General features: G+C 35.4%; 3 protein-coding genes and 1 pseudogene across 10 annotated transcripts; 1 reads left to right on the top strand and 3 right to left on the bottom strand.

Annotated features, from left to right (window-relative positions):
- Positions 1 to 11,884: 11,884 nt before the first annotated feature.
- Positions 11,885 to 14,587, bottom strand: LOC108328289 (uncharacterized). 6 transcript variants are annotated; one of them, XM_017562129.2, is made up of 6 exons: positions 14,467 to 14,587; positions 14,071 to 14,190; positions 13,637 to 13,877; positions 13,479 to 13,551; positions 12,915 to 13,080; positions 11,885 to 12,231 (listed from the first exon to the last, which is right to left on the bottom strand). In XM_017562129.2, the coding sequence occupies exons 3-6, from the start codon at positions 13,800 to 13,802 to the stop codon at positions 12,121 to 12,123; spliced, it is 516 nt and encodes a 171-aa protein (XP_017417618.1). In that variant the 5' UTR covers positions 13,803 to 13,877; positions 14,071 to 14,190; positions 14,467 to 14,587; the 3' UTR covers positions 11,885 to 12,120. The 6 variants fall into 6 exon arrangements, with proteins under 6 accessions (XP_017417618.1, XP_017417621.1, XP_017417617.1 ...); XM_017562132.2 differs by having other exon boundaries at positions 13,637 to 13,818; XM_017562128.2 differs by lacking the exon at positions 14,071 to 14,190 and having other exon boundaries at positions 14,467 to 14,585.
- Positions 14,588 to 16,353: 1,766 nt separating this feature from the next.
- LOC108328219 (E3 ubiquitin-protein ligase AIRP2) lies at positions 16,354 to 19,766 on the bottom strand. Its single transcript, XM_017562048.2, has 6 exons — positions 19,462 to 19,766; positions 19,226 to 19,327; positions 18,074 to 18,218; positions 17,725 to 17,791; positions 17,352 to 17,586; positions 16,354 to 16,714 (listed from the first exon to the last, which is right to left on the bottom strand). Exons 1-6 carry the CDS (start codon positions 19,494 to 19,496, stop codon positions 16,495 to 16,497), a joined length of 804 nt encoding a protein of 267 aa, XP_017417537.1. The 5' UTR covers positions 19,497 to 19,766; the 3' UTR covers positions 16,354 to 16,494.
- A 10,799-nt stretch (positions 19,767 to 30,565) lies between these two features.
- Positions 30,566 to 45,375, bottom strand: LOC108329519 (protein root UVB sensitive 5). Of its 3 annotated transcripts, none has more exons than XM_017563762.2 (15): positions 44,966 to 45,368; positions 44,522 to 44,581; positions 44,002 to 44,159; positions 43,778 to 43,878; positions 40,627 to 40,685; positions 40,434 to 40,480; positions 40,276 to 40,354; positions 40,110 to 40,182; positions 36,175 to 36,264; positions 32,812 to 32,871; positions 32,607 to 32,720; positions 32,134 to 32,194; positions 31,931 to 32,049; positions 31,715 to 31,807; positions 30,566 to 31,103 (listed from the first exon to the last, which is right to left on the bottom strand). In XM_017563762.2, the coding sequence occupies exons 1-15, from the start codon at positions 45,118 to 45,120 to the stop codon at positions 30,870 to 30,872; spliced, it is 1,503 nt and encodes a 500-aa protein (XP_017419251.1). In that variant the 5' UTR covers positions 45,121 to 45,368; the 3' UTR covers positions 30,566 to 30,869. The 3 variants fall into 3 exon arrangements, 1 of the variants encoding a protein (XP_017419251.1); XR_008246968.1 differs by having other exon boundaries at positions 30,966 to 31,103; positions 31,715 to 31,812; positions 44,966 to 45,375; XR_008246969.1 differs by having other exon boundaries at positions 31,058 to 31,103; positions 31,880 to 32,049; positions 44,966 to 45,372.
- An 18,056-nt stretch (positions 45,376 to 63,431) lies between these two features.
- LOC108346593 (uncharacterized) lies at positions 63,432 to 70,385 on the top strand (annotated as a pseudogene).
- The last annotated feature ends 1,704 nt before the right edge of the window (positions 70,386 to 72,089 follow it).

Below are 72,089 nucleotides of genomic sequence, written 5' to 3'. Positions count from 1 at the left end.
TAGAGGTAAGGGAAGTTAGAAAAATTGTTTTTACATGTATGTATATTGTGTAAATTGATGGTATGTGAATATTAAACTGTTTGAATGTGAATGTTAATTGGTGTTTGTGATAATTTAGGTATTATGGTGAAATTGATGATTTTTATGAAGATAAGTAGTTGAGATTAATGTTGAATCTGTGTGAAAGTGTTATTGTTGTTGTATGTGGTAGTGATGAAGTGAATTGTGTGATTAATTTGTTGAAGGAAAGAGTCATTCTTAGTTATAAGTCACTGTAGTCTAAAGTTGAGGTTTAAGGTAGGGAAATGGTGAGAAAGGGGTTGGTGAACTGTTTTGGTAATTTTGGAATGAGTTATGAACTGGTTTGAATCAATTGTAACACTTTGTTATGTTAGAAAATTTAGTTAGGAGGGTGTGTGATGAGTCAATATTTTCTCAATTTCACTTAGCTTATTGTACCGAATTTAATCAGGAAATTGTACTAAAATGTCCAGTATTATTCCGTTTTGTTAAATGTGCGTAATTTGATTGGAAATTCTTATTTTAATTAATTTGAATTATCTGAGCTAATTATTTACATTAATAATTGCAGGAAAAATTTGGAAATACAAATTGGGACATTTGGAAAATTATTCACGAAGAAGCTGCACTATATTGATTTATTCTCTTATGATCCGTGGAAACTTGGAATATTTTTGGATTAACTAAAAAATAGAAGGAAGTGAACGGTCTTGGAAACATGTCACTTTTTACATATTTTAGAAGTGAAAATTTGCTTGGAACAGGCCACACCATTGCAAAAATTGGCTTGGAATCTTCTCTTTTTAAGAAGCATAGGATACATGGGACAAAAGTTCACCACTTGGTTCAAAGTTCAGGAGAAGCTCCAAAATGCAAAATGTGAATTATATTGATTTAATATTATTAAAAGGAGGTAGTGTTACGGCCATATGCTTGCAATCCAACAAATAACATGCTTTTGAATTAAAGTGGTGGGAGCCACCACAATTTTAGCTTGGAACGTGATTTCTAATTGGATTGGCCATTGTTTTGAAAAAAAAAAAACAACAAAAGTTACACACGGCCCCCATGAACAATTCATCTTGGCAATTATCAATTGGGAGCCACCACATTGAAACTCACGGTTTTCCCTTGTCAGCACATTCTCATTCTATTTTTCTTTAAGCAAGGATGGGACATGGCACATTGAAGAAGTGCAGAGAAGCAGCCGTGAATACATAAGAAAGCTGCCTCAGAAAAATAGCTTTTCAATTTGAGAATTGGTGCAGCATGTGCACGGTTTTGTTGGTTGGATGGACAACAGCAACTCCAGCTCCAGCACCCGTCCACGGTCCAGTGATGCCAACACGTTGATGACTTGATGATGAATGAGAAGGACAAAGCTGGGTGTGTCAGGGCTGGAAGGAGAAGCACATCTTGGACGAGGAGGTGCACACGGAGATGCCCCATGGGAGCGTCCAACACACAGCCGCACCGTCCAACAACATTCATGGTATTTTGGCAGCAGCTCACAGCAGCAAAGAGAAGCACACAACAAGCGGATGGACATTGATGGAGAGCTCCCAAGCCAGCACGTTCCGAGGAAGAAGTAGCGCGTAAATAAGAAGCTCGGAAGCTGCAAGGAGAAGAGAAGGAGGCCGTGAGGTGAGAGAATCCAGCAGCTTGGACTTGGCTCTTACACATTCTTTGAGCTTGGAGAGGTGCAACACCCACACAAGAGCACAACATGAATCAACCTCCAGAAAGCAAAGAAGCAACACCAACCCTTCCATGGGCAGCAACAAAATTCACGTTCTAGCATCAACCACCTTGGAGAACATCACGGTACAGTAGAGAGCAAATCCAATAATAACTTGGAGCAGCACCTTGAGAAGAAGAAGGAATTCACGGTGGTGTAGCAGTCCAGTAGCTCCTCACGGTGGTGCAGTGGTCAGAAGCAAACACACCAGGCAGCAGAGAAAGATGATCAACGTTCCAGAAGCTAGAGTGTAGGCACCTAGGTTGGTTGAAAAGAATTTGGCAACATCCTTAGGGGAAGAAAAGTCCACGGACACTACAAAAATTGAGGACCCACAGCCTCATTTCTTTGGCACGGTTAGGAGCAATTTGTCCAAGAAATTCGGGACCAACTGGAGACAAAACAAAACGAAAAATCTGGATTGAAAGGCACACAAGACACGGGCTGAACAATGGAGGGATACAGTCCAGATTTTTAGCAATAAAAGGAGAGGAGGACCAAAGAAGAAAAGTAGTAGTTTTAGGGAGAGCAAATACGGCTGTGTTTTATTTTCTGCAGCTCATTTTTTTTCCTCTTCCCCGTTGGGGAGGTTTAGGATTTGTTTAATTTTACACTTTCATGTATTGAATTTTAATTGATGTTAATTGCAATTTTCATTCGGTTAGTTTTCAATTTACTGTTTCAAAACTTTATTAAGCTATTTCTCAATTTTTATTTGCACTTGCACTCGTTGATTTACATTTTTTTGTTGTTAAAAAAGTTAAATTTTCTTTTTTTACCATTCTCTAAATTTACCGCTTTCCAATTTTACTGTTTTCTGTACTTTCTTTAAAGTTCGCTCATTTCTTTCAGAGACCGTTCGTCTCATTGTTATTACCGCTCGTTTTTTTTTTATTTTTCTTTGTAGACGATTTCCATTTTTACCGTTCAGTTTTTACAATCTTTAAAATTTATTTCAGTGTTTTTAATTTTCTCTACAACCAAAAACACTACAAATCCCCCATTTTCGTGTGTGATCTGAGACTGAACCGTAATATTGGTCCTTGAGAGACGACCTAGGAGTCAGTTCCTAGACTATACTGCATTCTTTTATGCTCAACTTTTGTGAGAGGTGCGACCCTCTCAACAAAATTACCTCCTCTTCCTTGAAGATTGCTAGAGTAGTGGAGGATGAAAGTGGTCTACCTGGTTCAGAATTATTCCTTATTCTTGCCTGCTCCTCGAAATGTTCAGCAGTCTCATCAGGTGCAAGAGTGGCCATCTGCCCGATCTGATCAGTCAGATTCTTCATGGCAGCTTGAGTTTCCTGCTTGATTTGATCGAACTGAATGCTCTTCATGGTTATCTGCTCCAGTAACTCCTTCATTGTAGGTTCAGAAGTAGAAGGCTGAGGAGCTATTTGGGCAGGAGCATCATATTGCTGACTCTCATATTGCTGGACTGGTGGAGGCATAAAAGTGCTCTGGAATGGTGGTTCTAGATGATTATCTTGTGGGGTATCGTACCATTCGTTGTTAAGATTATTCCACTCAGGATCGTTGATGTATCCATACTGCTCAGGGGAGAATTTGCTCAGAAACTGATGCTCAAGATATCCCCAATTGGTAACGGATCCTAGAGGAAGAGAGTCTTGCCAATCCTTAGCTGCTCCGTGTAATGAGTGCGGAAATGCCCTCAAGAAAATGTGATCAAGAGGGACATGTGGAAGCTTCATTGAAGAACACATGTTGTGGAACTCCTCCAAATGTCTATGTGGGCATTCTCCGGCAAAACCATGAAACTTAGGGAGCAGATATATCAGTCCAGTGCTAAGAACGCAATGAATATCATCCTTTGTAGGTGGGACCGGCTCACGAGGAGCGCGCTCAGGAAATTGAGGATGATCCATATAATTTTCATCATAAAATTCAGCAGAATTATAATCAGAGTACCAAGCAGAAGGAGAATCATGATTATAGGCACTCGCAGAATAAGCATTATTCATGAAATTAAAATAGGTAGACATAGAAAAACAAAAATAAAAATAAAATACTAAAAATTACGAGATAAACAAAACACAACACATTTATACATGATACAGGCACACACAAAACAGAACATTGAATTTTTTTTTTTTTTAATTAAATTTTTTTTAATTAACACACATAATACAAAACACAACCCAATAAAAATATAAAAGACTAAACATATATTAACACAGTAAAAATCTAAAACAAAAACCTGAACTGAAGTGACAACGCCGCCAAAATTTGCTGAAGGTGTCGTTGTCGCCTACAAGAATACAAAACACAAAACACACACATATTAACAGAACAAAAATTTACACAACAAAAATCTAAAACCAAACCGTTATTGGTCCCCGGCAACGGCGCCAAAATTTGCTGAAGGTGTCGTTGTCGCCTACAAAAATATAACAGACAGAACACACAAAACACACATATTAGTAGAACAAAAATTTACATAACGAAAATCTAAAACCGAACCTCCATTGATTGGTCCCCGGCAGCGGCGCCAAAATTTGGTACGACTGTCGCGGTCATACAAATTTGATGTGCATAAATTAATGCAGTATAGTACTAGGAAGTGACTCCTAGGTCGTCTCTCAAGGACCAATACTGGAGTTCAGTCTTAGATTTTAACACGAAAGGGAGGGGGGGGTTTGTGAATGTTTTGTGCGGTAAAATTAAAGTGAACTGGAAATTAAACAACACAAAATTAAAAATAACGTTTGAAATAAATTTTAACGATGGTAAAATCTGAATGGTAAAAGACGGTAAAAACAGAAAACGGAAAATTATAGTGTTTAAATTTAAAATGCGTGAACAGTACCATGCAGAAAAACATAAAAACATTGTAATTAAAATTTACCAAAATCATCAGTAAAAATAAGCGGTAAAAACAACGTTTGAAAATAAGATAAAGAGTAAAACACATTGACAAAATTTACGATGTAGAAAACAATAAACGATAAAATAAAAGAAATGGTAAAATTAAAAGCACTGAAAATGAAATTCATCAAGGATTAAACAATTGAAAATAATATTCCAAAATCAAACTAACGATACATTACACGTTTCAGAAAATAAATCACTGTTTAGAAAATGGAAACTGAGAGCTTGCTACTGAAGAATGGAAAGAGCTGGAAAATGGAAAGAGGCCAGAGCCTCCTCTGGCCGTGAGTGGTTCCTAAACTACTCCTAAAATCTAATGTTCTAAAATCTTGCTTGCTGCTCTCATTTTATAGCCACTCTCTGGACCAATTACAGTGACTTCTCATTTTGGATTTTGTTGGCAGTCCGTGACCTTCCACTTTCAGGTTTGTCTCTAATCTGCTGCAGCCAAAGTCAAGAAGGTGGAGCCCTTACTTGTCTTCTTCAGATTGTTCCCGTAGACACACTTCTTCATCTCTTCACGAAAATGGTTTGCTTCTACTTCCATCACTTCTAAAATGAAGATCACCGTGAGCACCTCCTTTCTTTCCATTTCCATTCAGCCATGGCCTCCTCCAACCCTGATGCTTTACTCCCTTAACGTGGTGGCTGTTTGGACGTGCCAAAAGAGGAGGACCTTTCCTGTGCCATCTCCTGCTTATTTCTCTTCAAGATGCTGCTGGAACGCTCTTCTCCCTACTGCTGGAAGCTGCTTCACGTGGCTGGATTGCTGCCCTTCATTTCTGGATCTGCAACCAAGCTACTATACTGGACCAGCCGTGACTTCTTTCTCTCAACATGGTGGATACTTGCTGTGTGGCTGTTGGATGTGCCTCTTAAAACAAAGAAAATGAATGCTCATTTATGTGTTGGACCAGCCGTGGGATTCTTTTCTAATTGAAGTTCAAGAACCAAAAACTTGTGTGGAGTGGAAGAGATGGAGAGGTAAAGAAAATCTGCTCTCAAAAACCGTTGCAGCTCCACTCCTTATGCTCCAAATATATGTGAATACCGTGAGGTTCTTCATCAAGGAGGTGGCTTCCCTTTAAAACTAAAGACCCATGTGCAGCTCCCCTCTTCTTGCTTCTTCCAATTTACGGTTGCTAACAACAAGAAGGTGAAGAAGTCTTCTCTTTGCTGGATGGAGCTGCTGGACTTTTCCTTTCAGCCACCACCGTGCACCTCCATTCCTTTGAACATGAGATGAAGAATGAATGGGATGCAGCTACTGTTATCAATTGAAGACTTATGTGTGTAATGAAACAAAAAAAACGTGGACATTGAAATCTGCACTTATGTGGTGCTTTTCATTAAAAATCAAAAGCAAAGAATTTTGGAGATATGTAAGCTTTTTGAATGGACCCATATGTGGAATATCAAGCCTTTGAACTTATTCTTCTCTCCATTTGCTTAATATGAGCAAAACCGTGAACTTACTTGCAAAGTGGTCCCCGCTGTTTTGCTTCTCACTTCAACATTATTCTCTTCAATATCACCTTTCATTTTGGAGATGCTCACATGTACGTTAGCTCCCAAAGTGTGGCCCCCTCTTTCCCATCCATTTTCACATATAACTTCATTTTCCTAAGCCAAAGAATTCTCCAATGATCCTTGGTGGCACGGCTCCCATTCCATCCAAAGATGTTTGCTGCAATGAATGTGCCATGGTGTTGTCTTTGTTCCACTTTCTTTAATTAAATGGATGTGCAAAAGTGTAGGACCGTGTGCCACTTACTCTTCAACAAATTCAGATTTTTCAACCAAGTGGTGGCTCCAGTAGCAATTGCTATTTTGGACGTGAATTAAAGAGGCCATGTGATAGCAATGTTACTTAAACAAATTCAGCACTTTGCATGCCAGTCATCAATTCCACTTCCTTCTCCTATTTTTTTACGTGAGCTGCACCCAAGAGAATGAAGAAAACCGTATGTGCTTTCATTGCAACATTCTTTAAAAATAAAAGAAGAGGGGCCATGTGTCCAGCATTGATACTTCAAAAATTCTGCACCAAATCAAAGTGAAAACCGTGAGGTGGCCCCATGATTTCTCTTTCTCCCTTAGCAATCTTGAATAATTTTTCACGTAAGAACATGAGGCCATGTATCCTTGGCTTTTTGATGCACAATCTCCTCCAAACCAAAAATGAGTTACATGTCAATTGGACATATGTAGCCGTGACATTAGCTTAAAAATGTGGTAGCCTTGCAAATTCTTCTTTGTTTAAAATAAAATTAATGTCACAATTTATCTTGAAGTCCCAAAATATTTCCAAAATTTTCCCTGCACTTAATAATATAAATAATTAGTTTTAGAAATTCAAATTAATTAAAATAAGAATTTATGACCGAATTAAGCACAATTAAGAAAAATGGGAAAATACTGGACAATTAAACACAATTCCCCAATTAATTCTAGCACAATAAACTAAGTGAAGTGAAGAAAATATTGACTCATCAGTGTGGTAGTAATGAGCTAGAGTCCTACTTGGTTTAGAATTTAACTTTGAGGAAGTGTACTAGTGAAAATTTGAATTTGGGTCTTTGTGTGTGTTTGGTCAGTTTAGAAAATGTTGGGAAGTCAATTGGAACTTGTTAGAGTCCCTAAGTTACTTGAAAATGTACCAAAAGTGGTAGAATGCAATTTGGGTTCATAAGTTGTAAATTGTTGGTTTTTGAAGCTTAATTTGGTTAGTAGACACTTGAGAATGATGTTAGTAGAGTTTAGACACACTTGATTGAGTATACTTAGTTGTATAACACAATCTAAGAGGGTTAGAAGTTGGGAAAAATACTTACAATTGGTCATTTTAGGTGCATGTTCATAATTCTGTTGTTTAGTGTTGTAGAATTATGCAGACTCGCTGAGCGAGTGGAGTCGCTCAGCGAGTGGATGAGAGGTGTGACACCCTATCTGAACTTTCGCATAGCCAGCATGGTCGTTGAGCGAGATGTTAAGGTATGCGAGCTTGTGTTTTGTATGTGTTGCGTTCTTTCCTTTGCAATGATCATCATGTGGATGTAAGTAGAGGGAGATGATGTTTCCTTGGAACAAGCGTTGGATGGAGGTAATGCTGCAATATAGTTTAGTTAGAATGGTGTTGTACAAAGTTTTGTAATAGATAGGTTGTATATAAAGTTTTAAATTCTATGGTTATTTTTGGAAGACCGTAAAGAGTGTACTTTATATTCTAGTCTATAATTGTTCTATCTTATCGATTATGTGACGACTATGATATGGTTAATCACTATATTTTGGGATGTTACACGACCCACTATGGATTGGTGGATTAAACGAGTTTTCATTGGCTCACTTAATTACAACTTTTTTAAATAAAAAAAATTACCATTTTTTTAATTCAAATCTAAATAACTTTCAATCTAAAATCTAAGATGACGTTAAACTCCAAAGACAATTGAAAAAAAAAATACCATACAATCCAAGTGTAATCCAAAAACAAACGCAAAAGATGAACAAATAAGTTTATAATATTGATAATTTTTCTATCATTTATGCATTTATAAGATTAAAGTCTTGAATGGATAAATCCATAATATTTTTCTCTCTTGAAACATCTTATTTATCTCCATCTACAATATAATAAAAAAATATTAACTAATAATATTAAAACACAAAAATAATAAATAATTAAATTAAATTAGGTGGGTCGAGTTGAAAACTAGCTCGTATAAGAAAGTTACATTTTTTCAAGCCCAACTCGACCCAAATCCGTGGTGGACTGGATTGACCCGCGGATTACAACCTATTTTGACAACACGGATCTTATTATATAATATCATAGATAAAATAAACTGATTAAATATATAATTTATTTCTTTATTATACAAATACATAATTATAAAATTAAATATTTTAAACATTTATAATTTTATTTTATTTAACAACTAGTTTTAAATCTATGCCTATGTCAACATTAGAGATTGAAGAAAAAATAATAAATATTTTAAGTTTTGTAATTAGGTTTTGATTAGAATGAAACTTAAAAATAATTTATAGGTTTAAAAAGTCAATATATTTTTATAAGAAAATAAATAGTAGGCTTTGTAAAAATATAAAAGATTTTACATGTGCAAAAATATAGTAGAGTTAATTCACTAAAAATAGGTAAAAATATGTGTCAAAATGGGTTAGAATTCGCGGGCCAACCTGGGAAACCATGGGTTTGGGTTGGGTTGTGTTTGAAAAAAATGTCATTTTTTGACACGAGCTAATTTTCAACCCAGTCTACTTAGAACCCGACTCACCCAGGTTGAACTCGTGGTGAGCGGGTTAGCTCACCAACCCACCTAAATTAATTTAACTATTTATTAATTTTATATTTCGATATTATTTTTTTTATTGTGTTGTAAATGGGATAAAGAAAAAATGTTTCAACAGAGAGAAATATTATAGATTTATCCATTCAAGACTATAATATTATAAATGGATGAGTGATACAAAAATGATTAATTTTAGAAACTTATTTGTTTGTTTTTTTTGTGCTTGTTTCTGAATTACATTTGGATTGTAGGGTATTTTTTTTATTTTGAATTGTCTTTGGAGTTTAACATCATTTTAGAGTGAAATTTATTTAGATTTCAATAACAAAAAAAATGTAATTTTTTTTAGATTTGAAAAAAAAATTATAATTAAGTGAGTAAGTGGCCAACCCATTTAACCTGTTTATGTAAGGGGATTATTTTTTTATGTCCACGTTTGTTTTTCAAATTTCCCCTTTAGATAAAGTTTTTTTAATTAAAATAACTATTTTAGCAATTTTACCATTTTTTAATTTAACCGGGTTTTTAAACTTAAAACCATTTTTTAATTATAAAACTACCTATAAAATAAATGAAAATTATTTTAAATAAATTTATAAAAAATATTTATATTTAATTTCATAATTATAATAATAAAAATAAAAATATTATTATTTTTATGATCATAAAAAAAAGTAAACACATATGCAGACATGTATTTTAACTATTATTATAAGAAAAAACGATTTCATTATAATTTAGAGAAACGAAATAAAAAGAAATTTAAAATATTTTAAAACTTGAATACTTGTTTTTTTTTTAACTTTTTAAAATTATTTTTTAATTTTACCAATTTTTTTCATTAATGTTTGCGAAATTTATAAATATGTTGTTCTCAATTTATATTCTAATTTAAAATTTATATAATTATAATTATAATTATAATTTCTTATAAATATTTGATATTAAAAAAAACAAAAATATATTTTGATGTTGAAATAAAATGTGCAAACATGAATACAAGTATACATGTTATTTGATGAGAAAAAAATAAAAATATTATACCCATTAAATATGAGAATAATTTTTTTATTTAGAAATAGATATGAAATAATGAACCGTATCTTCATCTTCTTACCATCCCACTTACGAAAAATTATTAAAAAGTATGACAACTTTATATTAACCTTAATATCAATTTATATTAACTACAAATATACAAAATATTTAAACAAGTAAACAAAATATACAAAATAATAATTGCATCATTCGGTTAACAAAATATTTAAACAATAAAAATACAATTGAAAAATGTAGACATTTTGAACACTCAATACAAGAAAAAAAAATTACTTAAAAATATCCAAATTTATAAGCGGCATAAAACTTAATTAAACCTTTTAAAAATACAAAAAAAGGTCAATAATTTTTGTAAAACTAAGATTACAAAATTATATGGTTATTCTTGAACGAATATTTTCATATAAGATCATACAATAATATACTTCGTTAAGTAATACAATTATTTAATTTAGTAAAGGTAAGACAGTATATTTTATACTAACACCAAAAGCTATTAAAAAAAGTATATATCATTATAATTAGAATCAAAATTGTTTCAAAAAAACTTTATCACTTTTATTTAACGGTATTAATTATCGGGTTTAGAACATATAATCAATTTTTTAAATAACTAAAACTGACTTTCCCAAACTAAAACTTGTTATGATTTCTTAATAAAAATAGCTAGCTAACTTATCTACGGGCAGCTATGCATATCTAGTGGGGAAATCACATTTGGACTTAAGATATCCGTAGAAACAATTGTTATGATAAATGTTTCATCTTTTCTGTTTATAAGAGAACTCAAGATATCATTCATTTTGTTTGGACCTATTGAATAATATACTGAAAATTATATGAGATTAATCTCCCTTATGTTAAATACACACATAGGGTTCTCTATTTATAATAGAATAAATATGGACTAAACCCAAAATACAAATAAGAAATAATAACAAACTAACTAAAGATAAAAGATATAATATATCTAACACTCCCCCTCAAGTTGTGCAAACAAATCGTATGTACAAAAGTTTGTTACTAATATAATCCATAAAAACTTAGTGAAAATATCTACTTTTACACTCGAGTGACACCAAATCGCTAATGATTTGCAAGACGACATAGAAGACGAAATATCAACCCAAAAGACTCCCCTAAGCAACAAATCTAGAAGGTTGCTCCATGTAAATCTCTTGCAAATCACCGCCAATGGATAAAGATGTAACTGTTGAAGAGTCACCATGACTATAAATAAACTAACAAGAACCATCTTTTCCATGGGAAAAAAGCATATATAGACAGGTCAAACACAATGGTGACAAAAAAATGAGGTCAGAAGAGACACCAGCGGAAGAAGCCATGGATGAATAAGAAAGAGAAACCATAAAAAATCCAAAATTCTCCAATCAAGACACCTGAAAAAGGAAAAAGAACAACATCGATGCTCTAAACAACTACCAAACATGCCACAATGCACAACGAAAAAGGGAGCAAATCCATAACTTTAAAAGGAACTCCGATGAAGGCGTCGTTAAAGGCATGGCAGTCGCCTGGCCGAGACGATGAAAACAAAGTGATCATCAGTCGAAACTAGAACTCCGGTAGTGATAGCGGTAGACGATGGCACCGTCGGCGGCAGTAGATGGCGCTGCTGCCGGCAGCGGCGGATGTAGTGGCAGAGGCACCAGAAACTTTTTTCTCAAAAAAGAACCTTAAGCTCTGATACCATGTTGAATATAGTGAAAATTATATATGAGATTAATCTCCCTTGTGTTAAATACACACATAGGGTTCTCTATTTATAATAAAAGAAATATGGGCTAAGCCCAAAATACAAATAAGAAATAATAACAAACTAACTAAAAGATAAAAGATAAAGATAAAAGATATAATATATCTAACAGTACCTACTTTAAGTAATCAAGGTTTAAGGCAAATCAACAACAGGTTATGTAAGTCCCCTTTCCCGTGACACAACTTCAGTAATAACAATCGTTTTCCCCATCCAAGGGAACCACGTCAGATTCTTTTGAGTAGTTCTTTCACATCTATTATTTGAGGACACTAAACAATAGAGGTGGGATCCAATTATACAGAAACGAAAATAGTCTTATTCCGATACAGAAGATAATCTTTGTGGTGGAGTACTCTTGACAGCTCCTATTCTTTGAGGAGGCCACACAATATGGGTAACCCTTCCCCGAATTAGGGCCAAAGGAATCTGCAAATTCATCAGGTCACACCAAAATTATAAGAAAAAACATTAACTATAATTCACGTTACAGGATAAACAAAGTCCACAACAGCCAACTAGAAAATATTTTCTGCTAACGCAAACATTGTAACTTCCTAACTACAAAGAGTTTGGTAATTTGACCGCTAGACTAGTTTAGTGTCAAGGTTTGCCTAAGTGCACCAAAAGACACAGTTACTAGGCAAGCTAAGACAGTGGAATATAAACTATTAACTTGATCTGGTGGTGAAACTATAGTAAATAGCATTTTTATTGAAAACATTAAGTAATGTAATGTAATCTAATCTAATTTAATGACCTTAAATTAATCAGAAAGACTCATCGGCTCTACTATGCTTTGAAATAAGTGAGCACAATTGCATTTGATACATAATATAAACCTTCATTCTTTTTCTAGCAAAAGAAGCCATGCCAGTCAGGCTTTACCCCGTAATTATTATGAGCCATAATTTCTTCTGCTCATCTGTTAACAGAAATCTTAAGGTTTTACTCACAATGTAATATTAAACTAAGTACGATTTAGAAGTCCTCCTCAATTTTGTATTCTCTAATTTCAAGCATTGACCCTTTACACGAGACTTATTTTTCTTGCTTCATTTTGGACATCATAACAGTAACATGCCAGAAACTCAGTGATAATAGCAACTTACCGGTCCAAATGACTTTGAATCAATGCTAGAGGCTGAGTTGTCTCCCTCAACCCAACAATGTCCTAATGGGATCCGAATCACATCGTTGTTATGATGAGTGCCATACCATTCACCAGGTAATGCAGCTATTCTTTTTATGTGTGTCTCCTTGTGATTCGTTGGGGAGCTACAAAAGTTTCACAATGCCAATTAAAACTCAAAAAAAAAAAAAAACAAATAGGTATCAAATATAGATTCTAATGAAACATAAATTGTCTTAATAATATAGATCAAGATCTTAAAATTAGCATCCATTTTAGCAAGAGCCAACCGATGAATATAGGTTAGATCACAATAATCTATTAATGTTAAAAAGCCAGGTAGTATACAGTGTAAATCAACGACTGCCAACAATTCCGACTGTGATGCAATATTAATCCAAAGACATGATAATTCACAAGACTCTACAGTCACTTGCTAAATTATCTCCCAGACATCTTACAAAAGAAAGGAAGATACGGCATATAAATGCACATATAATTTTAAGAATACAATACTTGGAAAGGACGGACAAAAAAACAGTACCGGAAGACCACCACATCGCCATTTGAAAATTCGTACCCCAAAAGGCAAAATTTCTCAACAAAAACATAGTCATCTGCAGTGTAATTAATGGTCAAACAACAAAATCTGCAAATGTAAAAGTAATATTTTCTTATGAACTCCTTCAGCGAGAAAAATACCAAAAACATCTTCCATCAGAGAACCAGTTTTAGGATTTAATGTGGGAGACATAGAGCCACCTCGAACAGGAACAACTGTCGCAAAACGATCAGACACAGTCACAGTGATGACAGCAGCTGTGACAAATTTTTTAGTACAGTTCCATAGAAAACTGCTTGACCCCATGTGTTTAGGTGCACATCTAAGTCAAAAATCCACAGTCAGCAGTCAGCTTTCCACAGCACATCAATAAAAGACCAACTGAAAGTGAAACACACTAGAAAATTACAAACTACCAGAAAATATTGTACTGTTTCAAACATAAAAAATAAATAAATAAACTGACATTAACAAGCAAACTCAAGAAAGCACGCCACTAATTTACTCATAATGAGAAAACCTAAGTTCAACTATATCAGAAGAATTGCTATCTTCAACATGTTCAATGCCTAACCAATCCACCAAATTCGCAAGTTTCCAGAGCATTAAAGCTTAGAAGTGTGCATTCCCTTGCTTCTGCATGTAGCGGGTCCTATGATTATTAACCCTGCGAAATGTGATCCAATAGGGACCCCTACAGGGTTGGAAGAAATGGAACAAGTTCATCAACTGGGCATTCTGAAAATTCCGAATTGCAAGGCTCACGTTGAAGAGCCAGTGAAAGTAGCAACATTTATCACTTGTAAACTTCAGAAAACACAACGGTAACTGAGGCATTTAATCAAACACCTTACAAGCACATAGACAAAAGGACAAGTACAAAAGCACATACAAAAATTCGGTGACATTGATGAAAGATCTTACATAAAGATATGGGTACCCTTAGAATAGAAGAGGGAGATTTAATTACCAGGCAACGAAGAGAGGAATGATGGGTGTAAGGGTAACTTCGTTTTATTAACTGGAAATGGTGTTGTGAGCTAAACAGAGCGAACGAGACTTCAGATTTGAAGGTTTTTGTTGAAATGAAGTGTTTGGGCCTGCTGGTGGGTCATACACATTACACGCATGCTGCAATACCCAATTCCAAATTGTAACTAATTTCCTTAATTAAGTTCATTTATGTAGCATCTAAAAATTAATTTTGAAAATTTGTAAAAAGAAAAATATTATTTTTAGATTGTGTAAATGATATTTTTTTAAGTTTTTTTTTTTTTAAAAAAAAAGTAACTAGATCTTCTTTTGTCTCAATTTTTTCTTATGAAAATTATATCTTATTTCATTGTATTTTAAAATTTTTAAAAATACAAGTTTTTCAAAATTTTACTGTGTCTCTAACAAAATATTTTTAATTATATCTATTTTTAAAATAAAATATATTTTAATAACGTAAATAAATGAAAGATAACTCGTTCATATAAAATCTCTAAAATATGAATTAAATACTTTATTTAAACAAATAAATAAAAGGGCCCTTATGAGAACTAAACACCATAAAATAAAAAAACTTTAAATAAGAAAATATGTATTTATTTACAGAATAATACAATATAGTATAATTATTAATTAAAATGACAATACTAATGTTTATTTTAATTAACAATTATTATTATATTTTGTATTAAAATATTGAATCTAAATAAATAAACAAAGCGAGTTCTTTTATAACATGTTATTGCTTCGAAATATCCAATAGTTTTATATTGGAATAACTTAATATTCAGGTTAGAATATCACTCAACTTTTTTTAATTTCCATGGTGATTGATAAAAATCTTAAAATAAATTATCACTAAATTGATATATTTTTTTAATACTTTTGTTTATTTATGGATATTATGTTAATATGATACCTCAGTAACTTCATTAGTCCACATTGTTTTAGAGTTCAAGTATAGGATTTCAATTAAGTGATTTTTTACGTTTTTCTTTTCTAAATTAAAACATTTGTTTGTTAATTCTGTTAATTTATTTTGCAAACTCAATTCTATTATACTAGTAAAACAATTATACCTAAAATTCAATGAAAGGGATATTTCTTAAACAACAGTTACATATATAAGTTATAACAATTTTGAAAAATTAATAAGGATAAAAGTCTATGAACATATTACATTTTTTTCACAGAATCATGAATTCCATTAAAACATAATTGTTTTTCCATAAATATTTTTAAAAAAATTTATATAACATTTTCAAAAATTAAAAGTAACGGAAGTTTTTTTGTGGTAAATTTTAATGATTTATCACATTTTATAGGAGTAATATATAATTTTAATTGTGATGAAACACTTTTAAAATCGTAAAAGTTAAATTCCTAATTTTTTCCCCTAAAAGAATGATTCTATGAGAAAGATATTAATGGGAAAAAAATAGTCTCTGGATATATATTTTTTAAACATAAATAAAGCCTATGAAAGAAACATTCCCAAACAAATAAAACGTGCAATCAAGCTCCTAAATTTGTGTACTAATCTTTAAAACATATCCAAAATGAAAAATAAAGTTATAATTTCTTAATTACTGAAAAAACATTAAATTTTTCTATGATCAAACAAATCTTAAGAAAATATTTTCTTCTTTTATTTTCATTTTTAGAGTGTAATTATAAAAATGATACCTCCATTAAATTGAATAGTCTCATTCATCAGAACAAAAAACCTACATGGAGAAAATGAGCATGTAGTTCTGCTTTAATTAATTACTTATATTGCTAGCACCACCCATAAACCAAAATTAAAAATGCAAAGCAAAATAGGTGTTCTGGTCATGGACAACGAGGAATATTTGTACTGCTGAACCCTTAATTTAATTCCATTGAAATGAGTATATAATATGGACTGTGATCACAAGGTAACATGTATTTACAAACAGAGAAATTCCTGCACAAACTGAGAATCATAAATATTAGAAACTTATAGGCTTGAATGAACTTTCTCCTAATTGGCAATCACTAATGGTGATGATATGAGATGGTGAATGTAGGATCTGGCAATTACAGGCAAACTTTCTATGTACATGAACAATCTTTTCAAATTCTCCTTGTTGATTGAAGCCAAGTCATTGATCTCACTGCTGCTAATGTAGATCCAAAGATCATCAGAGTTTACTCTTTTGAGACTGTCTCGACAGAAAGGACAAGATTGAGATCTTGCATGCCTAAACCAACAGAAAAAACAAGAATCCTTAGACGTGAAAGAAAAAATGGCCCTCAAATAATAACAGGTATGATAATACACAGTTTGGCTTTTGGCAGAAATTTTGCACATTTCACACAAGAAAATAGTACTGACCTGATATTTCTGTTCACTTAAAGTAAAAATGTTTCTGGAGATGTGAAACGATTATTTGACTACAGAATGCTATACGATCTTGAATAAAATGAGGAACATTAGACAAGGCCTCTAGATTCATGTCAACAAAAAAAACTACAATAATTTGGCAACTCATTGCATCGGAATATGAAAATGACCCACATCATTTTTGATACATGGACTTGTTTGAATTCAACTCGACACCACTTCCAATTCAAAATCTTAAAACAATAAATATTTATAGGTCTTTATCGTATCGTTATATGATGATCAACTTCCTCATTTTTATTTAAAGTGAAATTTAGACTCAAACTTGAATTCCGAATATTAAGAGACCATGACTTTTAAGATGGTTATCAAAATTCATTGTCTCACATTAGATTCGTGTTCAACATGTCTGAGAAGGTCTAATCTATGCATAACAAACACAACCTTAATTATGAAAAGTATTCTGCAATAAATTGTTGTCTCAATTCACTCACCAGTCTTGGTAGCATTCCATACACATTGAATGATAGCAGTTGGGCAATACAACCATGCTGTTCATCTCCAAGCAAATACCACACTCTTCTTCTCTCTCAATGTCAGTTTCAGAAAACTTTCCTTTGCTTGTCAAATCTTTAAGATTATACTTAGTAGCACATAGATGTTTTTGTTTTCGGTCTTCAACATCAGTGATTCCTCTGTGAAGTTGCAATAAAGAGGGAAACACCACACCTGTTATTATAGTCAGAGGGTGTAGAAGTAATCACATTTGGATTGTGAAGCACTTTTCTAAAAAAGTTCAGGTAAAGATAATAAATCTTATCATATGAATGCACACAGGCCATGATTCCAGTATTGCTATTCACTTACCATAGAATTCCTTTAGACTGGCTTTTCTTTCGTAAATGGATATGGTTGTCTTTCCATCTTCATAAGCCTGTAATGAACCCAACATGTATTAGAGTTTAATGAATATGCTCTGTCAGTGTAAAAACTTGTACATTATCAAACAATCAGAAATCAATATTACTATGAATTTCAGGAAGTTATCGTGAAAGTCAACAAGTTCACCTTATAGCATGACCACAATATAGTAACATTGGTTATGCTTACATTTTACAAATTATAGTATCATATTTGTATGGAAGTATGCTTTTAAATTGTACGCTTAAAGGAAAAGGGCAATATTAATAAGCTAAGTGAAGAAGCAGGAAAACACCTTGTATATTAGAATTCGGAGCAATCCTAAGGCTCCAGCAAGGTGACAGTCAGTCCACTGAACAAGAAAAAGGAAGAATTGAGCAGCTGGACTGTAGGACAATCTCATTTGGAAGCTGGCACCTCCACTTGAATACTCAGAAGCTCTGATTAAAACCATATTTAGCACAAAGAATGAGTTAAAAACCTAAGATAATGAACCTTTTTCAAGACAAATTTAACATTGGATGAAACAATGAATAGAATGGGCAGCTATGTATCATTTAAACTGGGCACATAAAAGCTTCTCTATCTCATTTTGTTGTGATAATGGTAGAAGTCTACACTACAATAATGTTTAAATAAAAAAAATTGAAAAGGGTGGGTCATCTCACAGCTTTAAAATGCAAAAATAATTGGAAGCTAGGATTCAAACATGTCTCATTGCCATGTAGCACAGTAATCTGCTATGCTTTTAAACGGCACTGTTCAAAATTTGAAAATTTGTCTGCTATAGTAAGTGAAAATTTGCAGGAATTTGAACTTGGTACAAGAAGCACCACCATTATAAAAGAATATGAAAAAAGATGTACTTTAATTAACTTTATTGGATCCTCTTTACAAAAAGAGGTGACAGTGCCACAAACTGAGGCATCCTTGCCACCCAATGGGAAAACACCAAAAGAATTGAATTGCTCGGTCTCCTTCAAAACGAAAACTTTATTGAAAAAAGTTCAATAGAAAATTGTGTTTTTGTTTTCTTAATCCATATTTAATGGGTATATTATAAACCCTCTTTTCCTTTCCTTCAAATTAGTTTCCTATTTTATCTTCTCCACTTCAAGAGTACAATTCACTGGTCTTTTACACCAGCTTAAGCATGGGAGGAAATTATTATAAAAGAGAAAAACAAAACCATGACATTGTAAGATGCAAGGATGAACAGAACCAAACTGTAATGAAAAGGAAAAAAAAAAACTGAGTTTACATCTAAATAGCTCCATACATGATTGCAGCCATCATAAGCTAGAATACTTTGGAATCCAAAAACATAGCATCTTCTCCAAAAAAGGAAGATATTTGGGAAAAGGGTAGCATTCAAAAATCACTTAATGAAAAGAAAAACCTTGTTGGGTTTTAGATTGGAAAGAGAAAAGGGAAAAATTAAATTTACAGTGTGTTGGCAAACTGGATATCAGCTTCAAGAGCTTTGAGCGAATCCTTGAAAGACTTGCGCATCCTTCCTTCTTCCTCTGCTTCTCCTCTCCTCTTCCTCCTTTTCAGACCAAACCCCATTGATGAACTCTCACAACCAAACAAGTAACATGATAAACCCACAAACAAATCCCGTGACCCTTCTTCCTAGCACTATAGTTCTATTGGAAATACTATACGAAACCCAACACGTACCTCGTTTTACCCGTTCCTCGTACCAAACTAATCATAAAATTGAGCAGTTTGAGATGGGAGAGAGAGAGAGAGAGGGTAAAAGGGTGTTGGGAAATTTTGCTGGGTTTTCGCTTGAGCTACACGTAACTCGTTTGTGTTGTATTTGTACATACATATGCCCATAAGTAGCTGTATATCTCGTCATGATCGTGAGTTTGTTTAAAATTTACCCTAACAACACTTATACTTTTTTTTTTCTTTTTTTCTCTTTTCTTCGTGAGATTCATGCAAGATTCATTTTGCTAGTTTCCCGTGACAAACGTTTCCACGAAAAATTCTTTCTTAGCTCTTCGAATGGAATTATTATTCCGACACTTTTGCTTAATAAATTATCTCCATCTCTTAATACTATTCATAGAATTTGTAGGTACTCACAGTTATTGTAACAATTAATATATTTTCGGACTTTTTATAACAGTTTATATGTTTCTTTCCTTTAAAAAAACTACCATAATTACAATAATTAACAAAATCGTTGTTAGTTAGGGGCAATTAACAAAGTGATACCATTTCGGGCATAGTTAGTATAATGGTTGTTTTTGTTTTGCTAGAATTAATTCTCATTAAAATTATTCATTAAAAGAGAGTCAATACAAGGGATTTCGAAAATGGGGAGGCACAAAGAAATAAAAAAAGAGGAGCCATGATGAGGGTGGTCCAGAATCGAATGGCAACAAGGTATGGTGGGTTTCGTTTTGAAGAGGAAGAAAAAAGATCCCATGAGTGGAGGGAGAAGATGACACCATCAACGTTACTAACATCGTCACAATAAGTGACGATAGTTGATGATAACACATGCAACAAAGCATATGGCTAGAGATGGGATATGAGAACAGAGAGGTCTATGGTTAAGGTATCCTCAATAATCATTAATGTTTCATATTTAAAAAAAATATCGTTTAAAATATACTATTTAACAAGTGTAGTAAACATAATTGCTTACGTGAAATATAATTTATCAAGTGAGACAAAATTTAACATCGTTAGAAATGAGTGATTAAATTTATTACTTTCGAAACTACCGAGTAAAACAAAATCAAAATTTTTATTATACTTGAAGAACTAAAAATATATTTAATCCTTAAAAAAATTTATGATTTAAGATAAGTTGTACCACCGACTTCAATAAAATAACATTAGTATGACCCAACTTGAGCAATAAAATCACATTAATATGACACAACTTGAGTTTGATTATGGTAAAATCATGTCATCTTGACACCATAAAATCAAATCTAAATATTTTACTTTTATAAAATAGCAAAAAGTTTTATTTAGAAAAAAAAATCTAAACATTTTTAGTTACTATACAATTTTTTATATTAGGCTTAATTAGTTGAGTAGTTCCCACTTTAGTTGGAGTGTGTTAGCTTGATCTCTGTTTCTAAATTTGTTAATGTGCATCAATAAATTCTCTTTTTTGTTGACAACATTTAAATCATTAACATTGATTGCTTAGGCATGGTTTCATGACAATATATGCAAATGTGGTACATAACAATTTTGTGATGTGGAAATTTGGACTAATAAGAAAAATAAGAAAATAAAAAACAAAAATAGGGGTTTTTTCTATCTGCGACAAAAGAATGAGAAGACGGGGATTCCATTGATAGAAAAGTGAAAGTGAAAAATCAAGCTTCCAATGGTAGTAAAGTGAGTTGGATTGACAATCGAAAGTGCATATGTCTTCAATATGTATCAGTGTGTGTGTCGATTTTGGTTTTTTTCACTGTTATGCTGTTACGATAATTTCATAATTTTAGGTTAGTGTATTTTTATGTTTTTCATCTTTAAATGTTGTGCTTTTTTGTAATTTTGTATGTAATGTGGTCGAGTGAGTACTTGTTTATGAAGTTAGTTGAAAGTGGTAGTCCACCATTACGTGTGAAGGTGTTGAGGTTGTGGCCTCCCATTTGAAATTGCTATGTCGGTGTGTTTGTGGTATGTGATATAATATCTCTTATATTCTTTGGACATTTTCATATTTCATAGGGTTACACACACACACACACATTAGTTGAGATGTATGAGCCCGTTTTCAAAGTGTTGTTTCACCATGGTGGAAAGTTTGTGAATAATAGGTCATTGAAATATATTGGAGAAAGCAATACTTTGTCAGGTGACCCAGATAGATGGAGCTACTTTGAGATTTTGTCAATTCTAAAGGAGATTAGTTACATCAATGTAAAGGAGTTGTGGTATTTAGTAGACAAAGATTATATTTTGGAAGCATGGAATTGTTGTTTAATGACAAAGGTGCATGTTGCTAAGACAAAACCATATAAACGCTCTCATGTTTTGAAGATTAACCAAATAACATTAAACGAAATAAGAATTTAAAAAGATCATAGGATGAAAAATAAGACTTAGGGTCAAGAATCCCCAACGTAGAAAAACCTTAGGAAAACCTTTAGGATTGTAGAAAACATAAAAACACCTAAATCAAATACCTAGACGCAGTGTTAAAAGATTGATAAGTCAAAGCGTCTAAGAGAGTTTTGCTAAATGCATAAGCTTACTATACCCAAGGGGTATTCAGTTAAACTCTCGGGAAAATGAAAAAGCGTCAAGACAATGTCTTCGACAAAAACTCTCTAAAAGCCTAAAACCTAAAATGCAAAAGAAAACATAACATGTTAAATGCTATTGCTCTAAAAAGGTGAAATAACAAAAAGTGTTTACATCAATCTAAACGATACCATGAGCTAAAACTACTACTTCGTCCAACGATGATGTTCTTTCTCAACGCTTGATATCTTTAGAAGAAAAACTTAATTGTTAAACGTTACCTAATGGTAAGAAATGAAAAGTATTTTGTTGTTCTGAACAAGAATTAAATGACATTAAATGTTTAACCTTCAAAAATAACGAAAGTGATAAAAGATCAGACATATATGTTGCATGCATAATCTACTCTATTCTTTGTAGATAACCTACTCTACAAGCATTCACATACTTCATTTAAAATTGAAAAGTGGATGTTAGAGACAAAAGAGATATTTATGGAATGTTCTTCACTTGAAATTGTGCCTAAAAGGAAGTACAACATACTTCAAGTAAAGAATTGAAAAAGCAAGCTTGCTCTACCAAGTTGACTTTAACAAAGAAAAAGAAGACACAAAAATCAAGGCCAAGAGTTGAGTCTAACAAACATCTTTCCAAGGGCCTATATATAGAAGATCATTTAGATAAAGAATCAAAAGGATAACATACAACGAAAATATTCATCCTTAGAGAAGCATTCAAAAGAAAAGCACAAAAAAAAAGAGCTCAAAAAAAGAAAACATAAGAAAACAAAAGAAGACACAAGAATCAAGGCCAAGAGCTGAGTCTAACAAGCATCTTTCCAAGGGCCTATATATAGAAGATCATTTAGATAAAGAATCTACAGGATATCATACAACAAAAATATTCATCCTTAGAGAAGCATTCCAAATAAAAGCACAAAAAGAGCTCAAAAAAAGAAAACATCTAAGTAGAAAAAGAGAAAAAAGTCAAGCAATACTCTCGAGCTTCATTGTAATATTGGCTTACTGTTGTAAGAAAGAGAGAAACACAGTGTTTATATTGCATTGTATTGTATTCACATTCTCTCTACGAGAGTAATAGTCTGAACGACTTGTAAGTAATTATTGATTAAAATTCTGAAGAGTAATAGTCTTAACAATTTTAGTCACTCTCAACACTACACCTCCCCATTATGGAAAATTGGTGTTCCACTCAATCAATACCCTAGACCCACAACTAGGAGAGGAGACGTCGTTTTATATCCCCACAAGCAAGATAAGCAATCCTAATTGCGAGACATTGCACACTTCATCAACCATTAATTGATTCGGACCACACTTCATCAACCAACTAACAAGGAGAGAGCACAATAGAGACCCTAAACTGTAATTATGCAAAACTTCAAACTTCTCTACTAAAAAGAAATACTCCACATGTAAACAACACTATTTCCACTATACAAATACAAATTTTGACATGTATATGTTGTCTTTTGTCACATCACCACAATTTTGTTGTCTCTAAAAAACTAACGGGAAGGACTTGATTCATACACATTAGCAAATTTGGGGACAAAATTGACACAATTAAAAGTGGGGACCAAGTTGACTTACTCCCACCAAAGTAGAGACCATCTCAGTAATTAAACCTTTATTTCATTATTTGATCACAAATTGTCATACATAATAAATTTATTAATTTTTATAACAATTATCTAAAAAGGTAATAAAGATTGTTATATTTTACGGTTACAAAGTCAATATATATTTTTTTCAGTTATAATACACTAAACTAAAATTAAATTTAAATATACTCATACTCAATTATTAATGTTTTGTTTGCATGCAAGGATTGAAAATGATTGAATTTACCATTCTTTGTGATGCTATTTTAATACTAAAATAACCCCTTTTGACTTTAAAGCTTGCTTAAACTCTTGTTTTAGTTGAATTTGGTAAATAAGTGAAGGATGCTTATACTTTATGAGTTTGATCACTAATTCTCTCAATTTTGTAGGTTATTGATATGATTGGAAGAGGAGCAAAAGTGTCAAGGAGTTGGAACCCAGGAGGGACAGCATAAGCACTGGGAAAGAAGACTGAAAGAAGGACCGTAGGGCGCCTGGTTGCCTTTTTTAGGGGCCCTCGGCGTCAGAAGTCTCGCAAGGGCGCTTAGTTGCCTCCATTTGGGGTGCTGAGCGCCACTTTCCTCGTAAGCACGCCTGGTCGCCCCCTCTAGGGGCGTTGAGCACCAGCCAACCACACCGTAGGATGCCTGGCTGCCCTTAGTCAGGAGGTTGAGGGCTAGTCTCTTCGCAGTCACGCTTAGGCGCCCTTAGTTGGGGCGCTGAGCGCCAGTGTCGTTGGCCTATGATCCAATGTTGATCTATTTAAAGGCTTTTGCACTCTAGGGTTCACATCTTTGGACGGCTGAAGCATAGAAAAGTTGATTTCGACCCTTTGGAGGGAGATTGGGCATGCAAGATCTTTCCTTCTCACTTTCTAGGGTTTTCATTCATTCATTCTTCCATTGTAAGCCAAGGTTCTCCATGACAATGGAGAACTAAACTCATTTGTTGTTGGGGATGATGTAACCTCTAAACTTTCATGTATTTGAATATGGTTTAAACATTTTATGCTTCTTTCATTGAATCTTAGTGATTTTCTCATATTCTTAAGGCTTGTTATGTTTTGGCCACTCATGACTTGATGCTTGATTTATTTGAGTATTGGGAAGTATCTTATGAATCATGATCCGGAAGATTTAACCCGAAGGAAATATTGCCTAGGGGTAGAGATAGGACATTTGGTTGTCTTAAGCTTCTTTTCTTAATGTGGAATTGATTGTTAGGGTTTTCAAAGGATTGTTGTCTAATAATCAAGACTAGGCTTTTTACGCCGAGACATTAGATTCTAAGTGATTTAGAAAGTGACATTAACATTCTAATGAAGAAGATGAATTCTATTATGCATGAAAGTGAAGTAGGTGAAATCTAACCCCAACAACATCATCATCTCATATCATCAATCTCATTCATTCATTCTTGTTCCATTTGCATTCATATTTACTTTTGTTGCATTTGCATTTAAATACTAACAAAATAGCTTTTGAATCTTAATTAATTAAGGTATTACACACTTGTTAAGTAAACACGAGTCTCTTGGGAAACGATACTTGGTCTTACCAATTTATATTACTTGATATGATTTTGTACACTTGCCAATGAGTTAACAAGGATCGCATTGTTCAAATGTATACATGACCAAGTTATTCTTGGATTCGATAAGAGTTGTATGTGGCCGAGTACATGTCGATCTACTAAGCTGACATGTATTCGGTCCCTACTTGTTCGACTATGATGACATTGCACTAATTGTATTATCTACAATAAGCTACAATAATTTGAGATTAGTTGGTAATTTGGTCACGTTGCCCAAGCCCATCCAAGCAAGGGTACATGAACAGTAGTATAAATAGTGCATTCTACGAGGTATGCTAATTATGTTCATTAATTACAACATTTATTGTTAACTGCACACTTGAGCATCAAAGTGTCTTCTACAAGCACAACTCATGCTTGGCCTAAGGAGAACGAGTATCATGAAGCAAGATAAGTGTCCCGAAGGAGGATGAGTACCTTTGGAGCCAAAGGCTTGAAGTGTTCGAAGTGCTTTTGGAGTCTTCGCAAGATATATTTAGCCCTGTAAGAACAAAATGAATTAGGTATGACGAATTTGAGAAATGAATTGTGTTCCTATGTCGTGACTTGTGAGCGAGTGCGAGAGTGAAAATGCAAGATGCATCAATAATCTCATCTTGCCAAAGTTGTAAATATTTATGGTGAAAAAATATTCTTTTTCCTTTATTTTCTGTCACCTATTATAAAATTTTCATGTGTTTTGTTGTGTTTTTGAGTTTTTACGGACCATATCACTTATGTGGATCGGGAGAAATAAATTTTATAACTGATTCTCGTGTGTGTACCAAAAGTATGAAGAATTGATTAGGTAAATTACATGAATGTCTTTGAGTTTTTGTACGTCAAAATGAGGTTTTTAGGTGTAAAAAGGGGAAAACTAGATAAGTAACTTGTTCCTTAAATTTATATATATATATATATATAATATTAATTTGTATTGTGACATCAAATTAATTATATTATATTTTAATATATTAAAATTTATTTTTTTATCAATCATGTTAATCAAATCACTTATTGACACTCTCTCTCCTTCAAATTTATCTATTGAAATAACCACACAGATAGTATATTTTTTAATTACTTTTGTGTACTGAAATAGTAAAAGTGAAATGATAGGACATATTAGTGTTACAAGAAAGATTTTCCTTGCTCCCAAAGATTAACAATTGAAATGAAAGCACTTGTAAAATTCATCCACTAAGTTAAGCAATATCTATGTAGCCAAACTTCGTGTTTACTTATTTATTTATTGTTCACGATTGCCTAAGTTACATTATTCTCACTCAAAATTAAACACATTTAATTGAAAATTATAGATTATTATGAACATTTTATAGTCAAATTTATTTTTATGAACACAATTTTCTAGAATACATTAGTGAGGATATATAACTGAGATAAAAAAAATCCAACTTCAAGTAATATTTTTAAGTTGAATTAGATATTATGTTTTACTTTAATGAAGTTTTTTTAGGCTATCATATCCCCTATATCATTATTAGTGAATTATTCACAAATATTTAATTTTACACAATAACGTACATTAAAAATCTCTCATCTATTAATATACATGTTTAAATCATAATAATAATAATAATAATAATAATGAGTGGTGTAGAATCTTATCTCATAAACTTGTGAAGTTAAGTTAAGAATAAATTTATTTACTTAAAAAAGAAATTTAATTTTTTTTAATTATGATAAATGTTATAACTATGATATTTTTGATTTAAAAGATAATGAATTAGATTCTACAAAAATTATTTGGGTGCAGATTCTCTTTGGAGAGCCCACATATAATTCACCAAATGCTGAAGAAATGTGTTGAAGAAAGTATTAAGAAAAAGAGTGTGTAAGAATGGTGTTATCCAAATTTGTTATGTTGGATTTCCTTTGACGTCGAGAGCGAAGCAAGAAATTGGAGTGTCGGAGAATGATTTGTTGGTAATTTAATTATTGAAAGCAGTTGCAAAGGATGCAACACCTTTTATTCATTCATTTTTGTTGGATAAAGTTTAGTTAGTTAATCTTCACGCCACGACGGAATCTAATCCTAACGCAACTTTTCGTTTTGTCCACAACAATTTTGGATTCCCAAAGGAAAAGATTAATTTTGGATCATACTTGCAAGTAACGTGATCAACCAAAATTCTTGAAGAAGCTACGTTTCTTCGACCGTGCATCTTTAAAATTATCGTTTATTGGATATAGAGCATTTTCAAATTTTGTTGACTTAATTAGTAATTTATTTTTATATTAAGGTATATGATTTATTTTTACTTTTTAATATTTGTTAAATAAAATAAATTTAATCTCTTTTGTTAGATGAGTGTCATGTTGTTTGAAATGTGATACATGTAATTATTATATCTAGAGATTTTAATATAGAAGATGACATAGGACATTGTTTAAATTTTTATTAGTGATAAAAATTAGAGAAGATGGTGTGAAAGGTTGTAAATTTAACTCTCACAAATAACATTTATGAGATATAAGATTGATTTGAAGGAAAAGTTAAATCGATTTATTTATAATATATTGAAACTTAATTAAGTAAAAAGATTTAAAATCAAAATAAACTATATAATTTAATATAAAAATTTATCTTACTAAAATTTATAAAATTAATATAAATCGTTCACCCATATTATAATTGAAATAATATTTACTTCAATTATATAATATCATAGTTAATAATAATACCTTATCATAAATAATAAATAATAATGATATTCAACCACTTATTATATCATTTATGATATATAGATATTATACTAATAAACATAAGTTTCAAGGGTTTAAAAATAAAGAAGATACCGTTGGAATGTACTTTTAAGTATGGGTTTAGTAGAAAAAAATAAAAATATTATTTTAATTTTTGTAATAATTAATTGCTGTATCATTTTGATACACGTGTGCGTTAGTGTTTGGTGGATAAATAATAATGATTTTTTGTTTGCTTTAGTTTACATTCAACCGTAATCTAGTTGTGTTTGAATGGTTGAGTGATCATTAATTGAAGAAAGTGACCCTTTAAACAATTTTGATTTGTTGATGGTGAGATGGTAACAGCCTCATTAATGAGAGAGATTGGGAAAACCAAAATATAATATAAAAAGGTGGCAACAGAAGTTATGTTATGTGTTGCTTGCACTAAACTGCTAGACGCCTCCAACATACTAACTCACTGTCACACCAAAAGATGGAAACAAAAATCAACGTAACATCGTTTTTCTTGCATATTAACGACTATACGTTTCTTTTACATGTATACATAAACTTTATCTAACTTCAGTTTTTTATGTTACACAAGAATCTTTGTCAGTGTAACACATGTACCTAAATAGTTTGAAAAATATGGCAATAATAAGAGCATATATATAGTTCGTCATTATTATATATTAAGAGGAAATTATGATACACGTTTTGTGATTGAAAATTTAGAAAAATCAAGAACGTTTATTATAGTCCAGATTCTCTCATTTTATGTCATTATAAAATACACTGATTTTAATTTTTTTTTAAATATTAAAACTAAGGTATTTTAAATACATATAAAAGTACAATATAAAAAATTTAATAGAGAACTATTTGTTTTAATATTAAAAACTTAAGTATTGTTGATTCAAATAAACAAAAATATAAAAGTACAATATTAAAAACTGAGGAAAAGCAACAATAAAGACTGGAAAAATAAACAAAAATAACTAGAGATTGATACATGTCCAACCAAATATTGTTTTAATATTATAAACTTAAGTATTTGTTTTTCTTCTGACAACTATTTTTTAAAAATTTATCATTCAAATTATGTGTGTATTTAATTTTTAACAAGATGATGAAAAAGGTTTTAATAAATAAATCAAAAGTGGAACGTTAAAAATGTCATTTAGAGAAAAATATAGGGAAATAATGGTGTTCTGATTCTTTTTATTTTATGGTTCTTTACTCACCATCAGGGTTTAACAAATAAGTGAAATGTGTACAAATTGAAAACTTTGATAATAAAATATATTTAGAAAACTTAAATGGTAAAATTTATAAATTAATGTTAATTAAAAGGTAAAATATGTCATCAAAGCAACATTCTCCTCCCTTTTAAAGTGACTGCAATTTTAGTTTTTTACTAATCTAAATTGACTAGTGTTATAAGAATATTAATTTTTTTCTAATTTACTCCAAACACATTACATTAATGTGTATCTTTATAGTAAGTAAAAATAATGTATTTATGGAAAACGTAAGTATATTGTAGTAAAAATACTTTTAACAAATAAAATATTTATTGTTGTTTGTTAAAAAGTATAATTGCCTCCCCCAAAAAATTTAGGTCAGAGGGTAATAATTAATAACTAAAATATAGTCCCTACTCCTAATATGCTATTGTGCTAACATCATTCACTTCTTTCTCTTCCACACTTCTCTGTTTTAGTTCTTTTTCATAGTTTCACAATTTTAGTGTTTACCATTTCCCAAAACAGGTTCGGTTCAGGACAGATACGTACTTTTTTGCTTATTTCATAGAGTAAAAGATGATAATTGAATGTTCAATAATGCAGGTAGTATAATTTTGGCTTGTTTGGAATGAAGTAGCACCACCCAAGTAACTATATTCTATAATGAAAAAGCTATTTTGTGCATTTAATGATTACTACAAAGACAATGATAATGCTTGGATTGTTGCTAAAATATTATCATTAGATGACTAGATAACTTATTGCATGCAAAATTGAACATCTTATTGAAGATTTAAATTTCACTGCAGAATTAAGTTTTGGAAGTGCATGGGAGCATCTGTCATCCTATTCTGATGGTAAAGCTAAGAATTGAAGTGAAGGAAGCTATTTAGGAATATTTCCATATTAGCTACTTTATACTTGTTCAGTACAGAAAGTGCATAGTATCAAATTGTCTTTAATGCTACTGCCTAGTGAATGACCACAAGCCAGAAAAGTTGTCAACTACAAGGATTTGGCTTTGAAAGGAAGGAATTAATTAATATGAAGAGCTGTAGTTGGCATATAATAACTTCAAACATTGAAAACATAGTAGAATCTCTGGTTCTTTACCTATAAAGTACGATAAGTCCACAAGTTACCTCACAGATAAAGGCATTGCATATTTGGTAAAATGGTAACACAAGACAACCATGAATTTAGGCTTTAAAACCCAATACCCTCATTTTCCATATCATCTTTATACAGGGCAATTAATTTGATTAAATCAGCATTAATTTCTCCCTCAAAAGGTGAACCAATGAACTTTTTATGAAGACAGAATAACGAACTGCTTTAGACTAAAGATAGCAGGATTAACCTAACTTATACATCCACAGAAGTCATGAATACCAAACATGAATGAAAATTGTCCCCAAAAATTGCATACAAGAAAGATTTTAAACAAAATTGAGAACAAATGCTTTACAACAGGAGCCTCCCTATGAAGTATCAAAGACAGTATTGGGTATTTAATGAGTTGATACAATGTCTCCCTTAGTTGAATGTCTGCGTCTGAATATAGTATCTTGATTTGATCTAAATGCTTGCAAATCTGCTTACAGAATTTACAATTTGATTTATGCCTCCACTATCAAGAAAGACCTCATGATGGTCATATAATTTTGCACTATAAAACCTCATCAGCTTCATCACTGTAGAATTTAGAGGGGATTGGTATTATCATCAATAAAGAGGTTTTTCGGAACCTTCAAATTTAATTGCTGAGTATCCCATTCTGCATCTTTCAACTTTTGAATGAAATCCTCAAACTTTTCTTCCAATTGCAATAGGCTGTTGGCAATTTGATCACAAATATTAACATCACTATCCCAGTTCTCACTCAGCCAGAAAGTCTGCCACACACTTCGTAATACGGAAACACTTGTGGCTCCAACCTGCAGTGTCATTATCAATGAGAAGGTACAGTAAACTTATCCCGCTAAACATTTAGAATTTCCTAAATTCCATAAGTAATTCTAAAATTCCCATCTCAAAGACACATGACAGCATTTCCCCATATTACTGTTTTGTGTTTGATTCTTCAAGTTGCTTCTACTATGTGCTTTTTCTTCATGGCATTAATACTTTTTTCCTTGTTATTTTACAACCTCACTTGTGTTGTCAAGTTATTCCTTGAGGTGGCAGCTATCTGTTTTAAATATTTATATACTCTTTGGAAATTTGGAGAAGAGCAACAAAGACAATGCAGCAAACACGCGTAATAGCCCTTGTGGGCTAGAAGTATGGACCAATGAATAGAACTACTTGTCAAAAAATTCAACTTTTTATTAATCAATGGTGATGACAAGGATCAAATTCTTAAGAATTTGGTCTTGGTGAAAGTATATAAATACTATCAACGACCAAATATCCCAAGTGGCTTAAGTTGTTGGGTGAATGATCATGTCATGAATAATAATAATAATAATAATAATAATAATAATAAAATTTATGTAAAATGAAGATTGTTTTTCAGTTAATTCTCACACGGGAATTTAAAGCATACCTTGAAAGAAACATAAAACCTCAAATCTTCTGGTTGCTGATTCACCATAAGAATATATTTCTCACTTGCATATAACTTTAGAAGTGCCTCCACCTGTTCTATTATAACATAATTATATGATTCTACTGCGCTTTATTTGAACAAAAACAGAAAATAATTATGAACCTCTTGGTTTGCTTCGTAAAATTGTGACAATAGCAGCAATAGGTCCTATACCATAAAGTGAGATCTCTCCACACCGTCCATTTTCTCCAATGGCAAGCCAAAAATTAGTTTTGGCTTCATGAACTGTGGCCAAGCTAATATATTCTCTTCTCTATTGCAATCTGTGCATCCTGAAATAAAACCATTTGGCAATTTGAACATACGTGAAGAGAAATAACTGATGCAACATAGCATTGAATTTGTCTGAATGTAACCTGGAACAGTAGAATGTAACATGTATGATTTTACCAGTATGCGAGCTCGCTTTAGATTTATCTGCAAATAGTTACACAAAAGGTAAATAACTAAACAAATCTAAGTGGATTTTCTTCCTTATTGTTTAGAGGAAACGGAAGGGATGTAGCTGTAAGATAGTCTTATGATCCTAAGTATTTGAACCTCATACCCAAAATATTTGGTACCTATCCATGTTAGAGAGAAAGAAAAACAAAAATATACATCTCTGCTGGGAAGAATAGAATCCAAATTCATTCTTTATCTTTCTGATGATTGTTTCCCTCTTGGTTTTGGACAAAGCAAGAAAAACGGGAAACAGAACGGTTATCATTAGTGATATTATAAATCAATATCTTATACAAAGTCGATACAAAAGGTCTTTCTACAAGCTCGTGCGCATAGAGATTTATATGCATTAGATTCCATATTATATTATACAGTGGATTCTTACTGTGTTAAACTGAAGAACTGAAAGTGATTCATAGCGTAGCCAAAGATGCAGAACTCGCATACTCAACCAAGTTAACGAAAGTACACCATATGATTTTACAAGGCCAGGTGTATCCTGCAAATATAAAATAAAATAATGGAACCTGTCAACTAACAGTGTCTTGGTGCCAAGAATCAAAACCCTCCTGAAAATGTATGAATTTTACCAGAATCAAAATGCCTAAAGCAAGGCCAACCAGTTGAGCAACCACTTCCCAAACTTCTTCCTGAGAAATTTTGATGAAACAATTGTGTGAGGAAAAATCTTTACGTTTTCCAAAATGTGGTACACTGACAATTGGTGAATCAAGTTACAAAACTATAGTAGAAAATAAGACTGATTTATTATTCTCAATCATAAAAAATACATTATGATACCCTCTATTTGTAATAATCTAATTCTCCTAAAAAGGGAAATAGGGAAACTAGGAAAATAAAATAAAATAAAAGATTATATAACTATTTCCTTTAATTAGGAAGATTCTAAAGATATTATCTCAAATTACAACACTCCCCCTCAAGCTGGATCATACAAGATTGTATGAACCAAGCTTGGAATAGTCAAACTCAATTGTAGAGAACGTCAATAAACCAAATTGGACAGCAATGGACAAAAGCGAACTAGCACAATGAAACTTCAACTTGGACACCAATGGACGAGGGCGAACTAGCACCATGAAACTTCAACTTGGACAGCAATGGACGAGAGAGATTTCCATAAAAAGTGGATGATGACTTGCAGCAGCAAACAGCAACAAACTACAAGAACAGATGAAGGGCCTCCAGTGGCGAACAACAACAAACTGTAGAGACGGGATTGCCATCAATAGTGGCGAACAACAAAACTTCAAGAACATGATTTCCATGAGTAACATATGGGAGGCCTTCAAAGGCTAACAGCCACAAACCTGTAGGGACTTAACTACCCTGAACAGCAACAAACCTTCAAGGACTTAACTGCCCTGAACAGCAACAAGCCTTTAGGAAACAACTGTCTTGCAGAGGCTAACACCAACAGACCTGCAGGAACTACACTACCCTGCAGCGGCTGAAACTAAAAGGCTAACAGCGACAAACCTGTAGGGACTTAACTACCCTAAACAGCAACAAACCTTCAGGGACTTAACTGCCCTGAACAGCAACAAGCCTTCAGGAAACATCTGTCTTGCAGAAGCTAACAGCAACATACCTGCAGGAACTACACTACCCTGCAACGGCTGGAACTTTCTCCTCCTCACGATTGAACAACAGAACGTGTAGGTGGAAGAACTGGTGAGAACCGATCCGTACGAGGGACAAATATGAATCCCATAACTTCGGAAGAGTCAATTCAGCGGGCAGTCTCAAAGAACAACTCTCAGTGAGCTGTTATAGCAAAGCATTGACGATGAAGAGAGCCTTTCACATTAGTGATGGTAGAAACCAAAAAACACCAAATATCGAAGACACTTTGGAGGTCCTAAGTTCTCTACTGGACTACTCCCAAATGGTGATACTTACACTGTATCACAAAAGTATGGGCTAAACTCTAGCCCAAGAAGAAAGTTCTCTGCAGGGGCTGGAAAATATTTCCCCTCACGGCAAACGACGGCTAATGCACTTCACGAGACACTCTTAATCTTGACCAAAGAAAATGCGGCAACTTATTGAGACAGCAGCAACAAACTGCAGAGGTTACAACAACTGACTGCAGCAACAGCGACATTAAAGCACCCGCCAACAAGGCTGATGAATTGTTGACTGGAACATCACAGCTACAGAAATAGACTCCCTTTCATGCCACAGGCCAACGGGGACATCACACTTGTAAGAGAGAATCACGGAATTGTAACCAGATGGTGGAGACAGGCTTGGCCACAGGTGCCGGTGCATTCGACGGCACAAGCGGCGGAGACGTCGGCAAGAAGCACCAATCAGTACTGCACAAGAAAGAGGAAGAAGAAACCCATTGGTGGTGGCAGAAAGCCCGTGAAGGGAGAGAACCCTTCTCAATGGAGAAGAAGATGATGGAAGCGGGAGAAGTAGTACTAGGAGCTGGCGCATCAGCGACATCAACAGCAGAGACGAAGCACTGTTCCTCGAGAAACAAAAAATGAATGAAGCTTGCAACGAATAGTGAGAAGCAAAGAAGACACAAATTCTGCTATGGAAGCTTGCGGCGAGTCGACCGGAAGCGACGCGGTGTGATTCTGACGCCGGGACAGCGGCGCGGGACAAACACACACGAGATCTGACGAAGAGAGGAGGCACGTGACGGCACGTGCGGAGGAGTCTGAGACGTCAACCACCAGGGTTAGGTTGCGCTTGAAGAGACAACCCAGATTTGCTGGTCACCGGTCGGAACTGCGACGGTGACCGTCAGCGGACGGTAGCCAGCGATGTACGGAGGCCGGCAGCGGACGGTGACCGGCGGCGGTGCATAACGGACTAAGCAGCGAAGGCAGTGGCCTTTCTTGGGTTCTTCGAAGAAGAGACTTTCGGTCTCTTTGATTCAACTAGCAATCAATAAGAATGCCAAAAGGAGCCAAAATTGATTGGGCATCAACATATCTAAAGCACCAGTTTCAGCTACTGGTCCGAAAGGGAATGGGTTTGAATCCCATTCTGATCATACTCAAACAAACTCTGTATTTGGTAATACTGGAAAAAAGGCCAGAATTCTAAGGCAGAACTTGACTAGGGTAATTGGAGCCCATTAAAAACACATGTTAAAGAAGAGACTTTTAGGGGGCCGCTGGCGGCCGGCAGACAGCAAAGACAGCGGAAGTGGATTAGACAGGCTCTGATACCAAGTGGAAAATAAGACTCATTTATTATTCTTAATCATAAAATATACATTCTGATACCCTCTATTTGTAATAATCTAATTCTCCTAAAAAGGGAAATAGCGAAACTAGGAAAATAAAATAAAATAAAAGATTATATATCTATTTCCTCTAATTAGGAAGATTCTAAAGATATTATCTCAAATTACAACAACTATTTAGTGAATAACATTGTATATACCAGTTCACTCTAGGTCCAACATCTTGATTTTGCTTTCTGACTCAAAGATTTGTCTAAGAATATAATAAAAGCTTTGGCAAACCTGAACTGGTATGTAACTAAGAAGAAATAAAATAAGTAATGATTTCTTTTTGTCATGAAGATTAGGTAGATTATATTAAGACTTATTACTTAAGGCATCTTGCTATTAGTAGCATAATATCAGCCTCATTAACTGCTTTTTAGTGCTTACTTCCTTAACAAAGACAAATAACACTTATATATCATTGATTAGTTTGGTGAATCAATCCCCAGCCAAGAGGCTCATTAAAGTTTTTGGATTGAGACAAGAAGAAGCTGAATATAAATTAAGAAATAAAATCAGCCTCCCACATTGCTTTAATGAAGGGAGCACCATACGGAATTTTTCTTCATGTGAGAAACATTTATGGAGGGAGAGGTCAACATTTAAATTAATACTTGAAAGCATGAGAATAACAAATACCAATGCAGTTAAAATGTGAGAGTAAAATGTGAGAGTACACCTTTGCTGCTACTTCTCCTAGATTTCCTGAAATTGCAAAGTGGTTTTGAATCACGCGAAAAGAGGGATCTTTTAGTCCTCTTGCTACAGCCTGTTTAAATATCACGCAGAAAATAACACAATCATGTATAAATTGGATATTAAGCAATCCATCTGCCAACATTTAAGTGCGGAATTACAACTGCTTTTAAATATCTATTTTAAGGTTTTATGTTAAAAAAAGAATTTGTCATAACTACTTATTTTTGATGTGGTAATCCTCTTTTAAGTAGGGCTTGGAAGTGAACATTTTGACTCTATTGCTAGGAACTTGTTTGGGAGGATGCATAGAAGAGCAAGAACAAAATGGTAGCCAATATTCATTTGGAATGTGAAGAGAAAGAAAAAAAAAGGGTATAATGAAAGGTCAAACTCTTAGTGTAAAAAAGGATAAAATGGCACGGAAACTACCACCCCTCTCCAAAAAAAATCCAGTAAAAGCCAATGTTATACGTTCTGTGCATAGCTAAATATAATTTATCTATGCTTAGAAAATGCACAACCTCGTCAGCAATCAATATATCTATTCCATTATGCCAAATAAACAAGAGATGGGTAACTTGTGTCTGTTTTCTATTCTATTCACCTTCATTCACTGATAGGTTCCTGGATAAGGAACCTAATCAAGAACTTGCTTCTTGACACAAAACGACGCAAGGTATGAATGAAACTGTGTAGTATTGACAAAAAGAATGTTTGTACAACAAGAAAATAGAGGCTTAACCCTCTCCACAGGTCAATACCTGTTTTACAATCTAATCACCAAAAGTCCCATCCCCAGACAACCCTTTCCCTATTTAAAGACTCCTCCTAAACTGAACATAACACCCCACCAGGACAGTTATCCTACCCCCTGCTTCCTAACTGTCCTAACAGACCCCTAAACCCCTCTAACAACTATATTTTATTATTGTCTTCCTTTCCTTCTAAGGCCCACATTCATATCCTATCATTACACACCGCTGCAGAACAACCTTGTCCTCAAGGTTGGAACACTGAAACTTGAGTTGGCATTGTGATATGGTCTTATCATAGGAAGGGAACCCACTCGCTACTACCTGCAACTTTAGGTCTGGAGGCTTGGGTGGTGGTCGATAGGAGAGACAGAGTTTATGGAACCATTTTCATGTCATCCTTGTTTCCTTGAAAGTGAGGAACTTCTTATTCTTCCATGTAAAAGAACGTCTCCTACCCGAATTATCCAAAGAGCCACTATTATTCAACTTGAAATCATGCCTCGTAAGATCTTTAGCCGAGACTGTGACCTTTTCCTTGGTGGAAGATTTATCCTTCCTTTTCTGGTTCACCCTTGATAACTGATGGCTAACAAAACAATTCCAATCACTGGAAGTATTTCTTGGGTCTGTATCCATGATTTTCCTCTGCTTCTCAGTGAGACCCTGGAAATTCTGGATACCCTCCTGGGCCTTCAGCGAGCCCAATTCCAAATCAATAGCCAAGCTTCTACTTCATCTATTTTCGACAAAGTCCTGGGTCCCACCAATTTTCTTTCTAACGTGGGGTCACCTTTTATTGTTACCTCCTCCTCCCCTTGGCAGTACACCATAGTTAACGGACCCCAATCAACTGTCACCTTCCCCAATTTTCCCAACCACACCACACCGAGAATCAACTCCACTCCTCCTAGCTCGAACAAGTAAAACCGTTCAACAATTTCTACATCCCCCATCTTCAATGCCACTTGCTCACAGCACCCACCGATCTTCTTCCTTTGTCCGTCCCCCAAGCTCACCAGATAAGGCTGGGTGTCCACTACCGTCAACTCCAATTCCTCCGCCACCCTTCGACTGATGAAGTTGTGGCTCGTGCCACTATCGATAAGAACCAGCACCTCTCGCCGGCCTATCCGGCCCCGTAATTTCATCGTTTTGTGAGAAGATAGCCCCCCCCCCCTAGACAGCGCCTACAACTCCATTTTAACGAGGTTCAACTCAGGTTCCACTACTCTTCCATCTTCCTCCTCCTCTTCGGCCATGATCAACATCCGCAATCCCCGCTCCGGGCACCGATGGCCTGGGCTGAAAGGCCCGCCGCACCGGAAACATCTCCCTTCCTCCCTCCTTTTCACACACTCTGAATACGGCAGGTTGTGAGTGTTCCTCTCCCTCCCGTCGTCGATCGTCCTCGCGTTGTCGCCCCCTTGGGTTGCTTCTCTCCTCACGGACCCTACACTTTTCGCAACCCCCCCTCTATTCGGCGTGTCTCGATGGGTTTCTACTCGCGTAACGGCCCCCGCCGATCGTCCCCACGAACCTTGATTCTTGGACGCCGATCCCCCTCCCGTTCTCAAGACTGTACATAATCTCTCCAAATCTCGCGCCGCCCGCATAGCCGTCATCAGGTCTGGTGGGTCGTGCGGCCTGACACGGTCGCCCACCTCCTCCAGGAGTCCCGCCATGAAGTAACCCAGAATCTGCTCCTCTGGAATCTTGGATGTCTGTCCCACCAGCGTCTCGAACTCCCAGACATAATCCTCTACCGTTTCGGGCTGCTTGATGGTTGACAGTCTCTCATAAACGGTTCCCCTCGTCCCTCCTCCGAATCTATTTCCCAGGGCTCTCTTCAATCCTTCCCAAGAATAGTTCTTGGTTTTCTCCCTCCAAAACCTAAACCAATTTCCTGCATATCCCTCCATGCTAATGAAAACCAGTTGCAACTTCTCCTCATCATCTACCTTCTGTACCTCAAAAAAATTTTCCGCCCTACTAATCCAGTTCCAGGGTTCGCCTCCTTCGAACATGGGTAGCTCCACCCATTTTCGCCAATTCGTCATGCCGTCCTGACGCCCTACTCCTCGTCTTCCTCTTTCCCTTTCCGGTCTGCCGTCGTTATCATTTACGAAGGATTCACTACCCTCCCGGCGCGGCCCGTGTGGGTCTTGTTGCGATCTCCCAACAATTTCAAAATCGCTTGGATGGCTTGGCGCATTGCCTCATAGTTCTGCCTCAATGCCCCAGTCTCATGCCGCAAGAAGACCGTATCCGCCTTTGACTCGGCCAGCGTAATCTCTACCGCCTCCAGTTGACCTTCTATCGCCAACACTCTACCCTCCATCACGTGCGTACGTCACCCTTCCGATTGGGAATCCGGCAGGTTGGACCAATTGATAGGTTCCTGGATAAGGAACCTAATCAAGAACTTGCTTCTTGACACAAAACGACGCAAGGTATGAACGAAACTGTGTAGTATTGACAAAAAGAATGTCTGTACAACAAGAAAATAGAGGCTTAACCCTCTCCACAGGTCAATACCTGTTTTACAATCTAATCACCAAAAGTCCCATCCCTAGACAACCCTTTCCCTATTTAAAGACTCCTCCTAAATTGAACATAACACCCCACCAGGACAGTTATCGTGCCCCCTGCTTCCTAATTGTCCTAACAGACCCCTAAACCCCTCTAACAACTATATTTTATTATTGTCTTCCCTTCCTTCTAAGGCCCACATTCATATCCTATCATTCACTGTCTCTCTTACCTTCTTTGCTTTTCTTCTCCTTTTGGGGATAGAATTCTATCATATTTTTATTTATTTTCCTCCTTGAACAATAAAAAAGTTAGTAGCAGGAAAATGAATTTGGATTCTCAGCTGGGTTTTTCTGTGTTGTTTCTCTACATTGATGAACACTGATTTTGATGTTTTAAAATATATTAAAAAAAAATTAAGGTACCAACATCAGTGTCTTTTAATGCTCAGCAGAGGACAGCACCAAAAACCCAGCAGAGAATCTGGACTCCATGAAAAGGATAGCCAGAAAATGATATTAATCCAAAGTTAATCATTATCCATTAGATGTTCCCTTTTAATTCCACATCTTTAAAATATTAATTAATAATAGTAGTTCTTTTAATAGAGTAAAGATGCACAATAAAGTACCTTGGTAAGATTTCCAAGAGATGCCAAAGGAAGGAAATAGCCAGGATATAGTTGGGTTGTCAGATCAAAAATGCTGCATGAGATGTCAGCAGTGTAAGATTCTCTCTCTCTAGATCCAGAGTTTATTTGCATGTTTGCATAGGAAAACAAGGCATACTACACAGACCTTCCAGCACTGCCAATGAAGTCTGCGTACATTCTCCATTGCTTGGGATCATCATCAAAAAGACTTCCAAACCTCCCACCTGGCAAAAAGAGCAACATTTAGCTAAAAATAAAAATCATATCTTTTGCTTCTTTCAGTTTACTTTGTTAATGCCATACCAATGAATAAGCGTCCAACGGCTCCAATACCATCCTTTGAGACCCATCTAAAGTTATAGAGCAAGAGCATAAAATTTACAACATACAAATTACATTGACAAATAATGGCAGCATGAAATTATATATGATACTATTGTATGCATATAAATGTTGTATTTGTCTACAAAAGCATAGGCCCTAAAATTTGAGTCACCTGATGGCAGCAGCAGAAGCAGCCGCTGTGCTTCCAGAGAAAGAGCCAACACCAACAGCCTGTGGTTAAGTAGAAATTTTGACACGTCAGATGGAAAGCACAGTCATCATTCCTTGCATTTATGTGGTAAAGAAGTAATTTTAAGGAAAAGAAAACATTGGTATGGAGAACATACAAATGCAAAATGTTAGATCCAGACGGTTTAGTATTGTTAAAAGTCTCACATCGACTAGTTATAAGACTGATTTAAAGTATATAAATTGGTGCAAACCTCACCTTACAAACTGGTTTTGGTAAGATTGAGTTAAGTTTAAAACTCACTTCTTAACAACTACTAACAAATTTCAAAGGACATAATCTCCAAACATATATCAGGAAAATTTAATCACTTTTAGAAAATGTACTGAAGTAGCAAGGACATGACAAAACCATCTCTAATGATTTTTAACATTTGACATTAAGCCTCCCTGACATGCACAACAGGGCTTTGTGTAGTGTACTAATTATCAGTTTCAATAGTACTAACAAGCCTCCCTAATAGATTTCAAAGGACATAATCTTCGAACATACATGTTAGGATCTAGGATGATAGGATAGATTGGGTTTAGGAGTTAAGGGTAAGGGGTAGCGGGTTAGAGCAACTATAAATAGAGCTCTTGTAACTCTGTAAAGGGGATCGAATATACTGTGTAAAGTCAGGCGTTTTAGCTTGTAGAGAGGGGTTATGCCCTCAGCCAGGGAGGTTATGCTCCCAATATTCTTTGTAGAGTGACAATTCTATTACTGTGAATAAGAGAACCCCTTCTTTCATCTCTTTTATCTGCATCGAGTGAGTGTGATAGTTAGGTTTCCAACCCAGGAACCTAACAATTTGGTCCGACCTACCGGATCGAAGTGGGGGTGAAGGATCAAGAAGTAATCAAGAAACTGCCGGATCCCATTTGGAGAGGGGTACCGGATTCTTGGGGAAAGGAGGATCAACGAACAGAAAAGGGAGCTAGTAGAATGGACAAAAAATATGCAAGAAATGCGGCAGGAAACTAGAGAACTCTTGCGAGTTCTTGGAGGAAGGGTGTGGACCCAGGAAAAGGGATTAGAAGGCAGTCCAGGGTCTGTAGATGAAGATCAACATTCTGTTAACGAGAATCAGAGAAGGAGAAGGGAATGCTCGGAGAAGGAACTGGATGAACACCAAAGAGACGCCCAACCTAATTGGAGAAAAAGGGTAGAACTACCCACTTTCGAAGGGTTTGATCCGTTGAGGTGGGTCTCTAAGGCAGAGACGTTCTTCGAGTTGCAAGGTGTGGCAGAGGAGGAAAAGGTGTGCCTAGCTGACATCAGTATGGAGGGGAGCGCTGGCTACTGGTTCAGAGCCTGGAAGGAGAAAGCCAAGAATCGTTCTTAGGAAGGTCTAAAGGGGGCAGTGGTGGTGCGATTTGGAGAACGGAACGAGGGTACCATCTTTGAAAGGGTGGCAGCCAGTAAGTAGTCGGGAACCGCGGAAGAATACGTCCCAGCATCGAACGTGAACGATCGTACAGTCAAAACGGTCTACCAATCATTGGTCGAGCGGTCTGAGGCCATAGAAGACCAGTCGTCTTGGGGACGAATGAGCGGAGAGGTGACACGGTCGGAGGCTGATCGCTATAACCCATGCCGATCGGGAGTTGCCGAGTGGTCCGAGGCCAATCACCCAGGCCGATCGAGAGCCGCCAAGAGTGTGGGGTCAGTCTGGAATATGCACGGTCTGCCAGGGAACCGAACGGTATTGGTCATTAAAGAACGAACGGTTGAATGCAGGGGGGAGGAGCCGAACGGCACAAAGACATGGAGAAGAGAACCGCACGGCACAAAGACATGGAGAAGAGAACCGCACGACACAAAGACATGGAGAAGAGAACCGCACGGCAGAGGACTGTTGGATCCGAACGTGAGGGAACTGCTGGAACCGAACGGTTGAGGACTGCCAGAACCGAACGGGAGAGGACGTCGGGAAGCGAACATGAGAGGACTGTCGGATCCGCACGGGAGAGGACTGCCGGACCTGAACGGAAGAGGATGGGAGGAACCGAATGGTCTTATAGCTACAGTAAAAGGCCGAACGGTTTTACACTCAAAACGGTCTCCTAGTCATTGGCCGAATGGTCTTACAATTACATTCAAAGGCCGAACGGTCTTACAGTCCAAACAGTCTCTCAGTAATTGGCCGAACGGGCTTACCATTAGAATGAAGGATGAGGAGGGAAAGGTGGATGGAAGAATCAATGCCCGGGAGAGAAGGACGGATTTTGTGAAGAGGTGGACCAGCGAACAAAAGAAGGGCCTTGCCGTTCGTGAGGCACCTGCAGAGGGGAGAGAACTTTTTGAAGCTTTGAAAGACATCGAAGACCATTTCCTCACGGCTTATAATTCTAGAAATGAGGTGACCAGAATGCTGGAAGCTAATAAAATCCAAGAAGAATGGAAGTTATTGGAGGAGGAATTGCCACCACCCAAACCTCCAGACCTGAATTGGAGGGCAGTTGCCAAAGGGTTCCATTCATATGAGTACACGATGATGAAGCGGAGCAAGGAGATCAAATCTCACGTTTCCAACCTTGAGGACAAGGTTGTTCTGAAGCGAGGTGTAATGTTAGGATCTAGGATGATAGGATAGATTGGGTTTAGGAGTTAAGGGTAAGGGATAGCGGGTCAGAGCGGCTATAAATAGAGCTCTTGTAACTCTGTAAAGGGGATCGAATATACTTTGTGTAAAGTCAGGCGTTTTAGCTTATAGAGAGGGGTTATGCCCTCAGCCAGGGAGGTTATGCTCCCATTATTCTTTGTAGAGTGACAATTCTATTACTGTGAATAAGTGAACCCCTTCTTTCATCTCTTTTATCTGCATCGAGTGAGTGTGATAGTTAGGTTTCCAACCCAGGAACCTAACAATACATCAGGAAAATTTAATCACTATTAGAAAATGTACCAAAGTAGCAAGGACATGACAAAACCATCTCTAATGATTTTTAAGATTTGACATTAAGCCTCCCTGACATGCACAACAGGGCTTTGTGTAGTGTATTAATTATCAGTTTCAACAGTAAGCATGCCAAATGCACAACAGCAGATTTGAGAAAAAAAATCAGTAGTTTGAGCAAGATTGACATGCCTTTAGAAGACTCGAAGTCACAAGGGTGTGACAGATCCATCCAGTCACATTGGTAGGAAACTGTAGTAACATGTAATGCAAGTAATCATCTGAAACTGATCCTGCATCATGACTGATAAAGTTAAGTAAGCAAATTATTTGCCTCCAACTTTGCATAATCACTGAAGCTAAAACTCCAGAAGTTTCTCTGGAAACATCCAATAAAGTGCTTAAATGTTAACCACCTGGAAAGCCTGCTGGTAGGATAAAATCTTTGATTGTGTCTGGAAGCCACAATAGTCTTTCATCAGGGGAATGGGAATCCTGAAACCTGTTTGCCCTAGTAGACCTTCCATCGTCAACAAGAAAGGTTTGCAACTGCGAATCATCACCTAATACATATCTGCTTATAAGAGGAAGAAAAGTAATAGTTGAAGCCTGATTTATAGAAGACAACCAATGTACAATTTATGTAATTGAGGAAAGGGCAAAACAATAAAAAGCACAAGAGGTTGCTAGAATATTTTCAGGAACAACCAAACACAGACCACTATTTCCTTTTTGTTCAAATTTGATGCATGCAGACATTTAGTTTTTCATTCACTTTTTCTTATGAAGTACAATGTGAATTAGCGTTCATGACTGTACACTTACAGGATGTTAGTAGTATGCTACTAACACAGAAACTTTCATGAATGTACAGTTACAGAATTTAAAAAGAAAATGAAGAACAGAACCCAAATTTTGGTAAAGTTGAGCAGAAACCTCTTCGCAGTACCATTGCTATATCTCTCCACCAAAATCACCCGCGATGAAACCTGACCTCTGAAAGAAAGAAAATAAAATAGTACTATGATAGCTTGTTGTAACAGTGAAACAGACCCTAATTCAAAAGTTTGGTTTGATAATCAAGTTAACCCGGAAAAAATTTCTCCATAATCACTTTCTTCTTGTCACAGATAACTTATCCACAATTTTTTTGACTGAAATCGGTCACTGTAAAATATTTCATCAACTTACAAAATTTCTTTTTCCCCAAGGTAATTCTTCTATTTTCCTCTCTATAACAGATAAGTTATCCACATTCCCTCGTCCTCTAGAAACTACAATATTTTTTGGGTTAAGAAAAAAGTCAATATTGTCCGCACAAAAATCTACCCTTTGAAGTTTTCTTAGCAGAACAAAACAACCAAAAAAGAAGTATCAGACCCCCCATTATCAGCATTATCTTCGAAACTGGAGCGCTCAGAAGAGCATAGAACACGAAAGCAACGGGTTCTAAGTCTTTTTATCTTCATCTTCTCCACCTTCATTGAAGAATTGAATGCACTCAAAGAGAATGAAAATTGCAAGGTGTGAGACATTGTAAGAAACAACAAACTTCGAAGCTTCCTATGTTTTAACGGTGAAACAGTAAAAAAAATCGAAGGGTTTGGTTCTTGCTTCGTCTTCTGTGTCTGGCTGAAACTAACATGATTAACACTATCTCCAAAACTGGAAGAGAAGAACGCGCCACGAATCAAGAACCAGCCACGAAGCCGAATTTAGTTTTGGGCTTAGATTATTTCGTCATGCACCGCATATTTTCTTACTGTACCCTATATTTCCTAAAATTCCAATTGTACCCTTGCTTAAATTAATAGAAAAGGAGAATGTCATATTTTTTTTTCGTCTGTTAATTATAATTTCGGATTACTCAATCTAAAATTTTAAAATATTAATTTGACATTTTGAATTATAATGTAGATCTATATTTTGAATTATACAATCAATATATGTTATACAATTTATAATATAAATTTAAAAGATAATTTAAAATATAAATAACATTTTAGATTGTATAATTTTTAATTTAAAAAATAATATGAAATGCAAATCACCTTATGAAATGCAAATTTGAAAGATAATATCGGGATGCAAGATTCTCCATGGTAACATCTCAGTTTTAGTAGGGTGTTTTGTAAGCTTCTAGCAGTTGAGTCGCGGCCTTCATGTTGTGAAACAAGGAGGAAATATTACGGTTTTTCATATCTTTAATGTAAATGCTCTCGTTCTCACAATCAAAGGTTAAAGTATTCTTTCACTTTTATTTGATTATTATTTGGTACTCTCATTTTTATATACTTGTAATTTATTTCTAGATATTTGATGTTGAATATGTTTTTTTAATACTAAATATTTGATGATATCATATTTTTACTTTATTATTTTTTATAAAAATTAATTAATTAATATTGAAATAATGAAAAAAATTACTATTGACATGGATATACAAGTATATTTATTATCCAATGAAAACGAGAATGAGACAAAAGTTAATTGGAAATGGAGAAATGTATGAATTATTACTTCTTACGTGAGTAAGAGGCAATGAAACTTGTTTTCACTCTTTACATTACTATTCCTAATTCTTGTTTTGACTCCTTACATTACTATCCTTAGGTAGAATAAAATTACTATGAATGATAACTATTTTTAAGCTCTTTAATTTTGTATTTAATCTATAGTTTCTATATGCATTGAAGGTTTCTTAACCACGGTACTGCTTAGCATTATCCAATTTATTAGAAATATACATGATATTTTTTATGAGAAATTGGTTCAATTTTAAAAGGTTTGCTTTTTAATCCAAAAAATGATTTTATGGAAACTTAGTTATGATCTGTTTCCAAAAAATATAGTACACTAGGATCAGAATGCTATTTTCTAAATAATATATCACACTATATTCTCTAATTCTAAATTTCTAGAAAACTAAAACCGGTGAAAAAGTTTTCTAAATAATGATATTTTTTGTCTTCGAAAAGATTTTGGTATACTGCCAACTTATTTACTGCTTGAATTTGATTTTTAACCTCTCCAATGGCCATTCCAATCTAATCAGTAATTTAAAGCTTTAAATTTAATATGCTACTCGGAGGAAAAAAAAAATCCTATTTGAGTTTCCAGTAGAAATCCATTAAACAAAGTTTTAAACTGCTTAAAATATAGAAACACACATACTGAAGTACTTCACTAGTGTAACTAAGTTAGCTTCTAATTCAACTCCTATGGAGCTTTCTTTGAAGCGAGTCGAATCATTGTTTGACCGGAATAAAACCCTTATTTCGAAAGAAGAACAAAAATGGACACTGCAAGAAGTGACCGGCAAACCTGATGATAGTGATCGATGAACTCCTGTTCAATGACCGGCGAACTCCGAAAGGGGGATGAGAGTGATGAACAAACGAGAGTGAAGAAGAGTGATGAAAGCACAAACGAGAGAAATTAGGGCTTGCGATGTGAATGAAAGTGATGGAAAGAAGAGTGATGGACAATTAGAGATAGCACACCTAAAAATTGTAGAGGGAAATGCAAAATAGAGAGATATTATTATTGGTTTTTCAAAATAAGTCATAATACATTATCAAAATTTTCCACCCCTCTAATGTATTATAACATCTCTCTATAACTACATCATAATACGTTTTTAACTTATTTATAAGTTTGTCACCGCATTTTATATTATAATTGGTATCCATAACTCTGTCATAATACGTTTTAAAATTATTTACAAGTTTGCCACTCACTAATTTCTAAAACTCTGTCATAATATGTCTTTTGTTTATTACAATTTTGTCATAGATCAACCTATTATAATTGATGGGTTTCATCCATTATAATAGGTCGTCATATAATTCTTTTTTTTTTCAGTGAGTGAATCATAAATAAGAAACATGATCGTTGTTGCGTCTTGGTGTTAATATTGGGAATATATATATATATATATATATATCCTTCTACGTGCACAGTTGCATTTTTATACTATTTTTGTACATTTACACGTACCATCGGAATAGTAAAATTAACTTTATGGAAAGGTTCAGATCAAATTATGTTTAATAAAAGGGTAATGATACTTTGACACCTAGAGTTTAACAAATTTTTTACACTGCCACGTGTCATGTTCTGGGTGGTCCACGTGTAAAATGAATAAAAAATAATAAATGATGTGGATATTGAATGCAGAGGGGTCTGAAGAGCGCATTTCACTTTTGCATTTGAAAATCGTATTCATAATTTTGGATTGAAAACCCTAGAGAGAGAAGCATCCACGCTAACAAGAAGAGCTCGACTGAGTTTCCACCGTCACTTGGCAAAGCTGCGTCGTTCAACGATTACTGGAGAACATTCTGCCGCTGCGCCGCCGATTAGAATGTGCTCAGCCCCAGAAAAATTACTCCCGTGAAGTAATCCCTTTCGCTCGCGTGTCTTCCCACCCTTTATCGGAAGCGCGCCGTCGTTTATCGATGAACGAAGCAGATTCTAGCGTTGTTCTATCGTTGTTCCACCATTTATTGGATATAGAAGTGATGTTCAGCCATTGATGATCACAAGTATATGGATGTACATGGCCAAGGAAGAATTCTTGTTAAAACTCAATGTGCAGAAATAAACCTGGGAGCAATGGCCAAATAAGTGGGGAGTTTAGACAAACTTTCTACACATGGGGGTCAACTGTGAAAATGGCCTTGTTTTTTAATTGAACAAACTTTTTTTAACACTTATTAGACTTATTGAATATAGAAGTGATGTTCAGCCATTGTTGATCACTAGTATATGGATGTACATGGCCAAGGAAGAATTCTCTTAAAAACTCAATGTACAGAAACAGACCTGGGAGCAAAGGCCAAATAAGTGGGGAGATCAGGCAAACTTTCTGCACACGGGAGTCAACTGTGAAAATGACCTTGTTTTTTAATTGAACAAACTTTTTTTAACACTTATTGGACTTATTGGATATAGAAGTGATGTTCAGCCATTGATGATCACAAGTATATGGATATACATGGCCAAGGAAGAATTCTTGTTAAAACTCAATGGGCAGAAACAGCCCTAAGAGCAATGGCCAAATAAGTGGGGAGTTTAGAAAAACTTTTTGCAAACGGGGGTCAACTGTGAAAATGACCTTGTTTTTTAATGGAACCAACTTCTTTTGAGACTTATTGGACTTATTGGATATAGAAGTGATGTTCAGTCATTGATGATCACAAATGTATGGATGTACATGGCCAAGGAAGAATTCTTGTTAAAATTCAATGTGCATAAACAGACCTGGTAGCAAAGTCCAAATAAGTGGGGAGTTTAGGTAAATTTTCTGCACACAAGGGTCAACTGTGAAAATGAACTTGTTTTTTAATTGAACTAACTATTTTTAAGATTTATTGGACTTATTGGATATAGAAGTGATGTTCAGTCATTGATGATCACAAGTATATGGATGTACATGGCTAAGGAAGAATTCTTGTTAAAACTCAATGTGCAGAAACAGACCTAGGAGCAAAAGCCAAATAAGTGGGGAGTTTAGGCAAACTTCTTGCACACGGGATCAACTGTGAAAATGACCTTGTTTTTTAATGGAACCAACTTTTTTTAAGACTTATTTGACTTATTAAAATTTTTAATTAATAACATTTATGATAAAATAAAAATATTAATTGTTTAAATTGAAGATAGGAATCCTTTTTACTTACAAATATATTAAATATTATCTTTATCATGTCAACAACATTAATAATGAAAATAAATTTTAAATATAAATTTATTATTTTTCAAAATCCACTCTGCCAAGCTTCAAAATATTATAATTTAATTAAACTATCAACGTGTACGCCTGAATTTATGAAGTAAACTTATGAAAAAATTAAATTTCTTTAATAAGTCCAATAAGTCTTAAAAAAAGTTGGTTCCATTAAAAAACAAGGTCATTTTCACAATTGACCCCGTGTGCAAAAAGTTTGCCTAAATTCCCCACTTATTAGGCCTTTGCTTCCAGGTATGTTTCTGCATATTGAGTTTTAACAAGAATTCTTCCTTAGCCATGTACATCCATATACTTATGATCATCAATGGCTGAACATCACTTCTATATCCAATAAATCTTACAAAAAGTTAGTTCAATTAAAAACAAGGTCATTTTCACAATTGACCCCCCATGTGCAGAAAGTTTGACTAAACTCCCCACTTATTTGGACTTTGTACCAGGTCTGTATATGCTCATTGAGTTTTAACAAGAATTCTTCCTTGGCAATGTACATCCATACATTTGTGATCATCAATGGCTGAACATCACTTCTATATCCAATAAGTCTTAAAAAAGTTGGTTCCATTAAAAACCCAGGTCATTTTCACAGTTGACCCCCGTTTGCAAAAAGTTTGCCTAAATTCCTCACTTATTTGACCATTGCTCCCAGGTCTGTTTATAAACATTGAGTTTTAACAAGAATTCTTCCTTGGCCATGTACATCAATATATTTGTGATCATCAATGGCTGGACATCACTTCTATATCCAATAAACGGTGGAACAACGCTGAAATCCGCTCCGTTCATCGATAAACGGTAGTGCACTTCCGATAAAGGGTGGGAAGACACGTGAGCGAAAGGGATTACTTCACAGGACTAATTTTTTGGGGGCTGAGCATGTTCCATGTGCTCCGGTAACCGTTGAACGGCGCAACTTTGGCAAGTGACGGTGAAAACTTCGTCGAGCTCTTCTAGTTGACGTGGGTGCTTCTCTCTCTAGGACTTTCAATCCAAAATTTTGAATACGATTTTCAAATGCAAAAGTGAAACGCGCTCTTCAGACTCCTTTGCATTCAATATCCACGTCATTTATTATTTTTTATTCATTTTACACGTGGAGCACCCAAAACATGACACGTGACGGTGTAAAAAATTTATCAAATTGTTCGTGTCAAAGTATCATTACCCTTAATAAAATTCTAAATGAGAAATATAACATTTATATATAAAGAGGATGTATTCATCTTAATTCAGGTCACAAATATAAATAAGAGATTTAACACATACATGAATTTTCACAATGATAATATATTATTGGTTTTGAAATAAGCCCTCACCAATTTATTTTTTTACCACTCCAAAATAACTGTATGTATATATAAATTTATATTATTCTCTTATTTTATCAACTTTGTATAGTAACTTTATATTAATTAATATCTACTTAATATTAGGGGTGGACAAACTGCACCACAGCTCACTACACTATGGAAGTTTATAGTTAACTATAAACCAGTTTGGGAAAACTGCATTGAACTAAAATATGGTTCAGAGTAACTGAACTGAACTATTTTTTAGTTCAGTTACACTGCAGTTCAGTTCAATAAACTGTTTTTTAATTCACAGTTTAGTTAACTATTTATTGTGCAGTTTAGTGAATAAACATTGTTCCAAATGGCACTACTCCAGACCATTTTTGTCCCCATATTAGAGCATTTAATACAAAGAAAATGGCAGAAACTATTCCAGGGAACACGATTGCAGTTTTGAGGGCAATAGTGAGTTTCAAGCTCCCTTCATAATACAAAGAAAATGGCATAAAGTATTTCATAAGTATATTGCACTTAAAATTGGTTGAGACATAATATACTAACTGATTTCAAGCTCCCTTCAAGCTAAAACATAAAGTGGAGTACAAATCCTGAAATTCACTAACTGATTTCACAGGAACTTGTAGATGAAAACATGACACAAAGTCTCGTATAACTTGTTGAGCACCTTCGGAAGCAATGTTTGAATGGAAAAGGTGTTCCAATTGGAAATCTGGCATTCGCGACGGTGCTGAACCCAGTATCGAACACGGTGTTTTCGGAGGATGGGTAGATCCGGAGTTCGAGAGTGCAGGAGAGTTTAAGGAGCTGGTGTGGAGAATCATGGAGAACGCAAGGAGGGTTAACCTCTCAGACTACTTTCCTTTGTTGAAGCCGTTTGATTTGCAGGATGTCATGGGACATGTGGCGGTTTCATATGTCAGGTTGTATGATATTTTTGACCGCATGATTCGGAAACGTGTCACGAAGAAGGATTTCTTGGATGTGTTGGCAGGGAGGAAGAAGGCAACAATGGCGGTAGAAAATCTTTGACCGTAAAAGAAAACAAATCTAGTGGAGAAAGACATATAGTTCACATAGTTAACCCTAGTTAACTACACTAAAATTATTAAAGTTCAATTTATTTAACTTAAACTATAAAATAAGTTAATTAACTTTTAGTAAAAATCATTTCAATTTTATTAAATATAATATAGTACAGTAAACTATAGTTTAGTAAATTATGCTCGCCCTACTTGATATGAATATAAATGGCGCGTGAGTTGGAAATTATAAATCATATATTTCTCGTGATTATTACCTGTCACCTCATTTATGGGCTCCTTTACATTGAGGAAAGAGACTCTGTTGACAACATTAAAAGTCAAACTTTTTTTTTTTAAATTGAAGTTGCCAAGTTTGGACCGACACCATTAATTAAATAAACTAATACTGTTCTGAAAAATGGGTGGAGATATAACTTCTACACATGGAGTTGACTGGAATATGTGATTCTCTTTTTCTACACACATCTTAGTTTATCTACAAAGGATTTAGGATAGTCCCAAATAACAGAAAAAAAAATTCTAGTTTTTCTCCAATGTAAATTTTTTAATATTTTCAGATTTTACTAATCTAGTAGGTGATAACTATGTATTAAGAAAACATCACATATTTTTAAAAATTAAAAACTAATTTTATTTTAAAATATATAAATTAAACTCAAAATAAAACAACAAAACTACAGTGTTCCCTATATAGAATTTCGCCGCCTCTTTATTATTTTGAAAATAAACGCTTAATTTGATTCAACAAACTTCAATAACCTAATTTAATAATTTAAGAAAATCATTAAAGGTTCCTAGAATTTTGAAATATAAATGTTTCAAAATATTTTGGTTTGAAGAGTTCAAGTTAACAATTCTTTAAATTTTATTAATTTCTTTTACAAATAATTGTTTTGTGTTTTAATCTATTAGATTGTGGGTTATCCCTAAAAGATATTCTAAGGTTAAAAAAAAGTAAAAATTTAACAACATAATAATAAATACTGTATTAAATATAATTAATATACAATAATTTCTTAATTTAATATTTATAGATTTTGAATTTAATGTTTTTTTAATTAGAATCCAAATGTTGATAATGATTATAATTTGATTTAAGATAATAATTCTTAACTTTAATCCTCATTTAAGATAGACTGCTTAGATCGTATTATTTGATAGACCGATTCATTAATTATTTTTCACTAAGAAGATCATTCCGTTCTAAGTTAACCGAACAGATACTACAAATTTCTAATAATAATAAAATATTTCACAATAAAAATGTAAAAATTAATTTTTAAATAGCTTTTCCAAATCTAGAATTTATTTAGGTAAGCACAGTAAAGTTAGGCTCTGGAAATCAGACCAGATCCACCGCACAGCTCGTAGCCAAACTGTAATTAATTTGTTCACTGTATAGAAACCTAAAATTTTGGTTATTTTTATATATTTTTTTAATGTCTTCGAAGTCAGAATCCGGGCTAGAAGTGATGTGTGTGCCTATGGTTTGTTTGTCGACCAGGGGGCTTTGCCCCCCAAAGACACGTGTCGTTGGTGAACATCGTAAGGTGAATAAGCCTTATGAGACGTTTTGAAGCGCAATTACCATCAAGCGACGGGTAGAATCCTTTACAAACGACTTAAATACGCGACGGGTATTGTAAGTGGCAGAATGACCTACTTTCACCACCAAACTTGGCTAGCTTCAAAACCAACCAAAATGAAAAATTTCTTGCACCAAGATTTGTACAGTAGCCTTCTGGACCTGGTAAGTTTCCCCGTGTTGAGTCAAATTAAGTCGTAGGCTCCACTTCTGGTGCCCTTCCGTCAATTCCTTTATTTCAGCCTTGCGACCATACTCCCCCCGGAACCCAAAGACTTGGACTTATTTTTGTCTGGAATCTCAAATAGATCATTTTTTTTGACGCCTTAATTGGGTCCTTGGTTTTGTAAAATTTAAGCAATTAGAGGTTTGTCGTCAAACTGGACAAACGGTCGTTTAAGTTTGGATTACGTGGCATGGTCAGTGTATTCATTAATCACACGTGGCATTAAAAACGAGTTTGAATTGTATTTTGTTATAAGAAATGGATTGCACAGAGCTGAAATTAGATTTGCCTAAGGGCAAACTAGGAAAAATAAAAAATTTAAGTGCAACCTTGCAATTGAGAAATCCAAATCAGATTGGGAAAAAAAATTGGGACTTCGTGTTAGGGTTTGTGGGAGAGAAAAATTTAATTGGATTGTCAATTTGCAGATCATTCAACTGTAAAAAGACTGAAACCACAAGCTGTTAGCAAAATGTTGAAGATGAAGTTTTGATGATGTCCAAATCAAGTCAAGACCAATCAAGATTCAAGATGTTATGAAGACTTGTATTGATATGGAAAGCTTTTGTAATACTCTTAGAAATATGTATAGGACTTAGATTAGAAAAAGAAAGTGTTTTTGTAAAATTACTGTAGCGTATTACTGTAGCAAAATACTGTAGCGTATTACTGTAGCGTATTACTGTAGCACATTACTGTAGCGCTAATCGATTAGCAGAGGCTGCTAATCGATTATTCCAGAGAAGAATGGAAAAACACAGCAAAACGGGCTAATCGATTACCCAGGGTGGTTAATCGATTAGTGCTAATCGATTAGCAGAGGCTGTTAATCGATTAGCAAAGTGACCGTTTGAAAAACTAGCCGTTTTTGAGCCGTTGGACTATCCGTTGTTTTGTCTTTTAGTGACTAATCGATTAGCAACTTAAGTTAATCGATTAACACAGTAAGAAAGGCTGAAAACGAAAAATGGAAGAGCCTTTGGATGAGTCTATAAATAGACTCTCATTTCCTCTCAAGGAAAACAACCAGAGACACATAAACTCTTCCCTTGTGCTCAAAATACTTAGAAATTCTTGAGACTTGTGTGTTCTTGTTCGGCTTGTGAAACTCTTGTCTGTGGAGCTGGTGAAGTGCTGCTACGGTGACAGAGGAAATAGCCGGTTCATCCTTGGTGTGTCTAAGGAGGTGTTCGGAAGAGAATCATCCTTCGTGAAGTATTCGGAGGAGGTGTTCATCCTTCGTGAAGTATTCGGAGGAGGTGTTCATCCTTTGTGAAGACTCAAAGGAGGTGTAGTTTCATCTCTTGTGGTATCAAGAGAGGTGGTTTCTAAACTCTTACAAATTGTATCTTTGTGATTGTAGTTTGTAATTGTTTTGTGATTAGTGAATTGTTTATCTTGTTTTGAGATAAGCGACTGGACGTAGGATTGGTAAGATCCGAACCAGGATAAAATCATCTGTGCAAATTTCTCTCAACCTTACTCTTGCTTTATTTGTCTTTATTAATTGCTAAGTAAGTTTATTTGAGTAGAAATTAAAAGGCACACGTTTGTATTAAAAACCCTCTTGGTTTGTTATTCCACGCTAACCATTCTGCTGCAGCCGCTCTGACACAAGCTTCATAAAGAATATAGAATGATCTAATTTCATTGGATTGTCAAACTCGATTATACAAACATCCAAAGGAAAAAAAAAGAGGAAAATCAAGGGTGATGTTTGTTTTACTGTTCGGCTTGGTGTTATTTAAATGTGTTATGGACGAGGAAATATGTTGGTATTGAGGTATGATATTTAAATGTGATATGAAAGAGAAATCCAAGGAGGAATGTCTTAGTGGTGGTTTCAATGTGGTGAAAGTATGAATATGGTTAGACTAAGTTGTCGTTCATCCTAACATTCTAATGGTCACCGAGTCTCAAGTAGAGAATGGTGGCGCATGTGGTGAGAATAGCAGGAGGCCTGGTCGCGTAACCTTGGGGTTCCAGCTAACGGACTAAACTCATGTGTAGTTTGCGGTTTCCAGCTACAGTGAGGGATGAAAGGCTAACCTCGTGTGGCGGCTTGAGTTTCCAACTATGGTATTCATGAGGTTTCCAGTTTACCTTTCCACGAGTGCAAGAACGTCGTAGCTACATAATTCATTCTAATGGTCACCGAGTCTCAAGTAGAGAATGGTGGCGCATGTGGTGAGAATAGCAGGAGGCCTGGTCGCGTATACCTTGGGGTTCCAGCTAACGGACTAAACTCATGTGTAGTTTGCGGTTTCCAGCTACAGTGAGGGATGAAGGGCTAACCTCGTGTGGCGGCTTGAGTTTCCAGCTATGGTATTCATGAGGTTTCTAGTTTACCTTTCCACGAGTGCAAGAACGTCGTAGCTACATAATTCATACAGTCCGGACAGTTAGAGTAAAAGTGGTCGATTATAACATGCTTGTATGATTTCTGTAGATGTATAATTGTATATGTTTGTATGAATTGTATGTTTACATAGTTAATTAAATTACACTAACTTACCCTTATTTCCTATTTTGTCTTGTTGTCCGTTCGGTCATCTTTATCATTGCAATGATCACCCTTTGGGTGTGAGTAGAAGGTGAGGAGTGTTCTCTGGAGCAGGCGCTGGCAGAAGAGGATGGTTTCCGTTACGAGTAAGACCGTTCGGTCTTGTTCGTGTTTTCGTTTTCAGTGTAGGACCGTTCGGTTGATACACTTCTTGTATGACCGATCGATATGCTCTTATGGTTTGTACCAATGTAGGTTTCTGTAAAGTTTTTAATTTATAGTTATTTTAGGATAACTGTAAGTTAGCTTTATTTCCTTTAAGTGTTTATTTTATTGTAAATGTAAGAATTCTTATTATAGCTATATTTTTAGGATGTTATATATACACTTTTAAAAATATATATATATATTCATGAGAGACGTGTTTATGGAGCGAGACTTTAATTTCCTAATTATGTTTCTAAACTTACAAATTCATGAGAGACGTATTTATTGAGCCAGACTTTAATTTCCTAATTATATTTCTAAACTTAGAAATTCACGAGAGACGTGTTTACCAAGTAAGATTTTAATTTCCTAATTATGGTTCTAAACGCACAAATTCGTGATGAACGTGTTCATTGAGCAAGACTTAATTTCTCTAATTATCTAGTCATGTATTGAGATGATAAATTCTTTATAATATAAAAATATATTGAAGTCGTACGTCAGGATAATAAATTTTGTATAAATGAATTGTACATTCTTACAGCTTTCCACTTTGAAGTTGGGACTGGAATTATAGAAAAAGAAAAAATAAAGAATGAAAAAAGAAGAAAAAAAAAATCATCATCTCAACCTTAATATACATATATTCTTATTATAAATTAATGTATTTGAATAAAGTTATTATTCATTAAATACAATTATTCTTTTACCCAAACTAATTAATTTTATCAACGTAAACTACTTTTAAAATATCCGTTTGTTTTCAAAGAATGTGATTGATAGCTGTCGTTGAAGCTATAAAATTAATACTACTTTTCAAGGCAATTTTAGTATTGTCAAGTAGTATTCAAGAAGGTAGATAGGGCTAAAGTAATCCTGAGTCGTCTCCCAACGAACACGTCTCTCAATTAATTATAGTTGAAATTATTACTACCAACCAAAGTACATTCTCAATTGGTAGTAAAAACCATTTAATCATATGAAAGTTCTTAAATTAAATCAAAGTAGATTATCAATTAAACCTAGAAACCCTAGAACTCATATAATCAATATGCATGTAGATTCAAACACATTATGATGCAAAAATCTTTACTTTTAACAAGATAGAGAGATGAAAGACATAGAGAGAGAACAACTTAAATTAATAATCAAAATAAACAATTGCATTAATTGAACGTAACCTCAGAATCCATCATGGAATTACAGCAGAATAGCCCTAGATGCTTAGCTCTCCATGAATGGAGTGAATACAAGATGAAAATAAGAGAGAGAAGTATGAGAGAATGAATGAATGAAGTCCCTTTTTTTGCCTCCCTTGGGTCTCTTTATATAGGCTTGATTGGGCTTGGACTTTGAATAGTTTGTTGATAAGATATTTTCTGTTGATATATTATATCTTTCAAATATTCATTAGATTAAATCAGTTTTAAAGAATATTTGATAGATATTAACTCAATTATCTTATATCCTATATCTTCCAAATAACTAAAAGATTTAGATAATGATAAAATTATTTGGAAGATATTTTCTTTTGATAATCCCAAATTAAATTCAACAACGGAATTTTATCTTTTAGATTTTCTGACTTTTCAAAGTTGTACAAATACCCTGAAATTTCCTCTATTTGCACTTTAGCCCTGTTAAATATAGTGAAGAAGATTAGGAGAAATCTCCCTTATGTGTTTAGCATACACATAGGGTAGTTTATTTATAATGTAAGATAAGGGTTAAACCCTAAATACAGAATGGGCTAAGCCCAATTAATAGAAACACACAACTTAACATCTAACACTCCCCCTCAAGCTGGAGCATATAAATCATATGTTCCAAGCTTGTTACAAAGATAGTCAATTCTAGGTCTTCGTAAGGACTTGGTGAATATGTCTGCCAACTGGTTGCTTGAGTTAACGAACTCAGTCTTGATATCTCCGTGTCAATACCCAATTTCGTCCGGGTAAATAAAATTCATCACAAAAATAAATAAATAAAAAAAAAAAACCAAAATGAAAAATACTATTTATTTTACTTTTTGCACCCCCAAATTTTCTTTTAAACACTTAATCCAATGGCCCAAAATAATCTCATTTTTTTTACTTCCTCACCACCCATCTTTTCTTATCACACCCCATTCTCCACATCACCATCCACCTCACCCTCCACATCATCTACCTTTTTTTATTTTACTTTTTCCACATCATTTCCATATTAATTTTATATATCAACTTTTCTAATTATTCCACTTACATTTTTAATTATATCTTCTCCATCAACATTTTTTATTATCCATTTTTCTTCACCTTATTTTTCCACCCACTTTTTTTATATTATTTCTTTCACTTATTTTCCACATTAACTTTTACTATTTACTATATTTTATTTCACCTAATTTCTCCACCAACTTTTTATATTATTTCTTCCACTTAATTTCCACACCTAATTTCTCCACCAACTTTTTATATTATTTCTTTCACTTATTTTCCACATTAACTTTTACTATTTACTATATTTTATTTCACCTAATTTCTCCACCAACTTTTTATATTATTTCTTCCACTTAATTTCCACACCTAATTTCTCCACCAACTTTTTATATTATTTCTTTCACTTATTTTCCACATTAACTTTTACTATTCACTATATTTTATTTTACCTAATTTCTCCACTAACTTTTTATATTATTTCTTTCATTTATTTTCCACATTAACTTTTTCTATTCATCTTTTTTTAATTATATTTTATTTCATCTAAATTTTCCACTAACTTATTATATTTTTTTTATTCATCAACTTTCTTCATCCTTAACTCTATAAATACCCACATTTTCTTCACACACAAAATTACATAATATCCATCTCTTCTCTCTCAAAATCTCTTCATTCCATCCCAAAACTCTACTTCATTTTTCTCTCACATTTTACTATTTCCTAATCTCTATATACATAATAAATCCCATACCCCATTTCTACTATAAAGCTGTCTTCTTCATCTTCCATCTATCTTTCTCACAACTTATTACAAGTAAGGCTTTATTTCATCACACAAATCTTCAACAAGGTACACATTTTCTCTTCATTCTATTTATATATGCATTTTGATCATTTTTTTTTACTTTACAAATTTATCTTGTTTTCTATCACAATTTTTCTTTATGCTTTTCACAGTTTTATGTCATATATATATATATATTCAACTCATCTATCCTTCTTAATAAAAAATATAAAACTTTAAAAAAACATGTAATAATATAAATATCGGTATGAGTACTCGTGCGATCGTACGCATCAGCCTAGTACTCATTACCCAAAAATAAAATAAACAAAAAAGCCGTGTGAGTGCTCGTGCAATCGTACGCATCAGCCTAGTGCTCATTACGCAAAATAATAAAAAATAAGAAAAAAGCCGTGTGAGTGCTCGTGCGATCGTACGCATCAGCCTAGTGCTCATTACGCAAAACAATAAAAAACAAGGAAAAAGCCGTGTGAGTGCTCGTGCGATCGTACGCATCAGCCTAGTGCTCATTACGCAAAAAATCTAAATATTACATCAAAAAATACCAAAAAATATAAAAATCTTCAAAAACTAAAAACATCCACATTTTCAAACAACAAACAATTTCTCAGCCAGAACTACGTGATCCTTGATTCTCCATCAAAAATGGAGATACGTAGGAGCAAGGCTAGCCCTTGTCAGGTTCACTTTCCCAAAAAAATCCAAAATCATTTCTAAACAAATTTCTCAACAAATCCTTAAACAAAATTTTCAAGCATATATTTTGTTTCTTTAGACTTATATTTTAAGGGAAAGTTAATCATTTTGAAAACCACATCGACTTCACATATTTAATTAAAGGTACTGCCTTAAGGCAGGCGTTGTAGGATGCTAATACCTTCCCTACACGTAACCGACTCCCGAACCAAGAATCTGGTTCTAATAGACCATGCCTTATCATTTTATGGTTTTTCCATAGTTTTCCAGAATAAACTATGGTGGCGACTCCAAATCTCTTTTTCAAAATCTTTTTGTTTCACGTTTTATTTTTCGGATCGTCGTCCCGTCGCGATTTTTTCCGGTTGCGACAGATGGCGACTCCACTGGGGATATCTAGAGAGTTAGGCCATTTAATTAGATCAGCGAATTCGATGTGGTTTTTCTGTGTTTTTCTTCCTTTTTCTTCTTATATGTGTTTGATATTTTGAATAATTGCATGTGAGTTTCTTTTACTTGTTCCTTATGTTTGAAATAATTGTTCCTTATTTATGTTTGATATGTCTACTTATCTGTGTTTATTTTTGCAATTGTTGTTTTACATTATAATTTCCCTCTACACATTATGCATATCATGAGTGGGGCCCTATACCCGGGTCTGAGCGTAACTTAGAATTAGAGGAGTTGTGTAGCGGTGTCACTCTGGGATGTACTTCCTGTTTGGCTATCGTGAGAACTCCAGCTAGAGTCTGTTCTCTTCATATGTGTTTCCACACCTAGTTGACTACTCGACTGTTGTGGAGATGCTATGAAGGGGGCCATAGCTCTAGTAACCTTTGACCTCTAGGTTCAGGGAACCATCCTTGTGAGATTGCATATACTTGACCTTGAACTCAGAACAGTGAACCTTTGTTAGGGCACGATGAGAGAAATATGTACTTCTGTAATCCTCACGTGGTTCGTTTTTTTTATCATGCATCATATTCATACATCATTTAGTAACATGTTAATTTTAAAGGAAATCACAGGTACCTACTTGACTTTATATGAGATGGATGTTGACATAAGATCCAATGCTACACGGCACACCAACTCTTCCAATTTAAGAAAGAAGTATAGTCTAAGGGCCCATGTTGGAAATTTGACCGGGCTGATAAATTTGGGCAAAAGGCTTAAGACTATGAAGAGAGAAACCTTTCAGAGAAGATATGGAAATTTGTTGAATTTAATGGAGGTTGAAGTACAAATACCCGCTATCACAGCCTTGGCACAATATTATGATTCTCCGCTTCGATGTTTCACATTTCAAGACTTTCAGTTAGCGCCAACTGTAGAGGAGTTCGAGCATATCTTGGGTTTGCCACTGGAGGGCACCACTCCCTATCAATATTTAGAGCATCATGCCTCTATACCCACCATTGCTGCCATCATGAAACTACATCCCAAGGAGCTTGAAGACAAGATGATGATGAGGAATCAATTGCATGGGTTATCACAGGGGTATCTAGAGCAGTATTTACATCACCTGGCTGACAAAGAGGATTGGGAAACTTTCATGGATGTATTAGCCCTCACCATATATGGCATTGTCTTGTTTCCCAAAATAGAAAAATTCGTGGATTACACCGCAATAGACGTCTTCGTGGCGAGTAAAACCAGATCAGAGAATCCTGTAACAGCAGTTCTTGCGGATGTTTATGGGACCTTGAGTTTTTGCCAGGAGAGAAAGGGAAAGAAGATTCTTTGTTGTTTACCAGCGTTGTATACATGGATGACAGCGCGCGTGTTTAAGGAGATGGTCGACGTCAGGAGTCTATCGAAGACTTTATCGCACCAAGGGCTTAAAGGTAAGGAAGGAAACGATTGGGCCCGATTCCTTGCTGGCCTGAGTGAAAGAAGTATAAAATGGCGCCTTCCTTGGCTCGGAAATAAACTGGCTATACAGCATTGTGGTAGTTTTCCTAATGTGCCTCTCATAGGTGCCCGGTACTGTATCAATTACAACCCCCTTTTGGTGCAAAGACAATTCGGGCATCCCATGAGAGGGGCACCTTCATCAGATTACCTTGCTACCCTATTCATTTATTACGAAGACGGGCATTTCATTGAACTGTTGAGAAAGGTTAAAAGCGCCTGGGAAAATGTTGTTCGAGCAGAGAAGGACTTGAGGGATGGAGTAGTGGATAGCAGGGTTAGTTATCACACTTGGATTCTGGAGAGAGTGGAAGTGGTCAAGTTTCCTTTCAAGCCAACCAAGGATCAATCAGCTAGTGAAGAACCATCCCAAGCCCCAGAAAATGAAGAGGTGAAACAATTGAAGGCTGAGATGGAGAAATTAAGGGTGAGGAATGCTAGGCTAGAAAACGAATTACAACGGGCACGTAATGATCTTGTGGATATGAGAAATGATAATGAAGAAAAGTCGCGGGCTTATGAAAACATTGTCAAAAGCCAGAAGGTTGAGAGAGATTATATATCTCGAGTAAAACAGGATCTAGCGGCCGCGAATAAAGAATTATCCATGAGGGTAAATGAGAATAAGGTGGCTTTAGAAGAAAACAGGCAGTGGAAACAACTCTATGAGGAAGTCAAGAGGGATAAAAGGGAAGCCCTAAAAAGATTAAGAGAAGCGCAGGTCCAAGTACAAGAAGCGGGACATCAAATGAAGGAAATGGCTACATCATTTGAGACAAAGATGAATCAGGAGCACTGGAAGTTAGAGGAGGCCGAAAAGGAGTACCGGGCCATGTTAAAGCAAATGGAAGATTACATCGAGGAGCAGGAGGAGCGATGGAGGTCAATGGAATTTGAAGAAAGGCATCAGGCCTTGATAAAGCAAATGAAAGAGCACATCGCCGAGCAAGAAATGGCTGTAAAGCACTGGAAGGAAAGCTTCTCTCAATTGGCTGCTTTGGCAAATGGGGCAATTGAAGATATCCCCAGGATGGTGTCTAATGCTGAAGCAAGTACTCATTTTCGTAACTCACCAGCAGAAATAGAATTGTTTATTAATCATTGTAAATGGCTGGTGGGAGAGATGAAATCTTTCATTGCCTGGGAGCGGGATTGATGTACATCAGAATTGCGTGTTTTGTTCCTTAGACGATGTAATGGATCAAATTTTCTTTAAATGAAAGATAAGGGATGTTTGTTTGGTATCGGCTTGTGTTAATTTTCTATCAGTATTGTCATCGTTATCCTGTGATTTCCACTTATCACTAGCATGCATCATGTTTTGCATTTTTCATCTTTATCTAATCTAATAAAAATAATCATTAGTACAAGAGAGAGAACAACGGCAAATTTTCCACGACATTCGTACAGGACCAGAGCTAACTCAAAGGTCATGGAGAATTGGGAGCAGTCACACGAATCTATTAAGGCTGATGTCAGCCAGTTGAAGGATCAGATGGCCCAGATTTTGACAGCTCTCGAAGCCCTGAAGACTACGGGAGAGTCGACACCTGCACAAGTTGTTCAATGCTGGGAGCCAATCTGTTCCGTTCCCAATGTATGGATTACCCCCAGGTTACATTCCACCTGTGGGAGAATACACAGAAGGGGAGCGTGTTTCATTCTCTTTCCCTACCACTGCCGACGTACCGCCAATCGGTACTCAGGAACCTGTTGTAATGTCCGCACCTATGGTAAGTGAAGGAATGAATGAAAACATGTCTGATGGAATACGAGTAACTCCAGTGCCTCATGTGATCACCGGGGAAGGCTTTTCTACCAAGGTTGCGCCACATACTTCGTTTCAGGGGGTAATTAGTAATGTCGACGGAGCAAAAGATAAACTGGAGAGCCTAGAGGCAAGATTGAGGGCTGTTGAGGGATTTGAAAGTTATGGGTTCGGAGATGTGGCCAGATTGAGTTTGGTTCCTGGCGTCAAAATACCACATAAGTTCAAGGCGCCAGATTTTGAGAAGTATAAGGGAAATACATGCCCTAAGAGCCATCTGACCATGTTTTGCAGAAAGATGGCTGCATATGCTTATGATGAGCAGCTGCTCATCCATATTTTCCAAGATAGTTTGGCTGGAGTGGCATTAAACTGGTATACCCATTTGGAGCCGACTCGAATTCGTTGTTGGGCGGACTTGGCTGATGCTTTTGTGAAACAGTACATATACAATACACATGTTGCGCCAGATCGTTTACAGCTGCAAAACATGTCTAAGAAAGACAACGAAACTTTTAAGGAGTATGCTCAACAGTGGAGGGAATTGGCTGCACAAGTTGAGCCACCTTTGTATGATAAAGAAATGGTGGCAATGTTTGTAAATACGCTACAACCACCATTTTATGAACATATGTTGGGAAATGTATCTTCAAATTTTGCTGATATCATTGTGATAGGCGAACGAATAGAGATCGGGTTGAAAAATGGGAAGATTGCATATGGCTCGTCGGTGGTTGCAAATTCCAAAAAACCCAGTTTCAACTTAGGAAAAAGAAAGGAAGGAGATGTGCATGCGACATCTGCAACCCCCGTGTGGAGAGGTCAGGCTCCCACTCATAACTATCGACCATACTGGGGTCAACATCCACATACAGCTAACGCGTCATTTGGTCATCAAATTAGGCCTCAACAACAACCAGGGTACTATCAACCACAATACATCCCGACGAATAATTGGAGGGGAGGGGAAAACGTAGGTTCCAATATGAATGTGGGTCTAAATACTTATCCAAGAAGGAACCAGGAAAGAAATTTTACCCCAATCCCTACAACTTATACGGAATTATTGCCTCATCTTATCAAACAGGGTCTGGTTGTCATTTGTCCCCTGAAGCCTTTGGAGCCTCCGTACCCAAGAGGTTATGATGCAGATGCAAAGTGTAGTTATCATGGAGGGGCCGTCGGTCATTCCACTGAGAGATGTCTGGCTTTCAAGCATAAAGTGCAGACTCTAATTGATTCTGGATGGTTAAAGTTCCAAGAAGATAAGCCTAGTATCGAGGCCAATCCTTTATCCGGGCATGGAAATGCTTCAACGAATGCTGTCGAAGTGAAAGAACATGAGCTGGTGAGAAATGTGAAAGAAGTCAGGAGCTCTAGGAGGTTTATTTTGGAGGCGTTACTAAGAGTGGGTATCTTGAAGGGCGATTATGATGAGAGTATGGCATGCGCGCTCCACCCGGATGCTGAGCACTCTATTGAGGAGTGTATTGAGTTTGAAGAAATTTTGCAAGACCTGCTAGATCGTGGTCTGATGCAAGTATGCTATAAGAGTGAGGAGGGAGATGTATTCGCACAAACTTGTGATGAATCCAGCATGATTTTACCAGAACCATTGGTGATTCGTTTCACTAGGACTACCTCTATCCCACCAACTCAAGGAAGGTCGCCCGTTGTTATCTATGTACCAGCCCCTTTTCCTTACGAGAACGAAAAAGCCGTCCCATGGAGATATGAGACACATGCGTCAGGCGAAGCACAAAGTGTTGAGCCTGTAGTCAAAAACATATCAGGCATAGGTGGAATGACTAGGAGTGGTCGAATTTTCACACCACCAGAGTTGGCACGAGAAAGAGTTAATGATAAGGAAGCAACGATGGTCGCGAAGGCAAAAGAATTCTTAAAGGGGAAGGACGCACAGACAGAGGAGATCCCCCACAAGGAAGAGAAGAAAGAAGTTTCTGAAGAGGAGGCTTGTGAATTTTTAAAATTCATACAACAAAGTGAATATAAGGTTGTGGAACAGTTAAACCGTATGCCTGCTCGTATATCCTTGTTAGACTTGCTCATGCATTCGGCATCACACAGAAAGTTGTTAATGATGATACTCAGTGAGGCTCACGTAGAACAAGGTATTTCGTTGAATAAATTCGAGGGTATTGTTGGCAATATTGTTGCTAATAATTATCTCACCTTTACGGATGAAGAGATACCTGCTGAGGGAAGAGGGCATAACATGGCTCTTCACGTTTCTATAAAATGCCTGGATCATGTTATAGCGCGTGTCTTAGTGGACAATGGCTCCTCTTTGAATGTCATGCCGAAAGCAACCTTGGAAAAGCTACCTTGCGAAGGAATGCATATGAGGCCGAGTTCAATGATTGTGAGGGCGTTTGATGGTAGCAAAAGAGAAGTGATGGGAGAAGTGGAATTACCAATGCAAGTTGGCCCGTGTGTTTTCCAAATAACATTCCAGGTTATGGATATCCTGCCAGCTTATAGTTGTCTGTTGGGGCGCCCATGGATCCATTCGGCTGGAGTTGTGCCTTCTACACTACACCAGAAGTTGAAGTATGTGATGGGAGATAAGTTGGTGATAGTATCAGGAGAAGAGGATCTTCTTGTGAATGGACCATCATCCACACGCTACATCGAGGCAGCTGAAGAAGCTCTCGAGACAGCCTTCCAATCGCTGGAGATTGTGGGAAATGCTTGTGTGGAACCGTTTCCGGTAAATCCTCATCTATCATGTGCTTCTATTATGATGGCCAAGATTATGCTAAAGGAAGGCTATATATATGGGGAAGGTTTGGGCAAATATCGGCAAGGACGAGCATTCCCTCTAGAAATTGTGAAAAACAAGAAAAGATATGGTTTGGGGTACAAACCTACCAAGGAAGACAGGAAAAGGATGATTGAAGAAAGAAAAGAACGTAGTCTAGCCCGTCCAGAAAGACGAGAGCCCAGAGAGAGCAAAATTCACATTGTTGACATCAAGGAAAGCTTTCGCAGTGCTGGGTGGATCAACACTGGCCAGATAGCAACTGTGGAGGATGAAGAAGGGCCTCAAAGTTCGAGCTTTGTGCGAGCTTGCTCCCCTGATACTCAACTTAGCAATTGGGAAACACTGGATTTACCTGTGATGCTTAATGTGAACAAAATGTAATAGTTTTAATTAAGCCTATAGTTTCGTTTCAGGCTTTAGAACTTAGGCTTTGCGGATTGACTTTTTACTTTTCACTCAGCGTGATAATAAAATTGCATTTCATCATCATTTGGTATTTTTCTTTGTTTATCTTATTTATTTATACTTTTTCATAAATGTAAATGATGCAGATGTGACGATGATTGTTTTGAAAATAACGATATCAATGTTCCTAATTTTGAGCGCCCTATCAGTAATACGGAAGATGATTTCGAAGATGATGTGGAACCCTCTCCGGAATTGTTGAGATTAGTAGAGCAAGAATCTAAGGAGATAAAACCCCATCAGGAGGAGATTGAAATACTCAACTTGGGAGAGAAGGATGAGATAAAGGAAGTGAAAATCGGTACTAGTATGAAAACGGGAGTGAGAGAAAGATTGCGTACCCTATTGAAGGAGTTTAAAGATGTGTTCGCATGGTCTTACAATGACATGCCGGGTCTGAATACCGATATTGTGCAGCATAGACTCCCACTCAAGCCAGAATGCCCTCCAGTCAAGCAAAAACTAAGAAGAATGAAGCCGGAAATGTCCCTAAAAATTAAAGAGGAGGTCCAAAAGCAATTTGATGCAGGATTTTTGGCCGTGGCAAGATATCCACAATGGGTAGCGAATGTTGTACCAGTACCTAAGAAGGATGGGAAAGTTCGGATGTGTGTTGACTACCGTGATTTGAATCGTGCAAGTCCGAAGGATAATTTCCCGTTACCACACATCGATACTCTGGTTGATAATACGGCTAAATTTTCGTTATTTTCGTTCATGGATGGATTCTCGGGATATAATCAAATTAAGATGGCACCAGAAGACATGGAGAAAACAACCTTTATCACGTTATGGGGAACATTCTGTTATAAGGTGATGTCTTTCGGACTCAAGAATGCTGGAGCAACATATCAAAGGGCAATGGTGACACTCTTTCATGATATGATGCATAAGGAAATTGAAGTTTATGTGGATGACATGATTGCAAAGTCGGAATCAGAAGAGGAGCATATTTTCAATCTAAGGAAATTATTTGAGAGACTGAGAAAGTACAAACTCAGGTTAAATCCTGTCAAATGCACGTTTGGAGTAAAGTCTGGAAAATTGTTGGGCTTTATTGTTAGCCAAAGAGGGATAGAAGTTGATCCTGACAAAGTAAAAGCGATAACGGAAATGCCTGCGCCTAGAACAGAAAAGGAGGTTCGAGGTTTTCTGGGAAGATTGAACTACATTGCTAGGTTCATCTCCCAATTAACTGCCACTTGTGAACCAATGTTCAAATTGCTACGGAAAAATCAGGCTGTGGTGTGGAATGAAGATTGTCAAGTTGCTTTCGAAAAAGTCAAACAATACCTGCAAGACCCTCCTGTATTGCGTCCACCTATGCCAGGAAGACCTCTCATTTTGTATTTAACAGTATTGGATAATTCAATGGGTTGTGTACTGGGTCAGCATGATGAAGACGGGAAAAGAGAGCATGCTATATATTACTTGAGCAAAAGATTCACAGATTGCGAACAACGATATTCGTCGTTAGAGCGAACTTGTTGTGCACTAGCGTGGGCTACACATCGTTTAAGGCAATACATGTTGAGTCACTCTACTTGGTTGATATCTAAAATGGATCCTATCAAGTATATTTTCGAAAAGCCCGCTCTCACTGGAAGAATAGCTCGATGGCAGATGCTACTATCGGAGTACGACATTGTATATGTTACTCAGAAATCTATCAAAGGTAGCGCTTTAGCGGAATATTTAGCCCATCAACCCATTAGTGATTATCAGCCAATGCAACCTGAGTTTCCTGATGAAGATATCATGGCTTTATTTTCTGAGAACAAAGAAGACAAAAATGAAAAAGCCTGGATGGTATTATTCGATGGGGCCTCAAATGTAATGGGGCATGGAATAGGGGCAGTGCTTATCTCTCCTGAGAATCAATACATACCAATGACGACAAGGTTGCGTTTTAATTGCACGAATAATATCGCGGAATATGAAGCCTGTGCTATGGGTATTCGAGCAGCAATAGAGTCTAAAGCAAAAATTTTGGATGTATATGGAGATTCAGCTTTGGTCATCCATCAATTGAAGGGAGAATGAGAGACTAGGGATACAAAATTAATTCCATACCAAGCTTACATCAGGGGATTAATTGAGTATTTCGATTCCATCACGTTTAATCATATACCGCGAGAAGATAATCAATTAGCAGACGCGTTGGCTACTTTGTCATCGATGTTTGAAGTTGATCAAGATGCAGAATTGCCAATGATCGAAATGAAGAGTCATGCAGAGCCAGCGTATTGTTATTTCATCGAGGAGGAGGTAGATGGTAAACCTTGGTACTTTGATATCAAGCATTATCTTAGGACCCGAGAATATCCAGAGAAGGCATCTGAAAACGATAAAAGGGCGTTAAGGAGGTTGGTTGGCAGCTTCATTTTGAATGGGGATATTTTATATAAGAGGAATCATGACATGGTTCTCCTTAGATGCGTAGATGCAAAAGAAGCCGAGCTGATACTAAAAGAAGTGCACGAGGGTACATTTGGCACACACATGAATGGGCACTCAATGACCAGGAAGATACTGAGAGCGGGGTATTTTTGGTTGACTATGGAAAATGATTGTTGTACACATGTGAGAAAGTGTGAGAAATGCCAGGTGTATGCAAATAATATCAATGTGCCACCCACGACCTTGAACGTGTTGTCTGCACCATGGCCCTTTTCGATGTGGGGAATAGATGTCATCGGAGCTATAGAGCCGAAGACGTCAAATGGACATCGTTTCATATTAGTCGCAATCGACTACTTCACCAAGTGGGTTGAGGCTGCTTCTTATGCTAATGTGACTAGAAAGGTGGTGACCAAATTCATAAAAAGAGAGTTGATTTGCAGATACGGGATCCCTAACAGGATCATCACTGATAATGCCACTAACTTGAACAACCAGATGATGACAGAGTTATGTGAGGAGTTCAAAATTCATCATCTTAATTCTTCTCCTTATCGTCCAAAGATGAATGGGGCGGTAGAGGCTGCTAACAAAAATATCAAGAAGATTGTGCAGAAGATGGTGGTCACATATAAGGATTGGCATGAAATACTTCCTTTTGCTTTACATGGTTATCGCACTTCGGTACGAACATCGACTGGGGCAACGCCTTTCTCGCTTGTATATGGAATGGAGGCCGTACTTCCGTTTGAAGTGGAAATTCCGTCCTTACGAGTTTTAATGGAAACCCAATTAGAAGAGGCTGAGTGGGTTCAAGCTCGTTTCGATCAGCTCAATCTCATCGATGAGAAAAGATTAACAGCAGTATGCCATGGACAATTGTACCAAAGAAGAATGAAAAAGGCATTTGACAAAAAGGTACACCCAAGAGAATTTCATGAAGGTGAGCTGGTATTGAAGAACATTTTACCTATACAAAAGGATCATAGAGGCAAATGGACTCCCAATTATGAAGGGCCATTTGTAGTGAAGAAAGCATTTTCTGGTGGGGCACTAATTCTCACGAGAATGGACGGAGAGGAGTTACCATTACTAGTTAATTCTGATGCAGTAAAAAAGTTTTACGCATGATGATTCCGTGATAGTGGTTGCTATTAAGGGGATGTTGATATTACCTTTAAAGCTTATTGTACTCTGTGTTTTTTTTTTTTTTTTTTTTTTTTACTAAATAAAATTCAAGTGATTTCATTCATATCTTGGTTGTTTGCATTCCATCTGAAATACTGCATGTCACGCTGAGCTGTTAAGTAGTCAAGTGAAAATGAAAATGAAAATAAGTAAACGCGTGTTGATAAAAGCATCACAGGTATATCAGGTTGGCGAGCTCGGTCCTGTAGGATGTTGAAAAAGGAAAACTAAAAAAAAGAGGGGTGAAAAAGAAAGGTCACATGTTGAGTTTGTTGTTAATAAAGTTGTCAAGGGCATAATATTTTCGAAATAAAAAAGTTTGGGTGAGTCCCTTCATGATTCAAGGTTTTGGGAGTAACCGGCGTTCTTTTCTTGATAAAGCATCTGCATTCATATTACTTGAACCCTGACTTTTTTTCATTTCCCTTAAGACAAAGGATTGCCCTACGTATAATATTGGGGCAGTTTTCATCATGTTACATATCACCGATAATCCGTTGATTAGGAAGATATATACAATAAAAGAAGAAGAAGAAGAAGAAGAAAGCAAAGGAAATAAAGCAAAGAAAAAATGAAGTTGATGTGTCAAACACTACATAGTTTCGTTTCAGGTTTAAATTCAAGAGAAAGTCAGACAAACAAGATTCAGAGTGAAGTGTGGCCATTTTTCGTTATCCAATCGTCAAAGGCAGTTCATCCAATTGCACCCCTTTTGAGCCAAAATTCATAATTGTTTTCACCACCCTAAACAAAAAATCATTAGCATATCGACGTCAACTTAAAAAGCATCCAAAGTTGAGGAGGAAATCCCTAAAAAAAAAAATATAATAATAAAATAAAAATAAAAAAAATAGAAATGAAAAGGAAAGTATCATAAAGGACCACAACAGGGGCAACAAAAGAATGATAAAAAAAAAATGAAAAAATATAGGATGTCTGAAGTTCAAATCCATAAAGGTAGTTGACTGAGCACCTTGCAAATGATTCTTGTTTAAGGGCTTTAACCGTACATTTATTTGAGCCTTCGTTATCCTTTCTTTCAAAATCCTTTGACCTTTAGCCACAGTAGAAGCCAATAAAAGTCCACGCTGACTGAGGACTGTTTGTCCTAATCTTTCTCACGAATTTAAACTTTGAAACAGAATGATGTGGTCAACGACGCATTCAGTTTTATTTTCAAAAAAAAAAAACAAAAAAAAACAAAAAAAAACAAAAAAAAAAGCAAAAAAAAACAAAAAAAAGAAAAAAAGAAAAAAAAATATATATAGGTCTCCCTGTCAATTGAAGATCATCCAATTTGGGGGAATCCTTCATACCCAAACCTTTCCACTTTTCCAAATCATACTTATTGTGCAAAATTGGGGTAGTATGGGAGCCCAACATGTTGATAGCACTTTCCCCCCAAACGAGGGACACACATACGGTAATATTTGCTCAAGGAAAATCATTATTCATCTGCTTTTCATAACCATTTTTCCATATCCTACAGGGTTCAAATTAATTTGAATTGCAAAAAGCGATAAAAAGAATTTTAACTCGGGGCTACATTTTCTTCTTGCTCATAAAAGGGTTCTTTACCTCTCAACGTTGTTTTCAAGGAATGCGTTTTGAATATACATCGTGTCTGATGACAATATTAACAATGGA

Source organism: Vigna angularis, chromosome 2 (assembly GCF_016808095.1).
Source record: "Vigna angularis cultivar LongXiaoDou No.4 chromosome 2, ASM1680809v1, whole genome shotgun sequence".
In the NCBI taxonomy this organism is placed as follows: domain Eukaryota; kingdom Viridiplantae; phylum Streptophyta; class Magnoliopsida; order Fabales; family Fabaceae; genus Vigna; species Vigna angularis.
This window is presented reverse-complemented; position numbering and strand designations above follow the sequence as displayed.

What these genes read in the sequence shown, in the direction of transcription:
- LOC108328289 (XM_017562129.2), bottom strand. Translation starts at nt 13,802, where the DNA reads ATGGGGTCAAGCAGTTTTCTATGGAACTGTACTAAAAAATTTGTCACA. An exon ending in GGCGATGTGGTGGTCTTCCG is followed by an intron (nt 13,081 to 13,478) that starts GTACTGTTTTTT and finishes AAACTTTTGTAG; the next exon opens with CTCCCCAACGAATCACAAGG. An exon ending in ATTCAAAGTCATTTGGACCG is followed by an intron (nt 12,232 to 12,914) that starts GTAAGTTGCTAT and finishes ATGAATTTGCAG; the next exon opens with ATTCCTTTGGCCCTAATTCG.
- LOC108328219 (XM_017562048.2), bottom strand. Translation starts at nt 19,496, where the DNA reads ATGATTAGTTTGGTACGAGGAACGGGTAAAACGAG. An exon ending in ATCCAGTTTGCCAACACACT is followed by an intron (nt 18,219 to 19,225) that starts GTAAATTTAATT and finishes GGTTTTAATCAG; the next exon opens with AGCTTCTGAGTATTCAAGTG. An exon ending in CAGTCTAAAGGAATTCTATG is followed by an intron (nt 17,587 to 17,724) that starts GTAAGTGAATAG and finishes CTATAATAACAG; the next exon opens with GTGTGGTGTTTCCCTCTTTA.
- LOC108329519 (XM_017563762.2), bottom strand. Translation starts at nt 45,120, where the DNA reads ATGTCTCACACCTTGCAATTTTCATTCTCTTTGAGTGCATTCAATTCT. An exon ending in TGACTTCGAGTCTTCTAAAG is followed by an intron (nt 40,686 to 43,777) that starts GCATGTCAATCT and finishes ACTTAACCACAG; the next exon opens with GCTGTTGGTGTTGGCTCTTT. An exon ending in CGTTGGACGCTTATTCATTG is followed by an intron (nt 40,355 to 40,433) that starts GTATGGCATTAA and finishes TCTTTTTGCCAG; the next exon opens with GTGGGAGGTTTGGAAGTCTT.